The sequence below is a fragment of the Spodoptera frugiperda genome, chromosome 13 (assembly GCF_023101765.2).
Source record: "Spodoptera frugiperda isolate SF20-4 chromosome 13, AGI-APGP_CSIRO_Sfru_2.0, whole genome shotgun sequence".
Classification (NCBI taxonomy): Eukaryota; Metazoa; Arthropoda; class Insecta; order Lepidoptera; family Noctuidae; genus Spodoptera; species Spodoptera frugiperda.
Window position 1 is genome coordinate 5,331,059 of NC_064224.1, and position 72,089 is coordinate 5,403,147.

At 36.2% G+C, this 72,089-nt stretch overlaps 1 protein-coding gene and 1 long non-coding RNA gene across 2 annotated transcripts; both read left to right on the plus strand.

The window, feature by feature from the left end:
* The first annotated feature begins 5,528 nt into the window (after positions 1–5,528).
* On the plus strand, positions 5,529–7,025 carry LOC118270318 (uncharacterized). Its single transcript, XR_004783205.2, has 2 exons — positions 5,529–5,748; positions 6,645–7,025. It is a non-coding gene; the product is annotated as an uncharacterized LOC118270318 (long non-coding RNA).
* A 21,419-nt stretch (positions 7,026–28,444) lies between these two features.
* Positions 28,445–34,285, plus strand: LOC118270317 (uncharacterized). The gene is made up of 5 exons (XM_035585854.2): positions 28,445–28,853; positions 29,035–30,180; positions 30,356–31,559; positions 32,111–32,313; positions 33,330–34,285. The coding sequence occupies exons 2-5, from the start codon at positions 29,062–29,064 to the stop codon at positions 33,993–33,995; spliced, it is 3,192 nt and encodes a 1,063-aa protein (XP_035441747.2). The 5' UTR covers positions 28,445–28,853; positions 29,035–29,061; the 3' UTR covers positions 33,996–34,285.
* The last annotated feature ends 37,804 nt before the right edge of the window (positions 34,286–72,089 follow it).

Genomic DNA, 72,089 nt, shown 5'->3' on the forward strand with positions numbered 1-72,089 from the left:
GATTTGGCAAATTTTGGAAGTTCAGGAAAGATGTCAAAGGTGAGAAAATGATATTGAGGTGTTACGAAGTTTGCCGGATCAGCTAGTTATTTTATAAATCTCCTGAGACATATTGAATTAATTATGATAACGGCTTACTCACGTAACTGTTTGACGAGATATCTCAATATCTCAACTAGTTTCAAGCCGCGTAGGGGACTCATATTCTTGAGCATTCTGAACGGAGAATTCCAAGAACACATTTTAATTAAAATCCGAAGAAGCGAAGACCTAGAACTATACGCATATAAACGTCATAATAAAAAACAGTTTTAGTACTAGTATCCTCATATATTCCAGTGTATAACTAAGCCGTAAAACAAACAAACAGTAGAGTTTTATTCTTTATATTTATATGTCCCTGTCATTGGTGATTTATGTGTACTAAACCATGTTTGTTGGTGAAAGACCTACTGAACTAATTTTTTTTATTAATGTAAAATTTATTTGTTTAAAAGACATAGTTTAGGAAGCGTGTGTTGTAATAAAATTATGAATTTTGTAATTATTTCTTAGATTTGTTTTTATAGTGCTAAGAAAATCGACGTTTCCTGTACAGTTGGGATTTTGTCATTGATTGCGTATAACTAATTTTGTTTTTTTCTTAATTCTCAGAAATTGAATTTTCATTGGGTCCATGTACAACTACAATGCTCAGTGATTAAAACCTGTCTTATAACACAACTTTGCTAGCTTGATTTTTTTATGATATAAGTCGGTAAACGAGCAGATGGGCACCCGAAACACCAGAGGCGTTACAAGTGTGTTGCCGTTCTTTTGGGAGAAAGGAATTTAAGGGTTGTTACTGAATCGGGGATTGGCAAGATTAGAAAAGGTGGCAATTGCACTACCGGTAACCTCACTCACACAACGAAACACAACGCAAGCGTTGTTTCACGTCGGTTTTCAGATTAGCCATGGAGAGCACCGATAGTCAGAGATTATGTGTTCGATAATATTAGGTAAAGTATATACGAGTAGTAGTATACGTACCGTATATTTAGTAGTAGTATATTCATTCATAGATTATATTTCTGTATCAAGAATGTCTCAAAAATATATCTCATTATTTCTGTTTCGTATGACAAATTCCTGAGTTATTCACGATTACTTACCATTTTGAAGGTTAAAACAAATATCCACCCAATAACCACACAAATATGAAGTCTCCCATCATACATAAAAGCATACGATGACACATATATTTTGGAAAACCGTGTTCGAGAAAACTGACTAAGTTTATATATTTGAAAGTATTTATGTGCGTCATTTTGTCAGTAAATTAAATATAAACCATTTTCTCAGGGCTCAGAAGACAAGACATGTATATTATGATTTATTTCTGTAAATTCCTAAGCTAACGACGGGCGTAACATGTGCCTATATCATGGTTTCACTATATTAGTTTCTGGAAAAGTGCCCGGTGTAAGGTAATAGGCTCGCCCTTTGTTGTATTGAATTTATAATTTTATTTTAACTGGCTAGCTTTTAGCTCATCGAAGAATTTTATTTTGGAGATAATTGTGATCCGTTCACAAGTTGTTTTTAAACGTAAGGATGACGGGAAACCCGCTCCTAATAAGGAAGTTTTTCAGCACTATACGTAATCAATACTTTCGAACATAATTATATCGATTTGAAACATCGCGTGACGTCCAGGTACATTTTATACGCAGAAAATACGTATTTGCTTCCATTCCTAAACTTTGATTCGTTATTGTTAACTTATACGACAAAATAAAAAAATACCTGTCGTGTAGTGTCTAATATTTTATTACTACCTAACTGACAGACTAATAGATTTTTGTTTTCATACACTGTCATAATGACTAGGTATTGCAGTTCTTCTTGCAGCTTCTAATAAATAAAAGTTGTGATGTTATGTTTATTTTTACTTCTATCGAATTACAGAAATATTTTGATAGAAGTTAATTATTTTTTTATTAAACTAATTAGACACGGATATTTCATAATATTATGACATACTGGCAGACGGACGTATATTTATGTGTAGTATTTAGAATATTACAAATTGTTATATAAATAGGTTGACTGATTCGTTGGTTGATTACACATAAGACAAGTATGTGATTGCCAAGCTGCTTATTTTTTAATAACGTTACTCCTTCACTAGGATTTTCTCCTGTGTCGTGGGTGCGTTTACAAACATACACATGACACCGAGACCCGAAACAACAATTTGGGATCACACAGAATTGCTCCGTGCGGGAATCGAACCCACTACATGTTACGCGGCAACCGGTTGCTCAGCTAACGCGGCAACCGGTTGTCCAACTACCGCATCAACCGTGGCTGAAGGGATCATTTGGAACAGGGGTAGATAATAGTTTATAATAACAAATAGAACACATTCGTCCAATGGGTTCGCGGGCGAAGCCGCTGACAGAAGCTAGTCTTACTTAGATATTGTATGTATGTATGTATTTTATTAACAGTATTTGTTAGTAAGTTCCGCAACACGTCGCGCAAGGAAACTGTTTCTAAGTTGTTTAAGTGGTTGGTTCAAGTTTAGTTCACATGTTCTCATAGTTTGTACCACACGGTGACACATCAAGCCATACACAACTAGTATAAGTTGACCGTTGAATGTACGGAAAGATCATACAAAGCGAGACCATGATATACTGGTTTTGTATAACTTGATAGTGTGTTGCCGTCTGTACACTATTGGTATTGAAGGTTGCTATTAGAGTAGGGTGAAATTATATTGTTTTAATTGAAAATAACATAATTATAAGTACGCCTGTCTCCCGCTGGAGTAAGCTAAGTAAATAGCGCGATTTTGATGTCGCAGTGGCCCGGAGGTTTAAGATTCTCATATATGAGAGTTCGAAATTATCAACGGCAAAGTACCAATGTAACTTTTCCGCGTTATATGTACTTTCTAAAATTATTTAAACACCGCTGACTAACGGTGAAAACATCGTGCAGAAACCTGGGCTTATAATTTCTAATTATAAGTCTAAACTCGCCAACCCGTAATGAGCAACCGTGGTGATTAATGCTTAAACCTTCGCCGTGCGAGGCGAGGCCTTTGGTCAGCAGTGGCCACTTAATAGGCTGTTGATGTGATGTGAACGTATCATGGATGTTTCGAGATTCTTAGAAACAGTATCTGCCTTATATTTTACCGATACGAGTGACGTTACAGTAATACTTTGGTATTTAATAAACTGGTGAAGAGCAGGCGTGCTATAAATCCACTATAGATTTACATTCTTCCGCCTACACACCAAGTATTAACACCTAGCTTAGAGTGCTTTTCAACCAGAGATGTGCTATGTAACTATACTGCGTGGATGTAATAGTTAAGCTGTGAAACTATGTGACCATTTCCACTGATACTAAACTATGTAGCGGTGCAAGTAAGATATGTTAAAAAGTTGCGCAGCTCGAGTATGTGATGTATCAATAGTAGGGAAACCATCCATAACACGCATGCCTGTTCTTTTTCTTTTTCTCTAATAATATCTTCTGATTAATTGCGTTGTGGGATCCAAGACAGTCATTCATATCCCTGGGACGCGACGGACTTAAATTTTCTGGTGTTTTCATGGTTGTATCTACTGTAGATCCTGGCTTACAGGAGTTGCAGCGGTATGGGAGGTTGCGGCGGGCTTGTCCCATTAAAAAAAACATAGCACGCATCTTTTCATATAAAAACATAACTTAGTTGAACCCGTTTCCACCGGTGCTAAGTTATGAGTACCAATGAATATGATTGGTGGAAAGCAAATATAATTTGTAACTACTTATATCATTACACTGTTGCTACATGAAAATCAGTAAATATTTTACATAAGTCCTATGTGGGTGTCAATCGTTCATCATAAGTCCATTAGATCAACATCGATGATCCTTATACTTTAGGTACACATTGACAGACATATTGCATTAACTAAATCTAAGTTTGAAACTAACTTTCACACTAATATAATACTATCAATATGAAAGTTTGTTTGTTTAGATATTAATCCGTGAATCACGCTGAAACCACTGAATGGATTTTGATGAAATTTGGTATACAGAGAGGGTATGAGCTGACTTGGGTGATAGGATACTTTTTATGCCACGAGAATGCGAAGAATACGAGAAGCTAGTAAATTATTTTTTATTGGCTAATGCAGATTTGATGTTCCAGTGAGCGTTTGAGATTTTTAGGATTAATAAAATGCATAGTATCTTCGAAAAACAATTGAAAGTAGAATGGAATTTTCAACACCGGGAAGCATTAAGAATAATTATAAATTGTGATATAATATTAAGACCATCATTGTGAAGTTCCTTAATATTATTTAAGAATTATTTTATTATCATTACGCTCAGTATTAGAATCGACATGTATAGGCAAAAATAAATGGTGACAAGTCTCTTACGCTTCATGTGAGTGTCTCTGCTCACCCCTCAAGAGCATAAAAGGCGTTATTTTATATACAGAGCCACAATGGATAAGGCTGCCGCCCACGCAGATGTACCGCGAGTATATCCAGTAAACAGACCCTCTATCTTCTCAGAATGAAACACGTGATCCTATTCACATATGTTGTACATTCAAACCACACTCAAGACTAACAACAGTCAATCCATAACACAACATTACATAGAATTAACACATAAAACAAACGTTATTTTTATTATAACTTTCGTGGGACATACTAAATTAATTATTATGTTATCGGCTTACTCACGTAACTAGAAAAAAACAGAATAAGTTGATGAGGAACTCGCCTAGTTTCAAGCCATGCTAGAGGCTCATATTCATGAGCAGCTTTCCACGACAATCGCCGCGTCGTGTGTATGAAACTAGGCGAGTTCCTCATCAAACAGTTACGTGAGTAAGCCGATAACATATTAATTAAAACAAACGTTACCCAATTATTTACCTACACACATACGTTTCCGTAAAGCAATTGCATAAAAACTGAACTATCTATTTGTCTAAACACGCTTAGTTTCACGGTCAAAGTAATATATTAGTGTAACATGTATTCGTCTGTCAGTATGGGAGCAACTGTTAAAATCTTTGCCCACGCTTCAAGCTCAACAAACAACTATTCATACGAAAACTGTTTATTTCGCAATCAAAACTGTTTGGGTGCTATTTTTGTAATTGCACTGCAGACTGTTACAAGAATTCAGATTGATCAGTGTCTATTGAAAAAGTGTCTGTGGATTCTTGTAACCGTGTAAAAAAAATATCAGACTAAGTTTTTTTGATTTGCCAGCAAATCTATGAACGTATTTTTTTGCTTTTACATTGTGCTATGAATGTTTTAATACGGTGTTTGGATCGGATCTGAAATTGACCTGGTGTAGGTGTAGAACAATAAAAACGCTCTTTATGATGAAGAACAATGGAATAGTTAGACAGTCTTCGATTAATTGCCAAATAACCAAGAAGCCATAAAACCTATTTATGAAAGTCCACGAATAGTAAAAATTCTTAAGAACTCTGTTGCTATGAAACGTAAAAGCAGACAAAACAAATCCTGTCAAACAGCACGTAGAACAACAATATTTATGAAATAAACAAAAATAATGAAGTCAATAATACAATAGACGAAATTATTAGCACAAACAAGAACCACAGAACATGGAAACAAACAATTAAAAGTTTTAACGCAACAAATTATATTGTTACGGACGAAAATTTTAGTATAAAGTTTTAACATTAACAAACAATGGGAAGTAAGTCCATTCTTGTTGCTATTCTGTATTACTTAGTAACTTTCATCCATTGTTCACTTTGTATCGCAGACGTCTCTTAGAACAGCGGCGAGCATAGAATAGGTTTCTAACAAAACCTTTTCTTCCGTCCGTATGTTGATATGTAAGGGGTCGTATGGGTTGTTCTATCAATATATACAGCTGTAATAGCTCCCTAGAAATTACTCATTTGGACGGAATAGAATAGACGGAACTTTTCCATTTTCCATACTTGTATGGCACTTACTGAAATTTTCAAGTTCTTTCTAAAATTGACTCCATTTGGTGTGTTTGTGTTCTAATATATTTTGTGAACTAGCTTTTACCGTGGCTTCGCTCATGTTATGAACTATTACTATTAACGGAATTTATCAAAATCCTTAAGGGATACCTATGAGCCCGATCGGTTTAAAATTGTCAAAGTTCCCTACAAACTTTCATCCCCTATTTTATCCCCATGAGGGTAGAATTAATCGAAGTCCTTTCTTAGGGAATGCCTACGCCATATCATTTACCTGCATGCTAAATTTCAGCCCGTTGCGTCCAGTGGTTTGGGCTGTGCGTTGTTAGATCACTATGTCAGTCAGTCAGTCACCTTTGAGTTTTATGTATTTAGATAGCACCATATCGAATATATCCTAACAAGCGCGTTTGAATGACTGGATGCATTACCATTACTTGTGACATTAACTAACGGTAAAACGGGGTGAATAGATACAGAAAAGGGTGAATAAATGTTGGGAAAATGTCCTAACATCTATTCACCACATTCCTATTCTATCCCTTGAATTCTATTCACCCCGTTTTACGGTATCATGTTTAGCATTTCATAATGAGAAAAACCAATACGTATCTACTATTAATTTCTTAATTTTCAGGACGCAAAGAAAGCAAACGAAAAAGTTCCATTACTCTATCTGGATTCTTCAGTCATGTCGTGGGGTATTTTGTATATTGTGTCCTCAGAACTATACCCATACTGTGCTATCTTGCTATAGGCATCCTTTACATCATTTACTCAAGTGTTCACTATTGGATCTTCTGCTGTTAACACATTACCATGTATATCAGTACCTTCTTCAACATAAAAACGTTCAATAAGTCGCGTCTGTGCCTCCACAAGTTCAAGCTAAGATAATAGGAGTAAGATTATAAAAGTAGTATTTTATCCAAATGCAAATGCAGCTCTCATCGCTAAAATGTCCTTGCCAAATTTTGTTTTTGGTTGTTTTGATTAAATAACATAGGCCCTAAACTTAGTTTATTTGGTTTTATTTCATGATCTTCGCTTAAATGGTTTTTAGGTTTAATAATTTTATTTAATTCTAAGGTCTTACTTCTTAGCTGCGGAATACCTAGCGAGTTTACCGGGGCTTGAAAAGCAGGAGTAGGAACGGGGTGGTTTTTAGTCAGTAAGAGTCTGACATTCTTTCGCGCCTCCCTCTCACGGAAGTCATTGGATGATAAAAAAAAGGTCTTACTTCTTAACCAGTTGAATAAATGTATGAACAGAGTCGTCCAAAATAAGATAAAAATGTGTAGAGATTGGATGTTTTTACATCAATTTGATTCTCTTATATCAAATGCCACTTAGTCCTTCGATTTATGGCCTGTCTCTCTATAATAAATCTCGACAAATAAAAACTATATCGTACTAAGGTAACAGCGGTCTCATACCGCGACCTTCGCTAAATTCATTACCAACTAATGACCTTGAAAGTTTTATACTCAAGGGTGAGATAAAAGCCAGCTTCGTGTTTAAGGACTGGGACACACTGTTGGTAAGTAATTTTAGCAAATTAGCAAAATTGAAGTACGTTTGATACCTATAATAAGAGAATCCCCACATACTATTTCCTATGTACATTTGGGTCAAGTTTTAGGGAATATTAATGTGATCCTTGATAAGTGTAACATATAAGTCTCATGTACATATTTGGAGCTAATTTATTGCTATATTTGCTATTCATCCCATGGTTTTATGAAGATAGATTTATTCTTATAAGGTTCATTCACCTCGGGCAATTCTCGGATAGATGGATCGATATTCTTTTGAACAGCTATTTAGATACTTATCATCATCCAAATGTTACTGTTCCATTGCTGTTAAGAAAAGGTCTCTTCCCACACGGAGAAGAAGATACTAATGTACTATTTATAATCTATCTAATTTTTACAATGGATTTTCCAAAACTGCTCGGTACTGAGCAACTCCGCAAGTCTGTCTCGTCCTTAACATTGAACGTCGGTATCGTGAGCGCGGTACATTTCATAGCAAATGATATCGATCACACAGACGACTGAGGAAGCTACAAAAATGTGTTTATTCGCGTATGATTTATGACCATCAGACATGTTTCGAAGACGTGAACTTGGGCCCACATTGGCATTGATCACTGTCATGTCTCCGTTAGGGATGGGAAAGGGTGTCGATAAAGATAGTTTATAGGTGTTGGGTGTTATGACGTTTCGTAGCTAATGATTAGCTTTTTGTACCTCGAATTTTTTTTAGGTAAACATGATCGTTTTGATTGATAGGTTGTTTTTTGCGTATATGTAACTTTTTAACGTAAAAGAAATAAAGAGAGAGATAAACTTCGTCTTGACGATAATTCTAAGGCTAAATTAAGAGTTTCAGTCAGCTTTCAAATAAGGTCTTACGAAAAAATCTTATATTTCCACTAAATATCAGAAGAACCGGCGCTACGGACTTCTTATTAGTCGGTTTACGGGAGCTCCCTACTCGTAAAGCAGGAGTAACAACAGGGTGTTTTAGTCTGTAAAAGTCTGACGCCACCTCTCACCTCGCGCAAGGTGAGTCATTGGATGATTTTACCCCAAAAAAAAAAGTATAAGAAGACGAATCAGATTTTGAAAACGATAGACTTGTCGGAAATGTATATTCACTGTCTACCTTTTCTTTATAAAGTAGAAATAAGGAATAAAGAATTAATATCACCACAATCAACAATAATACATAAACCGAAAAAAAAAAATAGTAGAACCCTAATCGCCGTAGTCGAAACCGACATGAAATATTATTATATCAGACATAGCAAGTACCAACACGATCATAACAATTGACAATGACATTGACATTTGGCGGCCATTTTTCTCTCGACGTCATTTGTTACGCATCACATCCCTAGTCAGTGTACCCCTACACATGCCCCTTTCCACATGAGACAGCATGTTTTTATACGTTCCCTGTTTGTTCAGGAAGCCATTAGCTAACAGGACTACAGATAGAAATAAAATAGTACTAAGATAAAGCTGGTATACACAGGGTGTAACAAAATACCCATATACATCAAGAAGCACTGAAGAATACAGGTTAAATAGAAACTCTTATTAGAACTTATGACGGGATATTTACCATGTTTATTCATTTTGATGAGTTTCCGATATTTCCCGATCCCAGTTAATTCGTGATCATGGTGCTTACAACAGTGCCGAAATATCGGAAACTCATCAAAATGAATAAACATGGTAAATATCCCGTCATAAGTTCTAATAATAGTGTTAGTGACCATGTCAGTTTAAAAACTTAAATAAAAACTCTACACAAAGTTTCAGCATAAAATACGTTTAAAAAAATTGGCACCAAATACATGGTGTCGCATGTTCTTGATTTTAAATCATCATACAAATGTATCACAACACTACAGGGTCACTCGGTAATTACGAAACATTTCTTCTGTAAATCTGATCGCCTAGTACCAGTATGTACCTAATTTTGATGTTCGGTTTCTGGAATTTTATGTATTGGAAAAATTCATAACTTCGTTCCATGAAAACATGAGTTTAAAAAACCCTTCCCGTATTGTTTGTTATGTTGTCTAGAAACCGTGCACTTGATATGTATACCCCCTTTTTGTTACACCGTGTATAAATAATTGTGGAACATACCTAGAGTTGCATTGCGTTGTAAATCACCGGTTAAATGGGACAGCTATTTTAAATCGGGAATGTTTGCATGCTTAACATAATTAAATGGTCGATAAATTTTATTGTTGTATTTAATATGTTTTATGTTTGTATGTAAACTATGATAGTTATTATATTAATATTGCTGTTATAATGTATAAATATTTTATTTATTTCGTTATAATGCTGGCTTTGTGAGAGAGCGGGACTTTGAATTACCGTGTCCATAATCTTCATTTATTGACATTATAGGCTTCCGTGAAACAGGACTTATGTATGATATATACAAATATATCCAAAGGTTTTAATTTCGAAAAAAAATTATAATGTTATATAGGGTTTTATATTAGGTGTGTCTTAAAATTGAATTAAATTATATAAGCACATATTACTGACTACCTCGTTAGTGGAGTTGTCTCGGGTTCGATTCCCGTGTCAAGCAAAGTATTAGGTATTGGGTTTTTTCGGATTTTCGAAAATTCCTTGCCCGGTATATGGCAATAGGCTTGTGGCGACACATTGACAAGTAACAAGTGACAGATGACAGAAGTCGCACATAGACTATCGACGAGCAAATCAACGGATGACGTCACAAATATCCTGCATCGCACATACGAAGTTTACATGCGAATTAACACGGATAGAAAATCCCAACGAACAACAGTTGGGCAGTAAGCCCGCCAGGCATGATCACCTCGCCTGGTCGGAGGATCCTCCTTTGCTTAGGGAACTTTACTCTCTGTTCCCTAAAGTGGTGACCCCGACGTGATTGAAACCAACCTTCACGGAGCAGATCAGCACCGTCATCCTTATCGCCATCTCCCTCACCCATCACTTCTCCGCTGAGCGGTAATCAAGTCGCAGCCAACCAGCATCCTCGGCCTCATCAGGGACCACCACACGCTACATCGAAGATATGCAGCCTGGTTCTTCCCTACGGCCTCATCAGCGTCTAGGCACAGCACTTCTGCACACGGTCTGAGGACGTCTTCCTCCCGTCAACGCAGACGCCCGCCACTACGCACCTACCCTCGCAGCATCTATTCCCCGACTCACCGTGGGACACTGCGAGCTTCACTACTCCGACTCACTGGAGTATCGCCCTGCACCGCTCACCCGACTCACTGGGCATTCAGCGGCACAGTTCCGACTCACTGGAACTAGGGACATTCTACACTGGCTCTGGCACCGCTCATCTCAAGCATCGACAGCCGTCTCAACAGGATCGACCTCCGGTCTTGGATGAGTGATGTGGCGACACATTGACAAGTAACAAGTGACAGATGACAGAAGTCGCACATAGACTATCGACGAGCAAATCAACGGATGACGTCACAAATATCCTGCATCGCACATACGAAGTTTACATGCGAATTAACACGGATAGAAAATCCCAACGAACAACAGTTGGGCAGTAAGCCCGCCAGGCATGATCACTCGCCTGGTCGGAGGATCCTCCTTTGCTTAGGGAACTTTACTCTCTGTTCCCTAAAGGCTCACCCCATATTACATGGGACACATAACACAAATGGTGAAAAGTGGGTGAACATTGTGCAATGGCAGTACGTGCCGTAATGTGCACCTCTGCATACCCCTTCGACGTTAAAAGGCGTGACGTTGCAAAACATAATCCTGCATAGCCCACATTAGAAAAGCCTGTTACTATCTACATGCCCATGTTCGTTTCGTTCTAGCAATAGTAACCACTTAATCCGGATTTCACTAGTTGGAGAGCAATCAATCGTTCTCCGTAGAGGCTTTACATCGACGGCCAACCGCACTCGAAACAAAAAACAATTGCACGAACCATCGGTAGTTGTGTATTGCTTCATTTTATTTGGATTAAGCAAAAGCCGCAATGGTAACTGCTTTTATTAGAAGTTTTGTTGAACGTTGAACTACGATTTTAATGTAAAGCATACTTTTTTCATACGTAAGATAGTTAATTATTTAGCATTTTGTAATAACTATCGTGAAACATACTAAATTAACTAAGAATCACGGTTTATTCACGTACATATACGGTGACGTCGCGCAAACTACTGCGTAGAATAGGCTGCGCGTCTGCGCACGCTGCTCATGATGAAGAGTCCCTCTGTGACTCGAAACTAGTAGAGCTTTTCTCGAGTAATTTAACACTTTGGCTGCCAACAAAAATCTGTTGAAGGCGAATCCTCCGCTAGCGCCGGTCATTTTGACCCCCCAATGGCAGCCAACGTGTTAAGTGAGTAAACCATGATTTTTAGTTTATTTAGCACTTGCATAGGAACACTTGAGAATATACAAATAGTCAGGATGAAATATTAAATGGATGTAATAATAAATATCCACATCAGAGTGATATGACTAACTGGTCTTGAGTAAGCGTGATGATTAACATTCGTTGCAATTCGAAGTTATTGACGAAATATCTCTCATAGTGCGAAATTCAATATTAGATTCTATATGCAGAGCATAGCATCAATACATTTAGCGAGCTTTTCTACCAGAGATGTGCTATAATATAGTTATGCTACAAAGATCTAATAGCTAACTGTGAAACTATGTGACCATTTCCATTGATACTAAGCAATGTAGCTGTGCGAGGAAGATGCGCAACTCGAGTATGCGATGTATCAATAGTAGGGAAGCCATGCATAGCACGCATCCATAGCACGCATATTTCCAAATAAAACATAGCTAAGCTGAGTCCGTTTCCACTAGTGCTATGCTATGTGTACCAATGAATATGATTGGTGGAAGCCAAACGCATTCACAGCAACGTAGCACAGCACATCTCTTGTGGAAAAGTGGAAATAATTATGATATATCAAACACCATTTATGTTATAAACTTATTCCAATGAAAAAATCAATCCACTTTCAAAACGTCAAAATAGAATTGTCCATCCGTCTTAATATCTAGTAACTGAATGTATATAGGCTGCTATTACTCCTTTTAAATAAAAACCTTCAACAAAATAAGATAATACCAATAATGTATTCTAAGCGTAGTACATTTAACAATCACTTGCCGCTGTACTAGAAATAGCAGTCGAGTTATTCAGACGCTCGTTTACACGCATCGCGAGTACGTTAATAGGTTAACACAGATTCAATGGCAGTACGCAAGTATTTGCATGAACTAAACACACTTCATAAAACATGTTGTTTGTTTTTAATTGTTATTTATTACCACTTAGCTTTTTATGGTATAAGCTGGTAAACGAGAAGACGGATCGTCTGATGGTAAGCAATCGCCATCGCCTATGGACACCCGAAACACCAGAGGCGTTACAAGTGCGTTATAATATCTTTGGGCACGACCCATTGCTTTTATCACAATGCACAATCATCACATAGTATCTTCTCTTTGTTACTTTCTTCATGGGGGCGACAATAAAAAAAATATTAATAAAAATTGTAATTGTATTTAGATTAAGATTGGCTTTTAAAATATATATTTTTTAAACCAATAACAAAACTATTGCATTGTGTATCGTTGTGAAAGTGAGGTTACCGGAGGCAAAATTACCCCTCTTCTCAATCCTAGATTCCCCAACATCCCAACAACTCTTAAATTCCTAACCCTCAAAAGGCCGGCAACGCACTTGTAACGCCTCTGGTGTTTCGGGTGACCATGAGCGGCGTCGATTCCTTACCAGCAGGTGATCTGTCTGCTCGTTTACCGGCTTATCCCATAAAACAAAAACTGTAATGTCTCACCGTAAACACTTGCTAAGAAAGACTCAGAGGCAGCTACTCAACATTTTTCAAATACTTTTCCTGGACTTAAAGCACAGCTTGCATTTCTATCTTAATTTTTTTTCTTACTTTTTTATTTCAAAATTGTTTTCCCTTTCTTTCAAAGTTGACGGTTTCAAAGTTATGATTTGTGTCACAAAACTTCGTGCTCGTGGACTTATTAAAAAAAAAACAACTTTTTTATTTATGGCCCTTCAGCGAAACAATTTGGGCTTTGGATTATTTTTAAAGTTAGGACGTTGTTACAACTTAAAATGCAGTTATGTTAATTTTATTACCAAGAATACATAGGATTATCAACAGTGTTGTTTACTCAGAGAAGAATTCCTCATTGGTTGACTGGTCGCAAATGGGATTGCAGAGTAAGATATCTCTGGTTCAAGTCCCGGGTCGCTCAAAGTATTATTGAAGTTTATTGATTTTCAGCAATGACTCTAGAACACAACTCTGGTTTTCTTCTGAAAATTCAACCCAAGACACTTGCTCTATGTCGTTGCACCTACAATCTATAAGGCTTATACACAAAGATAAATAATTTACTTAATAAAATAAATAAATAACATTTTCACACAAACTTATTCTGAAAGGGTTAGTGGCTTTAACTTAGACATAAAGCCTTTATTTTCTGCTAAATCAGTTCGTTCCATCAATCATCATTGACTTCTATTTTGATATCATTATTATAGATGCATGCTTCTACAAGTCACGATCCTTTGAAAACTTATATTAAATTAATGAGGTTTATACAAAGCTATTTTTAGTTCACAATGAGAAAGTATTTTGTTAAAGATTATGGTGTATTTACATGGGCTTACATTGAAAAGGTTATAATAATTTTAACTTTAATGTTACAAATATAATAACTGGGTGGTGAAAGATTATAGTAAATGGCGTTCTATTGTCTCTGCCTACCCCCATGTTCGACGGGCCTGAGGTTATGTATGTATACAAGTGTAAAAATGTCAACTTTAATTTTGTAGAATGTGGCCACTGCTAAGATGTATTAGCTAAGTTGTGAAACTATGTGATCGTTTCAACTGATATTAAGCTATGTAGCCGTGCGAGGAAGATGTGCAGCTCAAGTTTGCGATGTATCGATAGTAGCACACATCCATAGCACGCATCTTTCCATATAAAAACATAGCTTAACTGAGTCCGTTTCCATCAGCGCTAAGTTATTTATACCAATGAATATGATTGGTGGAAGAACACCCTCAAACACCACGCTTGCTCAATGCAGTTTGGCGATTTCAAACTTATAATTAAAAATCTTAAGTGCAGGTTTCCTTGCGATATTAATTTGAAGTTTAAATATAGAAGACTTCACAATACAAAATATTCTATAATAAACTATGCAGCATGATTAATGTGCACACTTCAATACGTCATTAACTATTGTTAAAAGTTCTATTGAAGTCAATAATTTTGAAAGATCAGTAACCTGTATTGAACTCACTTTGATGTGCAAACTTAGAAATATAATAGACAAGTATCGTTTCATAAAAGAGTTCAATATTTAACGTAAAATGAATATTAGAGCCATTGTTTTCAATCATATTATTGTACTTTTACTATTGTAGAAAAATGAAAAACGAAATAACCCAATTTTGTCTACCCTGTTGGAGATAGACATGAGGTTATGCATGTATGAAAGATGTTTTTGCTGTAATTTCTTGTAGTATATAAAAAGACAGTAGTGATTAGTTTTATCCTATTCTTTCAATATTCAACGTAATTCTTTGATAGTTAAGCTTAACCAGAAGAACAAGCCTAATTCATTTGTTAGATAATTGATTTATTTTAATAGTCGGAATCGAGATTTGAACATAAAACTCTTTATTGGACAGTCTTACTCACGATTAGGTCAATTATGTACAATTACAATACAATCTTGCAGTACTATTCTGAAAGCAATATCACCACGTAAGCCACGCTTTCATCATTACATACGAAACTTTAATCTCAACGGATTCAGAAGCGTCTAGCGACTTAGCAAAATGAATTTACAGAATAGCACTGCAGCGTTGCGATAATCAAAGAGGACTTACCTACCTTTCATTTCGTTTAAGAAAACTTTTCTCACAACTGTGTAGGTATCTTTAACGTAAAACTGCATAACGTAAACTAACTGTAAAACATTCAGAAAGTATGGGACAGCCATGCTTCGGTACGAATGGGCCGGCTCGGCCGGAGTGCTACCACGGGCTCACAGAAAACCTACGTGAAACAACGCTTGCGTTGTGTTTCGTTGTGAGTGAGGTTACCGAAGGCCCAATACCCTCTTTTCCTTATCTTCCCAATCCCTTTAGATACATTTAAATTCCTAACCCCCAAAAAACCGGAAACGCAATGTAACGCCTCTGGTGTTTCGGGTGTCCATGGGAGGCGACGATTGCTTACTATCATCCGTCTGCTTGTTACCGGCTAATCTATTATATAAAATAAAAATAAGTCGGGTTTTTCTTCCTGACGCTATAACTCCAGAACGCACGAACCAATTTCCTCGATTTTGCACTCGTTGGTCCGTGAGGTTTATAGCAAAGAAAAGCAGAAAAACAGGGAAGAAAAGCAGAAAAATGGAGTTGGTGTAGAATGGAGTTTCCTACGGGTACTAGTAGTAGTACCGTATAAAAACTGACCAGTATCTATCTTTAAAGTAAAAATGTGAAGGTCAGATAAGATCCAAGGATTCCAAAGTTATTTGTATGCAATGCAGGTGCAACTGAGGTCACAGTTATTGAGGATTTCTACAAGGATGTCATAAAATCCTTCGTGGTGCACTGATTTTATATTTCTTTCCACTTTTATCTATACTAGGTTTACAGTCACTGTTTCACTTGTGATATTTGAGACATTAATAGTTAATAATACACTTCAATGCTCACAAATATATATTATAAACTCTCTTAGCCATGGTAAAAAATCGTATGAAAAACCGTTTAGTAGTTTTTGAGCTTATCGCGGAAAGGTGGACAGAGAAATATGAAGGGTTATTTTATAATATCACTGTCAAGTACATAAAAATCTAGTACCAAATTACTTCCTAAGAGCAAAAATCCGAGCTATTCTAATTAACTAACTAGCGGTGATTAGAGCACTAACTTTTCATTTTGCTCAGCATGCTTGTTAAAAATACTTATTCAAAAAGTAACCTCGTTAGTGTTGGAGATTAAAATGATGCTCTGGACCAAAATTATGTTCCTAGTAGATATATGTTGTCTGGTCTATATCTGGTTTATTTGATACTGAAAACCTGAGTTATAAGTAATTGTTTCTACTGATTACCGCCCCTATAGGAGTACATCTGACTGGATACCAACTTAGACCAGCTTGGTGAGACTGGGCTTCCCTCGAGACGAATGACCTCCGCCTAGTCTATATCTAATTATAATGCCTCAATATACTCTTACGACATTACTAGAGTAGAGATGGTGACTGATGAATCCCATTCTGCATTGACTAACTAGCTCTTACCAAGGGCTTCGCTCGCGTTCCCTTGTGTTAAAAAAACCTACGTGTTATTCCAATCCATTATCTACCCCAGTTCCAAATATTTCGATCCCTTCACCCGTTTTGACGTGATTGAGTTAAAAATATACAGACAATCTCACTCACAATTTTTTACATTTGTAATATTACTAGCTGACCCGACAAACTTCGTACCAGTCCCTGGATTTCCACAAATAATTCAAGACCAAAATTTGCCAAATTGGTCCAGTCATTCTCGAGTTTTAGCGAAATTAACGAACAGCAATTGTTTTTTTATATATTGTATAATATTATGTTCTTAGGTATGTAATATAGAGATAGTAACTTTCATATCTAGAAAACAATATGTAGTGAAATACTTCAGTCAATCTATGATCTATGATGCAAATATGCATTTGCCGTCAACCCGTTTTATGAGTTCTTCATAAAATGTGTCATAAAATTGTTATTACCTGTGTCATTATGTTTTATTTTTCAAAACTAGCGTCTCTGGGGAACTTATGGAACGATCAACCTTGGGTTCTCGACATAATATATCCATATCTGTACTCTTAGTATGAATTTACTTTACGTTTAAATTGGGCGCGTCCGGTGTTCTTATTGGCCGGCTCGAATAAAGCAACCAATCAGTACCCTTAGTATGAGTTTGAACGTATAAAGTAATCGAAACGAGAGCGCGTTCAGCGCTCTGATTAGCCAGTTTGAATAAACCAACCAATCCAAGAGCCGAACGAGCTCTCGTTTCGATTACTTTAAACGTAAAGAAAACTCGTACTAAGGATACAGGATAGTGGATTTTAAGCAGTTTTCATAAAATTTATAAAAGTTTGTAAATAAAACCTCTGATCTGATATTTATTTGAGAGTTAGTTTTTACGAGATTTATGTCACGATTGGTGAGAATTTCTGGGGTCTTGAAGTCGAATTTTTAAGTCCATTTTGCTCCATTCATTTAGGTACTTTATTTTCAGGTATTTTATGTTATCTTACTAATACATATTATAAATATGAAAATTTGCGAGTTTGTTTGTTACTCAATCATGTCAAAATGACTTAAAGGATCAGGGTGAAATTTAGAACAGGCGTAGATTATGGTTTGGAACAACATATATGTTTCTTTATCTTATCTTTAGGTTATCTTTTATCCCACGGGAACGTGGGTTAAATCAGTTTTTATATAAATTGGGAAATCAGTACTAAATTGTCGCTATTCCAAATTCCACACGGTCCAAAACTCCTTTGTCCTTTAAGAAAACATGTTTACTTCATGTGGTCACGTATAGAATAGTAAACAGATACCGTGTCCCAATTTTTACAGAACGTAACCTAACTACGGCTAAAATTAGGTTAACTTTTAAACCAGATTTGGTCTGAGCTTATTCATACTTTACATGAAAAAACCGGCCATTTTCCACACTCGCTCGTTATACCGTGTTATCTGATTATTACATTACTGCTCCTACGTGAAAGCAATGGGGTATGTTCTAGTTGGTCAAGTAATATTGATCCAGTAGCTAGTTTATGAATAGAGTTTACATATAGACAAAGTAAATTTAAAAATATCTGTTAACTGTATTGCTCAACAGCAAGGAAAAGTCACTGGTCAATTACAAACATCTTCTTTATAAAGCTAAAACGTCCTAATATTGACACATTATCAAAATATTATCACTCATGGAATCTGAAATATTACTATTACCTTAAAAAAACACATTTCGATTTAGACTCAGACTTAGACACGAGTCGCGGACTACCTAGCGGGATACTGGAGCTCCGGCTCGAAAAACAGCGTGGTTTTTAGTCATTTTCCCCCTCAAAAGAAGACACTTTTATTCTGAAATTAAAATTATTTTCATAAACAAGACAAACCAAGTGCTGAGAAATAAAACGAAAAAAAAACGTCGGCCCATTTAACATAAAAAAAAATTCACTGCCATTAATAAACAATGATAAACCTATAACAAATAATATGAATCTTAGTAAAACTGAAAAATATAAATACTTATATTAATAATACTGCCTTCAATCTCTTATAACCTACATAGCATCAAAAACACCTACAAGCAGAGAACACAACATTGTTTTACTGTATCAAAGTACTTGCCTATACGACTCGCTGAATGTAAACGCTCCATAAAACTGACTGCATACGAGGCGCGGCCGTGCCATAAGAAAATATGGCGGTGAATATTGTGTTGAAAACTTAAGTGCCTCCACTGAGTTTACAGTTTCTTTAACAATATGAAACGTGAAATGATGTCGTGTTCTAACATGTCGCGCGGAGTAACGTTGTTATTTTTTTCTTTTGTTTTTTTTTTGAGGCTTGCTTGATGTTTGACACCATACATGCTCGACTAGTGCGGTTTATAATGTCAAATGCTAGTATTGAGCATAAAATCTAGGGTCCAATTTCTGGGTTGAGCAAAGTGTGTATTATTGGATTATTTTTAAGGTTAATTATTACTTATTTCCTTATAAAGAACATGGTTCACTTACAATGAATTTAAATTGTTACTAGGAATATAAAACTACGACAATGATCAAACCGCGATTATTTTCTCAACCTATATTTAAACATAACAATTGATTGATACGTTTAATATTATTTGGCAAATTATTATATAATTGTACTTCCTCATATGTTATACATCTTTTGCCGTACGCGAAGTCTGACGTTGTGTGTGGCAATATGCCCTTACTACATGAATAGTGGTGCTGCATACGATTTTTCCAGGAATTTAAACAACAAAAACGGTAACAAAACTCACAGTCGAAAACCGATATTTACATAATTTTCAAGTAATAACCCATAAATTGGCGTAAACGTATGTGTAAGTAGGCAGTCATCCAATTCCGCAGTTATTACCGCTGCATGCATTAATACCTGCTGTGCATGTTTCCGACGGCACGCAGGAAGCTTACATCTGGGCCAACGGAGCTCCACTTGGGGCACGTTCATCATATTACTATTTTATTATTTTATAAAATATGCACCTTGCTCTTTAGAGTGCACCTGGGCACCTGTGCAAGTGTTGGTATTTACTTAGTGCTTATGTATGTATATAGGGACGGAATATGAAAATAATGTCTCCCATTGTGCACAATTAATTATTCTAGTTTTAGTTTATTGCTCAAGAATACAGTATTTTTTTCAATTTAAGTGTGGGAGAGTCATGCTTCTGCACAAGTGGATCAGAGTGATACCACGGCCTCACAGAAAACCGACGTGAAACAATGCTTGCGTTGTGTTTAGTTGTATGAGTGAGGTTACTGGAGGCCCAATTACCCCTCCTTCCCAATCTTCCCCCAAAAGGCCGGTAACGCACTTGTAACGCCTCTGGTATTTCGGGTGTCCATAGATTTTTTACCATCAGGTGATCCGTACGCTCGTTTACCATAAAAATATAGATAAAGAAAGAGGTAACTTTTTGCCGTTTTTTGTTTACAAACGCAATTTACGTATACATTTCACATCCAGATCGAAAAGCTAGTTCACTCACTAACCTATAAACTGATATATTTGACTAGTAGAGATAGGATTTCGATATAAGTACTTAACAAAATGAAAATTTATGGTTAACATGATATTCTCAATGATAAGTTGTGTTATATGCACTGGTTGATTCCAGTGCATACTTACACTTACTTGCACAATTAAGTTAAATGATCAAAATGGCTGGCCATGTTCGAAATCCATCAAGAATCTAGATGGCCACGCCTGTACGCGTTCGGCCCTCTGATTAGCTGGTTTATTCGAACTGGCCAATCAGAGCGCCGAAAGCACTCTCGTTTCGACTACTTTAAACGTAAAGCGAAGTCGTACTAAGCCTACTGATGTTAGATTACGCAAATGCTGACATGAGCTCTTCCAAGCTGACAATCAATCAATGCCAATCGAAAAAGAAAAACGTTTTCTATTTTCGCATTAAAGGAATGCGACTTATTTTCGCACACTGCTTCTAAAGACTGTTGATTCCAAAGTCTGCAGATAAAATAATAAGCAAATGTCATTAGATTTTAAACCAAGAAAAAGTGTATGGGTATATAATGTTATTCCATTTATTTTTCAAAGTACCTACTCTCAATCCGTTCGTATTTGTGAAGTAAAACTTTTACACTTTTTAAAGAAAGAGTCAAGAATAAGATTTAATTTCCCAAGAGAGAACATTACTTACTCATAAATCAACTACAAATTCGTGGTAGCCTAGAGATTCAAAACGGTTAAAAAGTGAGAGTGCCGGTTCAAAACCTAACAACAGCAAGTACCATAGTGAATATTTTCGAGTTACACGTACTTTCTAACATTATGTAGACACCACTAACAAACGGTGAAGGAAAACATCACGAGGAAACCTGGGCTTTAAATTTCTAATTATAAGTTTGAAATCATCAACCCGCATTGAGCAAGTGTGGTGATTAAACCTTCTCCGTGCGAGACGAGGCTTTGGTCTGCAGTGACCACTTGTAAGTTGTTGATGTGATGTGATCTTACCTAAGAGAGACATTCACGAGACCGATGGTTGATTAAATTGAACTCTGATTGTCGAAATATCAGAAATAACTATATTTTATTCACCTCTTCATGAATCTTGACTTGTCAAACTCAATATATTAACGTCATTATCTCATGAATTTCTAATACACATCTCAACACTTAAATTAAAATACTATTATTAATAGATCCCCTACACAATAGTTCACGAAGAAGTCTCTTTTTATCCAGATTAAATATTATGTTAAAAAGAACTTTGAATATATACAAAGAAGGTCCATTTTTCATTAAACTTCATATAATGATGAAAAGCTTATTGTTTGGCAGATAACGGTTGTAAATAGAATGGTACAAAAGGCACTCTGTTATCGTATTCAGTTATTTTATTACACAAATAAATGAGCAGCTTTCATTTCGTTTTTTGCTGTTGGTTTTTACGCAATTTTAATGGGACTGGGACCTTCGAAATGTGCGTTTGTGGTACGAAATATGTACTTATATTATATCACATCACTCGTGTTGTCCCTCGGGGTACGAGCAGAGGTATATCAACGTTATTTATTTATATTTTATGCACATAAAAAGGTACTTTATGTTGTAAGCATTTTCTGTCCGCATTTGGGTAAATATGTTTTGCCATTTATACATATTTTTGAAACATTGCTAATGTCTAGCTATAACTATACCACTTAAGCTTAACATACGTTCAAGGATAATTTTTATTTAACTCAAACTAACTCTTTTATAACGCATCATGAATAACCAAACCTCCTTCAATGAAAAACCTCTTTTCATATGAGACGTGAGAATATCATCGCAATGTCTGTCAATTTTGACGTTTTGTCAAATACGATCAGATACTATGCATGTGTGTGTAATGTTTTATTTATTGATTTAATATACTTTATAAGCATTATTATTGAAAAATATTAGCGTTCTGTACTTCTCCTACACATAAACTATAAATGTACCAAATTTTATGCTCCTACGTCCGCGCAATTTTCGTAAAAAGGAATAAAAAGTTTTTGCATCACGTATTAATATATAGATTTATTACCTAAATAGTTTTTTATTTGAAAATATACAATAAGTATATGCTTCTTTTACTTACTTCCACATGGAAGTAAGTAAAAGAAGTTTCCAATGTTATATGATATGTATCTACTACTAGTAAAAAATAAACGGTACATTCAATTTGTAACTCTATAACCTTAGTAATATAATATACAATCGTCCCACATATTTCAGTACTCATTATGTATTTGTCCTTACTTCAGACACGAGCCATCGTTGAACGCATGCACTCGGAGCAGCTTTCTATTGCTTCATTTATTATCACAGTCTACGTGAGGCAGGTTTAAATTGTTCATTGTACATTGCTTAGTGGCTTACAGGCTTCCCGCAAAAATGTTTTAACAACCAGAAATGAATATGAGACAAGGTTACAAAGCCGACATTAAAACAAATCCCTAGTTTCTAGTTGGATTTCACCTATACCTATGGGATAATCCTCATGATAGGGATGATAATGGGGTATGAAAACTATAATCTATTTAATCCGACATTTAGGTAACGAAAAAAATAATATTAGACACGTATTTTTTTTATTTTGTCATATAAGATAACAATACCAAGATAAAACGAATCAATAATTAGGAGTGGGAGCAAATAGGCTTCGGTTTATTGAAGCCATAAATTGATTTAACACTTTATCATGTTTTTCTTCATCCATAAAAAAACTACAATTGTATTTTACATGTTTTGGACAAAAATACCAAACATTTTGAATTGATATTTTTATTTTTTTAAATGAATATGATTTTTATCACATAATTTTTGTAAGGGACACTTGTTTATCCTCATAATGAGATATGTTCAAATATATCTCAAGAATTTCCCACGAAAATTTGTCAAAAGGAAATAACGAACACAATATTGTTCGAATCTAAGAAAATGTTTCATTTTTATTAGAAATACAAAAACATATTTCTTTACTGGAAATTTTAAAATTATTTTCTGTCGAATCCATTATAGGTAACAATGGAGATTTCGCTCCTTTTGTACGAAATGGACAAACCATGTAGCCGAATGAGTTTTGTAGAGATTACAATCATAATCGATGAAATACGTCATGTGATATTTTATTGAAAATAAAATGGTTTTATAATAAAATATGGCTTAAAAATATACTATTTTAATTTTTATTTAAGAATCAACTGTAAAAAATCTATTGAAAAAAACTGATAGAGGTCCTAGAGCAAGTCATAAATATGATTACATTGAAAATTGCTACGAAAATGAATTTGCTACGAATCTACGTAGAGGTCTCAGCTACGAATATTCGTAGCGCGCTACGGATATCGTAGTCGGCTACGAAAACAAATACCAATATCAAGTTTTCTTATATGAGATTTTTATGTGACACGTATTCGGGGTATTGGTAAAAATAGTACAAAATAAAAAAAGTTTCTAAATCAAGTAATATAAAGCTCATTTTATATTAACACCTCAGCGTATATAGATTTACGAGTAAGCCAAGTGCGGTCAGTTTCAGGTCGTAGGTCTATTTATCAACTAGACGCTTGTAAAATACTTACGTGACCTAAATTAAATGTCTAGATCGTGTCCTAACTTAATACAAGTTACATTAAACTTTGACAGTTGACATTTCGGATGTCAGATACGTAAAGTATAAGTTTGGCCTGAATCTGAGATTACACTCAAAAAGGTTTATGTCTGCGGTCAGCTTAGAAACGATCCCTTGTCAAAGCAGTCACAATGGTTTCTGTATTTCGTAGATTTATAATTCATGGCATCAGTCATTTCCAGACGTTTTCATCGGGTGTAAATTCTGTATTATAGTATTTAAGTGAAATATTCGATGAATTGATGAAATACGTATATGTATAAGTTTAATTTTAATACATTTATTTTGACTGCCTCGTTGGTCGAGTGGTCGCAAGTGCGACCTTTGTCGGGTGGTAGCACGGAGTCTGAAATTGAGCTTAGTATATGGCAATAGGTTCACCTGCCCTTTACATGTGACTTATAACACACATGGTGAAGATTGTGTATACACTGTATACTGGCATTACGTGTCGTAACGTGCACCTCTGCCCACCCATTCAGGGATAAAGAGGCGTGACGTTGTATTGTTTTGTGTTATTTTGAAGTGTTAAGGAAATTGTTAAGAGGTTTAGAGGAAACTTTTTTTTCTGCTATTAAAAACTTATTTTCCTCCGGCCCTTGTATGCGTGAGTCTATTTGGGTCAGTAGGTCGAATCTTGTATATTTTGAGCGCATTCTTTGTCATAAGCCACGACATTATGTGGGCCCATTCAAGTTGGGGGTCGTTTCGAACATGTTTGATGCAAAAGTTAAGTGGCTTGAGAATGTCGGCTAGGGTTCTTAATACTTAGAAGATGAAATTAATCTAAACATTATGGGCTATTAACTGCGTACTTCTATTTCGTTTGGAATCGAGATATTCTATCAGTTGATTATATAAATCTAAATCTATTTAATAAAAGCGAATTTGTAATATAAAATCTCATGAGTATTCAAAACAGATATAAACTACACTATTTGTAAATATTTTGGTATTTGGTCTATGCGGACTTTTTTTAACCCCCGACGCAAAAAGAGGGGTGTTATAAGTTTGACGTGTCTGTCTGTCTGTCTGTCTGTCTGTCTGTCTGTGGCATCATAACTCCCGAACGGATGCAGGGATTTCAATTTAGTTTTTTTCGTATGAAAGGGGACTTATGTGCGAGTGTTTTTAGACATGTTTGATGAAAATCGGTTGAGCCGTTTTAAAGTTATGGGCGGTGAAAGTGGGGAGATTAGCCGAAGGTCTGCAAATATACTGGGATGGGGTCTCAAATTAAACCGCACTGAAAGAAGATATTGAGAGATATTATGTTTTCGTATTAACAAAAATAAAAAAATAAATTAAAAATTTAATAACAAAAATATAAAATTTTTAATTTAACGTTTTATTATAAACAAGAAATCTTGCACCAATGTAATCTTTACCCTACTTATAGAAACAAAAACTAGTAATTAATAAGTCAAAAAAAAAAAAGCGAACGAGCTTGACCTTAGATGTAATCTTTACCTTAACAAGAATCGAAATTATAGTAAGTATATGTAATATAGTAAGCCTAACTTAACCTAACCTACCTATAAAAAGTATAAAATAAAAAATTAAATTAAAAATTTAAAAAACCCCCGACATAAAAATTAATTTCCCTTTAAAAAGTAAAAAATAATAAAAGAAACTTAATCTTAAAGTACCTAAGAATGTACTAATAATTAAAAAAAAATACGTCTCGTTGGGGGACCGCATTCATACGGACTGTACACCGCCGCCTTATTTCTATTTTCTGTGTAAGTACTTAAATATCAATTTACTTTAATGTTAACACCAAGCATGTGATACTTATGAACAAATCGTAGATAAGTAAGAAATAATTAGGAGCGGTCCCCCAACGCGACGTATTTTTTTTTAATTATTAGTACCTACATTCTTAGGTACTTTAAGATTAAGTTTCTTTTATTATTTTTTACTTTTTAAAGGGAAATTAATTTTTATGTCGGGGGTTTTTTAAATTTTTAATTTAATTTTTTATTGTAACAAACTAGTCTTCTAAAACCGCTGCAACTTCTTCAACAGGATCTACAGTAGATACAACCAAATTAAATTCACATAATTGCACAGCAACCTCTTTCGTAATATGTTAACTGTGCAGATCAATAACAATAAACAACTTATTTTAATTTGGCATAGCAGATAATAATCTAACACTATACCAGTGTCCTCCAGATTTATATACCGTACCTAGATCATTAATTCTCTATATTTCTTTGTTCCAGGTCCAAATGAAGATTCGTACCATCAGAACCTGACAGACGTACGGCGAGACATGGCCAACAGGATATTAGAAGTAGTTCAGAAACAACCTTCAATATCTGTAAGTATATTTCATATTTGTATGATAGAATCTAATTACTTCCTGCGGGTGTCGTAAAGGCCGATTAAGGGACTTCATATTCACATAGACTGAGAAGCTTTTCATTCATCTCTGGTGTATCACGGAGCACAAAGCACAGCTCCTGCACCCAAACATGGATATTGTGGCTAAACCTCTTATAAAGGAGGCATATCATGGATATTATTATTAAGCCTTGTATGTAAAAAAAAACTTAAAAAAAAAACTTTAGTATTTGGCTTTGTAAGTTTGTCAATAATTTCCAATCAATCTAGTGTAATAGTACATAATTATAGTAGTGGACCTTTGAAATAAAAGATATCAGGCGATTACACACCACACAGTTTTGTTCCTAATAGTTAGACCAAGTAGATAATAAAATTGTATAGCTTTTCATAGGACGAGTTTTTACTACATATTATACTAGGCTGCATGGTTGGCGCGTTGCCAACTGGTTGCCGTGCAACGTGTAGCGGGTTCGATTCCCGCACGGAGCAACTCTTTGTGTGATCCACAAATTGTCGTTTCGGGTCCGGGTATCATGTGTATGTGAACTTACGTACAGGAGAAAATACTAGTGTGGGGCTAAGGTGTGAAAAAAAATACATTACTTTAAAATAATTTATATTTCTAGTCCTTTCACTTTCGTGCCACTTTATATTTTTTTTTAATTTCCTCTTTCCTCTCCACAGGACAGCAAGTTCGATCTGTTTCCTCACATAGAAGTATTCTTAGAAGACTATGAAGTAAACTACAGCGAAATCATGAAACACCTCAATACAAATAATACAAGAAAGAAAACTTGGACCTTCTGGAATGCAATGTTCTACTCTGGCACTATATACACAACTATAGGTAATATATACTTCATTATTAAGTTTCCGTTTACATAAGTGTGGAGGAGCTATGCCTCGGCACGAACGGGCTGGCTCGACCGGAGTGATACTACGGCCTCGTAGAAAACCGATGTGAAACAATGCTTGCGTTGTTTTGCTGTGTGAGTGACGCAAGAGGTTCAATCTTGCACCCCTAAGCCTCAGTTCCCGAAATCTTCAAATTCCTAACCGCCAAAAGACCAAAGCCTTTAGCACAAATGCGGATCATCAGAAAAAAGCATTTGTACCAAATGCTTTGCGCTCCACCAAATCAAATCACTTTAATGCATCCATAGTGTACAGTGTGGTCTAGAATACGGTACAATAATATGTTTAAACTACGGGGTCGTACGCTCCCCATTAAATATAAAAGAAAATCACGAAAGTAACTCCTACAAATTTAGTTATAGCAAGTTGCAGTTTCACGTATCTTGTTATTTTATCAGGCGTTTAAATTAAATACGGTTTAATATTTAGGGGGAAATTGGTGGAACTACATAATATAGATTATATTTTTTGTTACGGGAAATCGGGAACTATGTGGTTAAATGCAGACTATTCCACGCGATTTGCCGGAAAGTCGCGGGCTATAATAAATCTGTAGAAGGGTCAATTCTGCTCATTAAAAATATAGAAAAAATAAATAGCAGGGTGTTACTGGATCGATACCAAACCCAAATATGTGATTATAATTTTGTCTGTCTATATATGTTCAGGCATCACGTGAAAACTAACGGTTTGATTTCGATGAAACTTGGTATAATTATGTCTTATTATCCTGGACATAAAATAGGTTACTTTTTATCCTGGAAAAATACGTAGCTTCAAAAAAATCTTTATTTTTCAGTTTTATTCTGCTCAACAGCAGTAGCTCAATAGAGGGATCTCCTTAATTATTATGGGCCTCGCCGTATTTGGGTCCAATAGATATTTATAAAATGTCGTTGTCAGAGTTACTCAAAATGGAGAAATAAAACTTCCACGCGAAGACCGACATCCGCGCGGACGGAGTCGCGGGCAGAAGCTAGTTACACATAAAGATGTAAGTATGTATGCATGTCTTTATTTAACGTGTTACGTACATACGCAGTACATTGCAATTCCAATATAAATTGACCTTCCCCGATCAACGTGTTCTAACAAAAAACTTACTGAAATTTCTTTGCGAAGTGTCAAATAACGATGGTCACTTCTGTCGAAAACATTTTCTAGAGTACGAATGCAAACGTGAACCGGACTGAATTTAGGTGTAGATGATTTAAATTTGGAACGCCGCCCGGCTGGCTTGGCGCTCTTCCGCCCAGTACTCCCGCGTCACAAACGTGTGAAACAAAAACTGTGACAACATCATTGAAAGTTCCTTACAAAATAAGTGATAATCATCTCAATAACCAGTTCAACTCCAAAGCCTAACTGTGATAACGCTTCTACGAAGATGTGCTGCAATTCCTTATCAAATGGACGTTTGTTTACGTCCGACTATGTGGGATTTCCAAAATAGATTCTTTTATTAGAATTTTGCTTCGACCCCGTTACAATAAAGAAGTTTGTTGTCTGGTCGTTAAAAAGAGGTAAGTTTACACTTATTGAATTCTTATCATCGTTGGCTTGCCACTTCTTATTTGTGTCATAATATTGGCAGGAGATTTATTATTCACTGCCAAGCTTGATATCGCTCTGTCTTTTTTCGATTGAGTTCAATTCCCTTAGTCTATTGTGAGCGGTTGTGATATCACAACATTTTTTTTTCAGTTACGGTGTGAGTGAAAGTTGGTGGTGATGAGTGATAACGAAACCGAAGAAAAAGTGAAGTTGACACTGACGATTCCTAGAATAAAAGCAGAAACTGAATCACAAACGCTAGGCCAACTTGTGCTAAAATCGCCTGAAATAAGACTAAACGAAGACGAAGAAATAATGGAAGACGACAGGCAAAATATGTCTATAAGGAAGAGACGAAATTTGTCGAAAAATCGAGGTCAAGCAGCTAGGCAGAGAGAAAAGACTCCTGAGCCCAGTCGAACCCTAATGCCTCACGAGGACACACCAACTTCAGAAGATGAGGAACCTAAGCTACCACGTCCAAATTCTAGAGAAATTGAAGCTGACAGCACATATGAAGAAATGAAACGTTTGGTACAAGAAAAAGCTAATGTAAAGGATCCTGTATACGACCTGGATACAGACGAGGTACTTGAGCAAAGAGCTATGGCTGCTCAAGAACGTAGACGCAGGAGTATTTCACCCTTTGCCATACCAGACAAAGAGGAACTGGCTAATCTCCTAGAACGTAAAGGAAGCTTCATAGATCCCACTAATAAACTCTTAACAACTAATTATGCTCTGACCCCTAAAGACGAAGACACAACACGACGTAATTCATTAACTATTGAACCTCCAAAAGATCTTAAACATACTCTCTCTACCCCTTCTCCTGTTAGCAGCTCTCCAAAAGAAAATTTTCCTTTTCCCTCAACTCCAAAAAAGCTGGACGAAATTGTGTACCCGGATGAAAAGAAACCAGAAGAATCTACAAAGAAATTAAAAACTCCTGTAAAAAAAGATAAAGAAGAGGTGTTCACATTTGATGACAAAGATATAAAGCAACCTGTTAAAGCAGCCACACCTAAACCAGCTCCAGAGACACCAGCAACACCAGGTGAACTGGTAACAAAAGTGATCCAAATAGAAAGAACTCCGAGTAAGAAATTGGTGGCAGAAAAGAAACCAAATGTGGAAGTTCGTGAAAGAATTGTAAGAACACCTAGTAGAAGATTATCAACAGATATTAAGCCAATCGTCCAGAAACAGCAACCTACTAAGCAAGTAAAGGAAGAAACACAAAGTCGGGTGCCACCGGTAAAACCGGCCCGCAGCAAATCTGCTTCAAGATTTGGGGTCAGTTTCTATATGAAAATATTTTTAATATTAATAATCGCTTTGTTAATAGCACTTTATTTCCAATTGACATAATCCCAAACCATGCAATACAATGATCACTATGTAAATAGGTTTTCATATTTTTGTAGAATGAGAGAAGCAACTAATAATTTATCCATAATAACATTTACAGAATAAAACTAGTGAAAGTGAGATGAGTGAGGATCAACATAATGCCAAAGTAGAAGCTTCAAAGCGCAGGGCAATGCCTACACCACGTCGGTACACGAAGAACAAAACGTCACCTAAAGTAAATCGTTCGCAGTCAGTTCACCGCACTCAAGATGTAGTAAGTGTGATAGATAAAACGGGAACAGGTATGAGTCAAACTAGTAGAGAAATCATTGAGTTGATGCAAAAAGCCAGAGCAAGAAGCTTATCCATGCCTAAAGATGATCCCAGACTTCCACCAGAGTACAAGGAAAGTCACAGAACATTAAAAACACCGAATAAAACGCCTACTAACTTAAGACAGTCTAGATCTCGTGGCGTGTCCTGTCCCAAAACTATTCAAATTATCAGTGAAAAGGAAATTTTGTCAGGTTTATTAAATAAGAAAACAGAAGTAGAGAATCAAAGTAGACAAAGCTCCGGCTATATTGACGCTAGTCAGTCTGAATACACATCGAGCTGCTATTCTTCATCGCCGAGTGAAAACGAATTTGATTTCGATTTGTCAGAGCGGACAGCGGAACTAACTCGCAAACTTAATGTATTAAGTCAAGAAGTAGATAAACGAGAGATGATGACAGGTATTATATTAGGACAAGATAATATTAATGATGTCATCAAGCCCGAAAAAGGCGATACGAAATCAGGGTTAAGAAAAAGGTCAGTAGCTGATTCAAAAACTAAGAGGGAAACTAAAGAGCCTGCACCAGAGAAAAAGGTAAAGAGAAAATCTTTGGATAGCAAAGATAAAGTTATTGTACGATCAAAATGGAAATTTATTGCAAATTGGCAAGATTTTAAACAAGAGCAAAGATTGCATTACAATAGGATTAAAGTATTGATGAACAAGTGTATTTGCGACTTGCTAATACTGATCATAATGTGTGGTCTAGGAGGAATGATGTTCAAAAGTTTAGAAGGATCATTTGAGAATGCATATAAATGCAGTACAAGGAATGTTAAAAGGGATTTTATAGAGAATCTTTGGAGAGGGAGTCATAATCTGCGCGAAGAAGATTGGAAGTCGATGGCAAGGAAGAAGTTGTTTGAGTTTGAGAACCAGCTGCATACAGCCCATGAAGCGGGAGTGACGTCATACAGCGGTCAACCATCTTGGAACTTTATGAACTCATTCGTGTACTGCTTGACGTTAATTACAACAGTCGGTAAGATTACCAGTAATCATTTTAAACATAGTATTACATCTGTACTACTAGTGAGTTATATTTATTTATTTCTTCATCACAAATACAGTGAATGGCGGACTTAATGCCTTAAGGCATTCTCTAACAGTCAACCATAGTAACTATAGTGTTAGTTGCAGGTTATATGAACCGCATTATCACATATGTAACACTGTAGTAGGTATTGTTTTTTCACATTTCAATATCGAAACCTAATAACAATAATAGTAGCTTGAGTAATCGATCTTAATAAAAATGAAGTAGATGAAATTAATATTTTCAATTATTTTCCTAGTAGACATTATAGAACATTCTGGTTTGTAATTAAAAACGTTAAACATGTGATTTTTTTTCATTTATATTACCTATTTATAGTTTCTCATTTCATTTGAAATTAGCAGCATTATAATTTTCTCTATCTTGTTAGTTTTCTTCAGTGTAGACACCTGTTTCTTTATAAGATACAGGAGATTGACTGATGATCTGAACTAGATCTTTAAGTTTTTTATTTATTACTGATTTATGTATTCCAGGTTATGGCCACATAGCTCCAAAGACAGTATACGGTCGAGTAGCGACGATAGTCTACGCTACTATCGGTATACCTCTGTTCCTGATCCTCTTAGCTGACTTCGGTAAACTCTTCACGAGGGTCATCAAGTTCTTCTGGGCCTTCATCAGAAGATTCTACTATACCAGGAGTTGCAGGAAGGTCAGGAGGACCATGCCAGTGCAGGTAATTCAATAACTTCAGTTTTTTTTTTACTTATTTGTAGTATAACACAAATGGTGAAAAGTATCCGGAGCTGCGGACTACCTAACGGGTTTATCGGGGCTCCGGCTCGAAAAGCAGGAATAGGAACAGGGTGGTTTTTAGTCAGTAAGAATCTGACACTTCCTCTCGCCTTGCCCAAGGCGGGAGAAGACATTGGATGATTTTCCCCCTCAAAAAAAAAAGATGTTGAAAAGTGGGTGTACATTGTACTGTAGCATTAAGTGCCGTAATGTGTAAGTGCTCCTCTGCCTACCCCTTCAGGGATAAAAGGCGTGACGTTACTTTGTAATATACAAGAATACACAGCAAAACAAAAACATTGTCAATTTACAAGTTGAATAAAATATTTATAATACCTACTTAATATTATCGAAGTAATTTATCATCGTAATCTGAAGTGTATAAAATAAGAAAATTTGCGATAATGATACTGAGATATTGGTCGTTGTTATGACTATTAAGAAATAAAGTCAAAACACTGATTAAGTCACGTTTTGTATTAAAGTTTTAGAGTTAGATCTTAATAGCAGTAGCACGCAGTCTAGGATTAAGCGTGCAATGACATTTAATATGAAGGTACCTTTATACGCATATGCGTGATTTTTGAGTTTGAAAGATATAATGTCCCATATTGCGAGTTAACAAGGTAAATTCCATTGCTGGCCATCCCTTTCATACTTGGTTTTAGCTGTAATTACGTGGCTGACCGCACGCTTCGCTGGCATGCGCCACGCATTATAGTATTTAAGCCGTATTTATCCAACATAAACGCAGCCTGGGTGGTTGTATGGTCGCACGGACCGAGTACATGGTTTCCAATTCCTTGTCTCGTTTCAACGGGATTATTCCAAGTTTCATTTTTAAAATTGTATTAATAAGTGTTAATTATGAGATGAAATGTTTAGCAATAGCTAGTCTAAACAATAATATCTTTTCCTACCTCTACCAAACTCACAATCACATTATTAAAATTTCAGGAAGTAATGAAGGGTCTGAACATCATGTACGATGTCGTTCGACGTCCCTCACAAATATTCAACGAGGAAGACATAGAAGAGGGCTCAAGTCACCAGCCACCAGTCGTCGGTAGAAAGCTGAGTGAGGTCCCCCCACCACTACCTCCAAAACCTGGCACTCCAAGAGACATAGACAATGAAACTGATCTGGAAACTCCAGCACCATCCGTCTTCGAAATAGACGATGAGTTCAACTTACCGATTTCTGTCGCCGTGATCATCTTACTCGTCTACATCAATCTCGGGGCATTCGTCTACAGCTTATGGGAAAAATGGACCTTCTTCGAGTCGTTCTACTTCATATTCATATCGATATCCACAATCGGTTTGGGTGACTTAGTCCCTGACCATCCAATGTTCATGATGGCGTCCATACTATACTTAGTGTTCGGTTTTGCTTTAACCTCTATGTTCATTAACGTAGTACAATTAAAACTGTCCAATACATTCAAACAGGCTAGTGCTAAGCTCGGGGCTACGATTGGTCTAAAATTGGCTGAAGAGGATGGCAGTCTTGTGCCTATAACTCCACCTCCAACAGAAATTGTTCCTGTACATAAACCAAAAAGTGAGACAGATGACAGTAAAAGCAAAGAAGCTGACGATGATGATAATAAGAATAGGTAATTAGATATAATAATTAATAATAAAGAAGTATTTATTAATGAAATCGTGTCTGAAATAATAAGATTCGATTTACAATAGAAGGTAATTTTTATTTGAAACTGGGATAAGAAGCGCCAATGTAATAGATTGTACAACTAATCAAGTACGCAGACCGTGCCAAATTGTATACCGTCGTTGCCATAAAGTTGTGAGAACCGATGAATTGTTAGTAGGTAATTAGGTATTATGTAATTTAAACCAATCTACTAATGTGTTTGTTGCTGTGTGAAAATAAAGATTTTTTACACGTTTCTCTTGTTTTATTTATACTATTACGTTTGGCCTCTATCTCGCCTAATGTTAAGTGATGATGCGGCCTACGATGGAGCACGTCTGCCCATAAGCAACCTTTTCACTCGGGCTTTGAAGATACCCAGGTTATACCCATCAGGACACACAATTTTCGTGAGACATACTAAATTAACTAAAAATCACGGCTGAATCACGTATTATTGTTGTAGAAATGCTCATGATGAGGAGTTTCTTTGTGACTTGAAACTAATAGAACTTCTCTGCATTAATAATACGTGATTTTTATCTAACATACTAAATTACTGAACTCGACTAGTTTTAAGGGTGGTGGAATGCTGCTCATGAATATGAGTCTCTAGCATGGATTGAAACTAGTCGAGTCTCTCATCAAATAATTACGCGTGTAAGCCGAAAAACTTAATTGTTCGATACCGGAATTTAACATGGACAAAATAACCAGCTATCAATTTACATTACACTCAAGTTTTACTGAAGTTTGATGTTATTTTCTGACAGTTTCCATTATAGTTCCATTAGATTGATGAAACTATAGTATTAATTTTGTTAGTAACTTTTGTTTTTAAACTACTTAATATCAACGCGTATTTCTCTACCATTATCACGTGCTAAATTAAAGCAAACCTTGATTTTGGTGTGTTTACAAACCTACTAATTTCCATGCACATGACACAAAGATATGCTCCGTGCAGGAATCAAGTCCGCTACACATTGCACGGCAGCCAGTTGCTCAGCCACCGCATCAACCGTGCAGTCAGTGACGCAAATATTGAAAGTTTTAAAATCGGATATCAGGCTGTGATTTAGATTAGATAGACATTGTAGCATATAAAATGGCTACTACCTTATAATAAAGTATTGTATTCATTTTAATGAACGATTAGTTTGCATGTTTCTTCAAGAAATAACAAGCTCAATAATTTAAGGACTCTAAATGCATGCCTGCAAGTACGCGAGGAGTGTTTCGAGAAAGCACTTAGTGACAGTAACTCAAGTTGAGCGCAGATGGTCACTTGGCTTCTTGGCAACGCCATTTTGTTTTATAGACAAGTTTCTAAGTGATGTGAATTTATATAATAAAGCTGGCTGAGTTAGCTCCGTGCACGTTGAAATGACGTCACTGGTACCGCACGATTACAAGAAATCACACTTTTGAAGGAGCAGACAGAGGTATTCATAGCTTGCCTACTGGTTCTGTACTGTTTTTTTGGTATAAGCCGGTAAACGAGCAGGAGACTCTAAACAACAGAAGCGTTACAAGTGCGTTGTCTTTTGGGTCGAAGCATGGCTCTCTCACACTTAAGTTTATGAATTTGTGAAATGAAACTATGTGACGCTTAGTATTGAAAAGCATTAATTACAGTCGATTATTGCGATGTTTTTTTCTTCAAAATTGGCCAAAACACTACCATGCTTCTATATGGAAGAGTTACTTTGTTTAAAGCCAAAAGAATTACAATAAACTTTGGCCCTTTCTTCCAAATTATTCCGCCCTCGCTTGAGATTGACATGCAAAAATGTTCTTTGTGATCATTAGAATTTCAGACGCCTCAATTTCTTTTCAAATTCAAATGGTGTTTGGGGTCCGTTGGGGTATAGAAGGTCGAGTTTCGCTTTTTCTTCGATATCTCTCATTTTGATGAATGAAACTGTGATATTGAATTGTGTCTAAAAATACACTAAGAGGAGCAACTCGTCAATGGGTTGCGATAAGTTTGTGTGGCGTTATTTACTGTTACATTCAACTGTCTGGAAGGAAACATTTATGTATGAAAAATGAAAAATACTTGTATTCTAGATGTAGCCTTTTATAATGAAAAAATATTTTTATTTTATAAAAAGCCTGTTCGTATATTCGATAGCGTATATGCAGTTCGCTGTGCGGACAAGCTCTTATGATTAGTCGCGCGAATTTTTTTGCTGTAGCCTAGCTACAGCAGCCAACACTACAGTAATAACAAGTTAGGGTTTTGAGTTCAACGGCTTAATACGAGTTTGTTTTACATTGAACGAAATCGATTGTAACGAAACGGCGTTCTGATTGGCCAGCTTTAATAAATCAACCAAACAGAGTGCCGAACGCCGTCTCTTTTCGGTGTCGTTCAACGTAAAACAAACTCTTACAAAGCCCTAAGCACTAAAACAATCTTACAAATCATAATATTTCGTTTTACAGTCAAAGTCTTAACCGTTAAACAAAGGCACAGAATTTAGTACTTACATCCAACATGTGCTGCCATCTAGTGTGATTCTGCCTTTACCATTCAAGGGAGCTTACACAAATGTCAGAGCATCAATCCACTACACAATGATAATGGCTTCTCATTGTGTTAGTGATGATAGTGTACAGGCACCATTATCAGAACAATTTATAGGCAATCCAGGTATTAAGATAACAGAATGTATGCATGAATGAGACGGTAATGCTTTGTATGGTTGATTAAATTGCCTTGATTTGATGATTTATAAATATACTAAACTCACGACGAGCATGCATGAAAAGACTGATGACTGTTGATGAAGGGAAAGAGATATGTAAGATTCGCGTTTTATTGTTTCTGTTTACCCCTATGGGAGACAGGGGTGAGGTTAAGTATGTACTAAACTCAGTTTGGAGACTAAATTTAAAATAAATAAGAGTTTTGTGTTTTAATGTCCTTATTGATTTCTTCAATACGAAGACGATTCTTACCAACTGTTATTAGACCTGTCTTTCAACATGCATTGTCAGTTTTATTTCAGAAATGGAATAATAAATATAGGTATACTTGTGGTAAATGCATTTTTTTATGGGGGAAAATCATCCAATGACTTCTCTCGCCTTGGGCAAGGCGAGAGGGAGTGTCAGACTCTTACTGACTAAAAACCACCCCGTTCCTACTTTTGCCCTTCGAGCCGAAGCCCCGGTAAACCCGCTAGGTAGTCCGCAGCCCCGGAAAATGCAAAATCTTAATTGGGAATTCCAGCATTTGTTTGCAATCCTATGGCCACCGCTACTAATGAAGTTGTCAAAAAATACACGGAATAATTAACTCACATTGTTAGTCTCCCACAATTTTGTAGGACAAACAGACAGACACAAAAATAAACAAATGAACACTGGTTTGGGGCAACGTCGCTTCGGACGAAGAGAATTTAAAAAAAAAAATTCTTTGCAACCGTTTTGAATTTCGAATGCATCGTCTGACAGCTAGGCAGCCATTTAATATTAGAACTTAAGACGGGATATTTACCATGTTTATTTATGTCCATGAGTTTCCGATATTTCGGCACTGTTGCAAGCGCCATGATCACGGATGAACTGGAGTATATACGGGTGGATGTTTAATAGCAGACAAATCGGTCTACACTCTTTCTAGTTCGTTTTTTGCTGACACCGCTATCACTGTCAAAACATCGTATGTCAATAAATAAACATGGTAAACAACGGGATGTTCTTAAGTTCTAATATTAGTGTTAGTGACCATGTCAGTTTAAAAAACTTATATTATAGTCAGCTATTTGGTAAGAAGAGAAGACTAATTTCATTATTTTGACGAACACGCAAAAGAGATTAATGAATGTAGATTATGAGACAAAGGTATGCCAGGGATGTGCTACTAAGCATTCCATTGTCTAAGCCATTATAACGAGAGATGGGTGTGGCGATACGATGGAAGTATAATTTGCCATGATATAGTATTAAGGTGCTTTTCCACCAGAAATGTGTATGTAGCTATGCCAGGAAGATGTAGTAGCTAAGCTCTAAAACTATGTGACTGTTTCCACTGATACTAAGTTATGAAGCGGTGCAAATAAGATATGCTATGAAGATACACCGCCGCAAAGTTTGATCGTAACTTGATATTAGCCTATACAAAGCCTGAAACCTTCCTCGATAAATGGATTTTTTTTCAAGTCGGACCAGTAGTTTTGGAGATTAGCGCCTTCCAGCAAGAAACAAACAAACTCTTCAACTTTATATAATAATTTTAAGATATGAGAAGATGCGCAGCTTTAGTATGTATTGATAGTAGGGAAGCCATCCATAACATGCATCCATAGGACGCATCTTTCTATATAAAAATATAGCTTTACTGAGTCCATTTCCACTATTGCTTATCTATGTGTGGTTTCCACCAATGATATTCTAATGTATTATATCATATATAATTATATCATATTCTAATATTCTAATGAATATGATTGGTGGAAACCAAATGCATCTCCGATGGAAAAGCAGCCTTGAACCTTCTTTCGCCATATATTTCTTTTAGCTCTAATAATAAATAACCTTCCACAAATATACATCCATTCAAATGTAGTCCATTGTTCACCCTGTCATAAGGCCGCAGTCTATTCAGGCCGGTTCAAGGAAACTCCTAACGCCATATTCCTAATTACCAACGATCAAGGTCAAAACAACCCTCTAGCTTCAGCATTCTCCCACAATAGAGGGCATTGACCTTCACAACGTCAGATATCTAATGATCCATTGCAAACATGGATTTAGTTCAACATGGAAAATAGGAGTATTGTGGAATGTATCCAAATGTAGCTGTGGTTTTAGAAGTGTGGTGTGACGTTTGTCAGTGATGTCTATACGAGGAATCCGTTGGTATTACAATTACATTAAGACTTTTTATTACGTACATAACTTTAAAAACCAAAGGGTAACCGCCGTTTTCTTTCGGTTTTTCTGAAATTTCTCAGCAATAGCACGAAATTTGGAATTGTGCCCAGTATATGGGAATAGGCTCACCCCCTATTACATGGGACTTATAATACGAATGGTGAAAAGTAGGTGTACATACTTACCGTCAGGCGAGATAGCGGCCAAACGTCGACCCATCAAATGTAAAAAATACATTGTACAGTGGCATTACGTGCCGTAATGTGCTCCTCTGTCTACCCTTTCGGGGATAAAAGGCGTGACGTTGAGAAATTATCTGTAGCGTAATATCAGTTGTATACCTTTATATTGTTTTAAAATAACCCGCAAATGAAATAATTGTTTTACAAAATAACTTTCATAAACATGAAATGTTTCGGTACGACAAAATGGCATGTCTTCTATACTTTAAAATGAGCGGACAATGCCTATTGTGGTTACTGGTTGTACGATTTCAGACTTAATTATTGAGTGTAATATGACGGCAATTCGATTGGGACCTATTAAACTGAGACACAAACAATATTTGTCAAAAAGTATGTATGTACGGTATAATATTTAGGAATGTAATTAGTGAAGATCTTCTAAATAAAAGGTGTTATGTTTACAAACCAACATTGATTAGAATTACTATAAGAATAAAACTGCTTTAAAAAAAGTAAACCGCCTTCTTAGTGAGATTCTCCATTTTATTAAGTCGGGTTATATCCCAAAAACCTTATCCTGAGTCTAAAATATATTATGCTGAAAACCGTATCAAAAACCGTAACCGTATCGGTTTAGTTAAACACGAGATAATCGCCTACAAACATACATAAAACTGAGAAACTCTTTTTTAGGTCGGTTATAAATTCAAAATAATTTTCAATCTAGGTAGCGGATTGAGAACACCATCGTTAGTCTATACAGATGAAAATTTACCGAACCGTAATTTTTTTGAGGAAAGAAAATATAACAATGTCTTTTCCCGCCTTGGGCGCGGCAAGAGGAAGCGTCAGACTCTTACTGACAAGAAACTATGCATTCCTACTCCTGCTTTTCAGGCCAAAGCCCCGGTAAATCCGCTGAAATATTAAAAAAAAGTGTATATTTGAAACAGCTGTACAAACAACATTATGCGGAGGAAAGTATTAAATGAAGATTTAATGCCAGTGTACACCGACAGAATATTCTTTACTTTGCTATTAAACTCACGTGCCATCACTTAAACACTCCATTAGCGGACCAAGTAAAAACAACCAGGTGCCGCGAACTATTAAGTTTGAAAAACTAGATTTTTCTTGCTATCGCAAAATGTACTCTAATCAGTATTTCCATAAAGGTGAAAGTAGATATTTAGTAGGACTTTATTAAATGTGTAATCTTTTAGTTAGGTCTTATAACATTCGCGGGAAGAGGTGGCTATTGCATCGAAACCTTTCGATGTTATTATAAACTAACTTCTGTCAGCGGCTTCCCTCGCGTTTCCGTGGTATAAAAAGTATTCAGTCACGCGAGTCAGCCCATACCTTGTCTGTAAACTAAATTTCAGCATAGTCCGTGCAGTATAATACTCATTATTAGCTTTGGGATTATGTCAATCTATATTTTCACCACCTTGTATTTCCTATAACAGACAGTTAAAATATATGTATTATCGGAAAGCAAAGCTGTAATGTGCACCTCTGCCTACCCTTTCGAGGATAAAAGGCGTGACGATACGATACAAGGAAAGCATAGTCTTAGCGAGATTGATAGACAAACATCCACACAAACTTTCACATTTATAATATTGTATGTAGGTTAACATAATTACATTTTTCACTTGCACATAATCATATTGTTAATGTCCATGTCACTTTAAAAACTTAAAAAAAATACAAAACATTAGTCACGATGTCTCCTTAGTTCAGTTGTCCGTGTTTCTTGTTTCTCTCTGAACTCGTTATCGAGAAAAGGAGACATTAATCAGACTCGTTTGTGAGCTAGTCTAGACTTTTACACATTATTCATAGACACTGATTTCGTTCGCTCTTGCTTTGACAGCCGGGATGCCTAGGTCTCTTGTTATAACTAGAATTGCAGTTCAAAAGGATTGTTAAAGAATGTTTCTTTGTGTTTTTATTTTTTCATTGTAGAACTGATTTTAAGTTTAAAATGTTATATACATACGTGGTACTTATTTATACTAATATTATAAAGCTAAAGAGTTTGTTTGAATGCGCTAATCTCAGGAACTACTACGGTTTAATTTATGTAGATGCTTTAAGTAGTTATAGCCAATGATTTCGCACGTGAGGTAAAGTTTATTTAATAAATATAAACTATTTTTCCTGAGTCACTCTATCTGTTAGAAACTGCCGCATCTAAATCCGTCAAATCCGTCGGAAGGCCATTTTGTTTTATATTATGTAAAAAGGAAAGCTAAAAATACTTTGCCAGATCCATGAATTGACCAACGAGGAAGTCTTTCCTGCTAGTGGTATTCTATTTTCTTATTAGTGGTTGATAAAAAGTAGTTCGAGTCGTGAAGTTATGGGGTTAAGGCTTCCTATCCCGTCTTAATCAAGATTTAGGATGCGGGTTTGAAACTTGTGACTTTGTCCAAGTTTTACGTACTTTCTAAGTTCATTTTACCACCACGGACGTACGGCGAAGGAAAACATTATGAGGAAACCTTATGATTTCAAAATTCGTGTTTCTTCCTTAGGGAAATACGAAATATGTGTTATTACAGGCTTATATTTGTAAGAAAATACTTACTCTCTTTTTAATTAAATACATAATTTGTGGAGGATGGTTACTGTTATTTATTGGATAACTAGCTGCGGACTACCTAGCGGACACCTGCTAGTTTTTCAAGCCAGAGCCCAGGTACACACCGGGGCTCTGGCTTGAAAAGCAGGAGTAAGAACGGAATGATTTTCAGTCAGTAAGAGTCTGACACTTCCTCTCGCCTCACCCAAGGCGTGAAAAGTAATTGCATAATGTTCTCCCCTTAAGAAAATCTATTGGATAACAGCTGTAGTTATAAGTAATATGACAATGATATAATATCCTTGAGTCAATAGTTCGGTTAGGTCGCTGAAGGGGGCGTAGTTGAGCCCGTTGTGTTGATATTGACACGGTTACTGAGGTAATGTGTCATGGACATGGTGCGACGGCCTAAACCATGCATTGATTCTAATTCATAATTGTTACATATACTTATATTTTCTGTGCTGTTCAGCTGCCCACTTATAATAGTGGAAACAATTTCTGATCTTCTTTTGTTTTATGACTTATATTCAGTGTGCATGACGCCGAAATAATTTAACATGTGAATTAAACAAATAGTTTAATTCACATGTTAAATTATTTTAGCTATAATTATATATTTAAAATATATAACAATAATCAAAACTTAATTCGAGCCACGACATATACATATATGTAACCTTGTAGTTGCACTGCCGTCTGAGTAAACTAGAACACATGATATACGGACGTGAATATTCTCAAATGTCTTCTGACATTAGTTCTCATAGATTATGCACTAACATCCTGGCTGGGGCGGTGGGAAGCCTAGAGTATTGTTGCTATTCTCCACATATGAGACGTAGATATTTACATAGTTAGGGGTGATTTTCCACCAGAGATGTAATAGCTAAGCTGTGAAACTGTGTGACAGTTTCCTTTGGTACTGAGCCATGCAGCTGTGAGAATAAGATGTGAGACGAAGATGCGCTGCCGCAAAGTAGCTGAGCGAGGAAGATTCGCAGCTCGAGTATGCGATGTATCGATAGTAGGGAAGCCATTCATAGCACATATCCATAACTCGCATCCGTAGCGCGCATCTTTCCATATAAAAACATTGCTTAGCTGAGTCCGTTTCCACCAGTGCTACGCTATGTGTACCAATGAATATGATAGGTGGAAGCCAAACGTATCCACAGCAACGTACCATAGCACATCTCTAGTAGAAAAGCACCCTTAAGCTCAAATGTTCTAATATAACATAGTTATGTATACGCTTATATGCTCGTTTTAAATGTAACACCAACTTTTCCAAGACATTTTGAGACCTATGTCCTGGGGATTAAGTTTATTACTACACAACAGAGGGTTAATTCTTGAATCCAATTCCGATCGACCGAGGAGTCTTGAGAGTGATCTTGAACACAACGCTACCGCCCATTGCATCCGTATTGCGTGGATATTGAATGAACTAAATGGTATTGAGTTTGGCTTTATATTCCGTACTCTGAATGTTAGTTACGATTGGGGTTGTATAGTTTTGACATTGAATAGTTATTGAGATTTTATTGCCTGCCTCGTGGGCCGAATGGTCGCAAGTGCGACTGCCGGGCAAGGGGTCTCGGGTTCGATTCCCGGGCGGGCAAAGTATTACTGGTATTTTGTCGGTTTTTCGATTTTTTTCAGTAGTAACACGGACTCTGGAATTGTGCTCAGTATATGGCAATAGGCTCACCCCCTATTACATGGAACTTATAACACATACTGTGAAAAGTGGGGGTGTACATTGTACAGTAGCATTACGTGCCGTAATGTGCAGAATACCCTTTCGCGGATAAAAGGCGTGGTGATACATGAAGTGAAATGAGATTTTATTGCATTGACATTAAGATTGGTTTCAAGAGTAAGCACTTAGGCCCCATTTTCATTTTTGCTAGTACGATAATTTTACTTTATTTCTTCTACCCAAATTCGGACTTGGGTATCGAAATTAAGACTCCTTTCTCATCAAGCGTACTTGAGCCAGGAAAATTGGTATCAATAAGGACCTACATAAACTCCTGTATTACTGAGAGCTAACAGATGACGCGTAGCTATAACTGAAGCAACGTTGAAGGTAGAAAGTATTTGGAAGCGTCGGGGAGCACTAATGTCTATTTTCAACAACCTCGCCTTTTTAAGGAATGCCTATACTAAGATAGGTGACATTTACCGACATTTTGGCTCACGCCAACCTGTATGTTGTTCCATTAAAAAAGTACATACACTCTCTTTTCACAATGTATGTTATATACCCCATGTAATAGGGGGTGAGGCTATTGCCTTATACCGGATATGTTTCCAGACTCCGTGCTATTACTGAGAAATTTTCAAAAAAACCCAGCAATACTTTTGCACGACGCGGAATTTAACCCGAGACCCCTTGGCCGACAGTCACATTTACGACCTTTCGGCCAACGAGACAGAAAAGAAGATTTGCATAATAATTATCTACCAGAGTCTTTATGACGTCCTCCACGTTAAAAAACAACACCCCAATTGCATTCAATGGTTCAAAATTATAACCCTATTTCTACGCAATCGCACAAACTAATACTTTATACCTACAACAACACTATAATACAACGATATTGCACAAGTTTCCACGAATAAAAGCAATTACCTAACTTGATTTTCATTCAAATATTTTCATATACGACTTTTAAAATATGTTTCGATTTCCATTTTAAAATGAAATTCATGTATCCGTCAACTATCGAATATCAATATCGAACAAATATCGGACACCGAATATTGATGCATCGGTATTGCGTCGAATAATGCCTGTCAAAAACAGATGCGTACAATCGCATTGTGATTTGTTCCGTGGATATTGCATACCAAAATACCAATATACTCTTTTTATGAAGTAGACATCGAGACTATACATAATAATATCTTATATGAGTATTATTTAATGTTGAAGAGTTGGTTGTTTAAACGCGCTAATCTCCGAACCTACTTTTCCGAATTGTATAATTATTTTTCTGTTGGATAGTCCGTTTTTTTTGTCAAGGAAGGTTTTAAAACATCTCGTTACGATCAAACTTTATCTTCATATAACATCTTACTTGCACAGCTACATAGCTTAGTATTGGTGGAAACGGTCACATAGTTTCACAGCTTAGCTATTACATAGCACATCTCTGCTGGAAAAGCAACCTAGTCCTAAATGATAACTAGGGTCATCTTTTGTTACACTGTTAAACATATTAAGTATTCCAATTATTTCGGCAAACAAAACCATTGGCGAACATTTTCTATGATACTAATATCCGTCTAATGTAGACTGAACACCACAGGGTGACGGCAGGGAACAATACAGTCGGCTTTTATCACACCCACGCGAAAAGCCTACGCTCCCTACGTGTCGATTACACATTAGACCGAGACCGGTATCGTAAAAGACCGTATATAAAAGCTAAACTTCAATACTCAACCTAGTCAAGTATGTAGTGTAGGGCTGATGCCTGATCCGGAACTGCGGACTACCTAGCGGGTTTACCGGGGCTCCGGCTCGAAAAGCAGAAGTAGGAACGGGGTGGTTTTTAGTCAGTAAGAGTCTGACACTCCCTCTTGCCTCGCCCAAGGCGGGATAAGCAATTGGATGATTTTCCCCCCTCAAAAAACAAGTCAAGTATATGGTGTAGGGCTGATGCCTAATCCGGAGCTGCGAACTACCTAGCGGGTTTACCGGGGCTCTGGCTCAAAAAGCGGGAGTAGGAACGGGGTGGTTTATAGTCAGTACCGTAAGAGTCTGACACTCCCTCTCGCCTCGCCCTAGCGAGAGAAGTCATTGGATGATTTTCTCCCCTTAAAAAAAAGTATATGGTGCCAATGGTACGGTAACTTTAAGGAAATAGATATTTCTTGTTACAATTTCACTATTGAACACGATAATATACATAACAAAAATAATATTTTATTTACAATATCAGGAGTCGCACTCACAACCGGCACACCTTTTTACGAAATTGAAAAAAATAAAGAATATTTGTAGAAAATGGAACAGATACAACATTGTAAGAAGTATAACGCGCAATATATTATGAAAAAGATAACAGGACGGTTGAAAACTCTCATTACAAGAGCGCTGGAGGAAAAACATCGGCGAAATCGTGTACCAGACGAATATTTTTGATTCGTATATTTTTTTCTACTGAAATGTTGCTTAGAAATCCTCATTATACATTTACTTTCATATCTTGTAATTTTCTTAGAGCCTCCCTTTTAGAAATAGCTTTTACCTTTTTCTGTATGGCATTTCGCAGTTCTCTTTTTTAAGTGGGCTATAGTACACGTCTTATTTTTAACACGATGCGATGCGCTGACGAGGCGCGAATATTAGCTTCACACGAAATATGAACGTAAACTTATAACGTAGGCACACATGGCGAAAGTGAATCACAATATAATAATTGTAGCAGGCAATGCCGCCAATGTTGTGACGGACAATTCAATTTGACATTTCAAAATTAGGATTTATTGAAATAAATGCTTTGACTTTGTGAGCGCGCCTACCGTATCCTCTGCCTCTATTCTACTCCTTTGTACGCAAGTGTCTATTGATTCATACGCGCGTATACGCGATAAAATTAATGTAGTCCATCAGCTAGGTAATGAAAAAATATTAGACACGTTTTTTTATTTTGTCGTGTAAGATAACAAAACTAAGATAAAACGAATCAAAGTTCAGGAAGCAAATACATCATTTCTACGTATAAAATGCACCTAGAAATGACGTCACGCGATTTTTCAAATCGACATATCTAAGAAAGTATTTGTTTCCGTAAGAAAATAAAAAAATACGTGTGTAATATTTTAAAACAATCTACAAGACGGACATTAAAATAAAAATTAGTCATCTACCCTATTGTTTGTATGACAGGGTACACTAGAAAATTGTAAGCTGCGTAGCTCCGGGACAAGAACCTAAGTAGTGTTGACAGTATCCAATCTACACCGTGATAGAGGTGGTCGCGCTTATGAATATAAATTGAAAAGGATAACTAACCAAGACTGGCTTTGTCGAGGGTTCATGTTTTTGCTGTTTTAGACTTTAGTCTTATTTATTATAGGATTCATTATAATTTGACTGGTGAAAAGTGAGTGTTACCTGTATTTGATCCGGAGCTGCGGACTGCCTAACGGGTTACTGGGGCTCCGGCTTGAAGGGCGAAGTAGGAACGGGGTGGTTTTTAGTCAGTGGTTTTCAGTCTGACACGAGGCGAGAGGAATCGCCTTGCTTAAGGCGGGAGAAGCCCAATGTCTTCTCCCGCCTTAGGCAAGTGATTGTCCCCCCTTACAAAAAAAAAAGTATTTTTTATATTTAATAACAAACTGTATCAAAAACCGTTCGTTCCAAAGTATAATTAAAAGCAGCTCTTGGAAAATATGTAATTGAGCATATAAATTAAAGGAAAAATGGATACATACACCTTTAAACGGAATTTCAGACGATGTACCTAATTATGTTGTTGTTATTTGTTTCTATGTGATTAAAATACGTTAGTAGCTATGTTAGTAATCAAGTTTTATATAAATTGTGTATATTTTTCTAAACCGTTGCTCCATTTTAGGATTTTTTCCTGTGTCGTGGGTGCGTTTACATGTGCATACAAGTTAACACACATATGACACCCAGACCCGGAACAACAATCTGTGGATACAAAGAATTGTTCCGTGCGGGAATCGAATCCGCGACACGTTGCACGGCAGCCAGTTGCCTAGCCACCGCGCCAATTGTGCAGTTAGTGCAGCATTGTTATGTGTTATGAATCAACCTTAATTTTTATTTTTCATTTATTTTTTTGTTAGCATTTTTAATATACATAAGCAGAGATACTTAACTCAATCTAAAAACGTTACAACCAAATAGTATTTACCTATACAATAACTACCAAGGAATTGCCCCTAAATCCCATTCAAATGTTTAGATAACCCTTCCAACGGTGAATGTTTATCTTGGGGTTCGAACCGTAGCCAATAGCAGCCACCAATAGCCTTTAATCGGCTCAAGGAAACCGCGGCCCACACAAACCCCCTTAATGTCAATTTATGGGACAGATATCGGTTTTAAGTAAAAACTATTATTTGGATTTATTACAATTCTGTTGACTTGACTATTTTGGTACATTAGCTTTGCTCAGCAGTTTTGCCTGCGTGGAATATAAAGTGCCCTTTAATTTTTTCGTACTTAGCTTATATTTTTGTATCTTTATAGAGTTAAGAAGCTTTTTTAAGCGTGTAAAATCATTTAATGAATTCTCCCGCCTTGGGCGAGGCGAGAGGCAGTGTCAGACTCTTACTGACTAAAAACCAACCCGTTCCTACTCTTGCTTTTCAAGCCGGAGCACCGGTAAACCCGCTAGGTAGTTCCCAGTTCCGGATCAGGCTTCTGCCTTACCAGACCTCAACTGTGGTGGCCTGATGGCACTTTGAAGCGCGCGCAGAACGCGACGTGCCGCACGCACGGGTCGCTTTTGGTAGTTGTACTTAGCTTAGATTTTGAAATCTTTATAGAGATAATCAGGAGGCTTTTTTTCTGAGGGGGTAAAATCATCCTATGACTTCTCCCGCCTTGGGCGAGGCGAGAGGGAATGTCAGACTCTTACAGACTAAAAACCACCCCGTTCCTACTCCTGCTTTTCGATCCGGAGCCCCGATAAACCCGCTAGGTAGTCCGCAGCTCCCGATCAGGCATCAGCCCTACTGGGCTCCATCTGTGGTGGTCTGACGGCTCTTCGAGGCGCGCGCAGAACGTGACGTACTGTACGCACAGGTCTGGTTGTAGTCGTCGTACTTAGCTTAGATTTTGAAATCTTTATAGAGATAATCAGGAGGTTAAAGACTGATATTGTAGGTTACATTTTTCCGAGCAACTAATAAATTAGTATTTATAAATCCTGGTCAAAGTAAAATATGTATTTGTATAAAAGCATCAAAGTATGTATTAAAACGAAACATGTTTACTGTACGGTATCAAAGAATTTCATGTAAGCTTTCGCAATTTGTATGTGAATTTGTCAGCAAATTTCGTGTTCATGTTTTCATGCATTCTATGCAAAATTTAAATTAAACACTAATATTTGCTTTAATTCAAACATTCCGTGAAGTGTAATATTAATAAGTGGTAGTTTATGAACAGGGAGTATAATAGGTACATGTAAATGGAGTGTCAAGATGAAATTCAATGACAAACGAAGGCAGCTCAAGTTTCAAATGAAAAAAATGTCCACGACCAGATTACCAGGCGTTTAAATAAAATATAGTTATTTTGAGTGATTGAAGCATAACTTTTACTTAATACCAAAACGGGTAAGGAGAGATGCACGTATGATATTGAATGCTATACTCACTTGTCACTATTATTGTCTTATCAATCAAGAGAAGGTGGCTCATTACCGTACATTGGCCACAAAATGATTGACTCCTTAAAAAATAAAGCTGTCAACGAACCGAGAATTAGCCAATGAACATAGAACATGTCGAGATGACTAATTGACAGACAGGACTCCATTTACAACGTAATCAGTGTTCCAAAGCGAAGTTGTAGCGCTTTGTAAGGCATGTTACTGCCGACTCGGAGTCAGATTAAATTAGCGTGTGTTCCACTACTTAAGTAAATGTTTTGTTAGTTAAACCCAACTTGTTTGTCGGCTTTCATGTTGATTTCACTGTTCTTTTCGTGATTACATTTAATTTGACGTAAACGCGATTAACGATTTGATTTAAATGCTGTACAGTTTGTTTTGTGATCACGCATCGGTCTAGGATGGGTGGAGGTATGTTTGATTTTGGTGTAAGGGTAAATATTTTTCTTAGGCTTTTTTATGGAATAGAAGGCAAACGAGCAGACGTATCACCTGATTGTAAGCGATTAGCACCGCCCATGGACACCAGAGGCCGCCCATGGATAACCTTTTAAAAAGAAATTCTTGAAGGTTTGAAGAATATACCGTTAGAATTATAATATTACATTGAATTACTCAGTGACTTGCAAGTTAATTGAAAATCATTTTAGTGGTGATTTTACCGTTCAATTTAGGTCAGGTATTGAGATCGATAAAGCTGTGAATATACAAACAACTCTTTTGAATGCTTATTGACACAAAAGAAAAATCTTGTCACGTTAACTGCCACGTAGGTCACCGGTGACCGGCGTTAGCGAAGGATTTGCTTTCAACAGTTTTCTGATGGCAGTCAAAGGTTTAATGAAAAAATAACTCAATACTTAATGCTTTACTCATTCTCGTGATTCAAACCTTTTAATCAATATAATATTTTAATTAAAATGTTTCTTTTTCATGTCAAAACTCGACTTTTGCTAACACGATCTTCATATTTATCTCAATCGAGTGAGCAGTGAACATTATACCACAATTTCATACATCTTCATTTATTCCCTGTCATCTTTCCCAAGAATATTTTATCGTTCAATGATTTCTGTCGATCTTCCTCACTTTACACCTTCAAAAGCTCGTTTATAATGATTTATTGATATTCAACCTTCGATATAGAATCTGATTTTTGTTAAAAGAAAATGTTTCTCTTCGTATTTTAAAATGTCTTGCATTTTTTTTTGTATTGGCAGTAATATTAGTGGAACTGATTATTTTTAGAAGCTTCAAAAGAATATCTTCGTATTCCCTTGAATGCGAAGATATTCTTTTATCAATAATAGTAACATAATTTGCTTTGATTTTATTTAAGTAACAACTTGCTCCACGCATCTCATTTTCAGTAGGGCTGACGCCTGATCCGGAGCTGTGGATTACGATTCCGGCTACAAACAGGAGCAAGAATGGGGTGGTTTTTAGTCAGAAAGAGTCTGACAGTCCCTCTCACCTCGCCCAAGGCAGGAGTAACCATGGGATGATTTTCCCTCTTTAAAAAAATGTAGGTTTCTCATTTTCAATTTTATTTTAATAGCACGAAAGGTCATGACGTAAATTTAATACTCCTAATATACAGTCTTTATCAACAAAAACAATAAGTTTGTAATTTTGCTATGCGATATTGTTTCGAAATTACTGAGACGTAATTCAAAAGATGGATTAAGCTAGATTAGTATTTAAGACTAAGGATTAAGGATTAATTTTGTATATGCGTTGAATTTGAATGCCTGTAATTAAACTTAGAGTTTGAAGACAAATGCACATAGATAATAGTAAACAAAAAGGATTGATGTAATTGTAAGAGAATATATAATAAACCTACAACTGATTTATTGAAGCTTTGATGATTGTTTTAATCTGTTGCAAAATCGTTTATACTTATGTAACTTGTTTTTAAGGGGTTAAAATCATCCAATGACTGACTGACGAGAGGGAGTGTCAGACTCTTACTGACTAAAAACCATCTCGTTCCTACAACTGCTTTTCGAGTCGAGTCCCGGTAGGCCGTAGACCCGCTAGGTAGTCCGCATCAGCCTTCCTAGGCCCTAACTGTGGTGATCTGATCGCTCTTTGAGGCGCACGTAGAACGCGACGCAACGAAATGCAAAATGTTCATAATTATTTAAAGATTAAATTGTAAACTAGATACATAGAGACTGCATGGGCAACCGGCTACTGCACGATGTGTCATGGGTTAAATTCCCGCAAGGAACAACTCTTTATGTGATCGAAAAACTGTGGTTTCAGGTGTGAGTAGCATTTGTACATTTTTTGTAAAAGCACTGTAGTAGTTTGGGGCCACGTAATTTACAATTTTAAAAGCGTGAGTCACAATGACGCTTGAAAAACGTAGCCGGTTCGACAATCAGATCAATGCCTCTTCTCACCAGGCAACAACATTCCAAATTCCGAGTTATTATTAAAAAAACATCGAAAACAAAAATATATACAATCATTTTATTTCAGACGTAACGAAATGAAGACATCAACTACAGAAATCATACTTGTGACCATTAACGTAACGATCCAATTAGGTTTAATATATTTCAAACAAAAACAAACTTGAATTTATTTGACCTAAGGTTACAAAGAGTTCATACACAGCCAGCAGATCAAACTATCCCAATCGTCAAATTTATTTAAAGTAATTGCAACCTTAAAGTTTTTGTATAAAGTCGAAAATTCTTTGTAGAGCTTTGGGTAGCTTGATGTGAGGATGTACCTGCAGGTATTTTTGATGACTCATGTCTTGTAGGCACTTTATTATCATCTTTTTGAAGATGCAACCTCTTGAAACACAAAACCTCTACTTTGTAAGAAGACACCGGCCCTTTGATCGGTATACGTCAAGAATAAAATATGAGACAATGTCGTTAAACTCATGTCACGATGCAAGTTCAATAAATTTAAATATTTGAATTTATTGAAACTTAAATGTTAAAATAAATAAGTATCACAAAAGTACTTAACATAATAACATTGAATTTCATTGATGTTTGATAGTTATGAATAACATTATTCATTAAAAACAACAACAACGTCAGGCGTTGTATCCCCGAAGGGGTAGGCAGAGGTGCACTTTACGGCATTTAATGCCGCTATAAAATGTATATTGTACACCCACTTTTTACCATAATTATGTTTATAAGTCCCATGTCATAGGGGGTGAGCCTATTGCCATATACCTGAGACTGAGAAAACCTGAAAAACCCATACCTTGCCCAACACGGGAATCGAACCCGAGACCCCTTGCCCGGCAGTCGCAATTGCGACCACTCGACCAACGAGGCAGCCATTAATTATTACTAGAAATAAATAAAAATAAAATAAAAGCCTGACCAGCTTACAGATGACAAACCCTCTATGTAGAAGAGACCCATTGCTTAGGAGGAAAATCTTGAGACTTCATAGATTAAAAGCCAAAAATAACTGAACCAAATCCAAAATCAATAGCCGAGCAACCTCAATAGGCAACTATGAGGTGTACCTACATTTTTTGGATCAAAGCAGCCACTGTTAGATCTTTTGAATTTCTGTGAAAACTCTTTAAAACACAATTTAAGTAATGCAGTTTGCGGGCCTGCGGATGGTGAGAAAGGGTAGCTCGTCGCCCGACCAAAATCATTCCGCTTGCGTTTCAAACAACCATCAGACCACCGTAGATAGATCCTAGTATGGCTGATGCCCGACCCGAAGCTGTTGACTACCTAGCGGGTTTGCCAAGGCTCCGGCTCGAAGAGCAGGAGTAGGAACGGGGTGGTTTTTATTTAGAAAGAATCTAACACTCCCTCTCGTCTTGCCCAAGGTGGGCGAAGTCATTGGATGATTTTCCACCATTCAAAAAAATGGATTTCAGTTCAAAATTGGTGGTTGATTTCGACTGTGAGGGGATTCAACTAATAATAATTTATATTACACCTATCAAACCTAATAATACATCCGATTAAAATCAGTCACAATGACTACAGCAAATAAAGTGCCCCAATGGTTGGTTTAACTGTTTGCTCTAGTTAGGGGACATCAAATAATTTAATTCAGTACCAGTAATCAGATTAAAACGTGGAATTAATCAATCATTGGAAATGATTTCAATAGTTTTGGTCCAAAATTTGTTTGCAATTGTATGGAAATTATAATTAGTTTCCTACATAAATTGTGTGTTTTGTAAACATACATTCAGTATTATTTGTTGACACTAAATAATGTGTTCGTATGAAATGTGTTACAAGTAAATGGAAACATATAATATGTTCAAATGAAATGAAATCATTTATTTCTTTGCAAACATGGATTTGAGTTACATAAATGTTACAATAAGATAAATCCTCCATATTTTGTCGCAAAGAATAATATAATATTTGTTTCATACACAAAAGAAAAAAAATCAATAATTAATGGTAATTTCGAATTTATACACCATTATTTAAAACAATCTATATAAAAGTTTGAAGTTAAATTATAAATGTCAAGTAAAAATATCCTCTAAGTTCAAGTGATCATTTTGTTATGTTGTATCTACTTTCTAGTTCTTTTTAAAACTCTTAGTAATTTTAGTTTTCATGCTATTACTAAAAGCTGCGTTGCGTGATTGTCAAGTGTTTCAAACTCACTTTGGCCATGTTTAGAAATGTAGATGTAGTGCATTTTCCATAGCTTATACCACGGGAATTGTTTGGTCTGATACCTGCCGCGTCTTTTCGCCATCGACCTAGAAGACAGCACTTCCATCCCCATCAGATAAATGGTTTGCAAGCCACAACTGTGCGTTTTTCACGAAACTTTCTGTCTCGCATAACAAAACTGTGGAATTAGCTGTCGTCGGTGGTATTTCCGTACCGATACGACCTTCAAACTCTCAAGAAAAGAGTGTATTCCTTTCCTTTTTTATTCTGTCTCTTCTCTAGTGTAGCGGGTGGCCATGGGCGGCGCTGATCGCTTACCATCAGGTGATCTGTTTGCTCGTTTGCTCCTATTCCATAAACAAACTACATAATGTCGTTGTTTGTTACTTGAAAATGTTTGCTATTCACAACTTTTCATAACATTACTTTGTCATCTTCGTAATTTACGTAAAAAAGGCTTTTTGGTTCTTTTTTTAATACTAAGATGTTGATAACACCCCTAAATATTATAAGTTTAGGATGCTTTTCTTGGAAAGCTGTGAAAGAAAAAGTGGTAGAAAAAGCTGTGAAACTATGTGACCGATTAAACTGATACTAAGCCATGTAGCTGTGCGAGTAAGATGTGCTATGAAGATGCGCCGCCGCAAAGTAGCGAAGAAGATGCACAGCTCTAGTATGCGATGTATCCATAGTAGGGAAACCATCTAAAGCACACATCCATAGCACGCATCTTTTCATATAAAACATGGCTTAGCTGAGTCCGTTTCCAATGAATATGATTGGTAGAAGTCAACCGCATCCACAGTAACGTAGCATTGCAAATCTCTGGTGTAAAATCACCCTTAATCCTATATTTGTGAGGAAGCATCTGTTACCGCGGTAAAAGAGGTTTTTACCTAAAACATAACTATTTACCGTAAACGAGTGTGAACTAGGAATAATGATCCAGAGTGTGGAACAAAATAGCCAATGATCTGCGTAACTTCATGGAGTATCGAGGTTTGGAGTACCAGCTTTTGTCAGAAACTGGAAGAGTGTTATGCATTTTATATGTGCATGAATCGTACATCGCACTTGTGAAGTTTAAGTTTAAATAAATATGGACCAACGAACAACAGTTGGGCACAAAGTCCGCCTTGCAAGATCACCTCATCCTTGTCGTAGGATCCTCCTTTTTCTTAGGGAACTTTACTCTCTGTTCCCTAAATATGGATTACAAATGCAATTTGGTAAAAAAATAAACCTAGAAAATTTATAACACACGTTAATCAAAAAACGCTGGCTCAATCTAAATTTTTGACAGAAACTCCTTAAAATTAACGTTAAAAACTATTTTGGATTGATATCGATTATATTAATTTTACCTGTAAGTAGGTCTAATGCCGCTGGAGTAGATACTGTTCTGTGCTTCTACAAATTACAAGTTTCTTATCAGCATCGAGACAAGAAAACTTTCGTGGGCAAAATAATTAAAAAATATATTTATTTTTAACTTATCCTTTGGTTATTGTAGCGTCTCTTTCATCTTCATATTAAGAGAGTACTCCTTAACTGCTTAATCCATGTGTATCCTTATTAATAATTCCTAGGGTCTGACTAACGGTCTTACTAAGTGTCGGAGTTTGTGCTACCATCTTGAATTCTTTATGAACACACTATGCGTGAATTTATGGCAGGAACACTATTTTATTTCACATGATCTACGATTTTCGCCTTTGTGTTTGAAGGGTTAAGGTTGGATTTACTTCGCTTTGGTACGGTCTTAATACTAAGCCGTTATTTTACGTAATGTTTGCTAACTTTGTCTGGCTTTCATGTTATCTTTGTGTTCGCGAAATTATTATAATAGGGAATGGTTGTCAGTGAGGTTCAACATTGAGGGTACATTTAAAAAATACGTTGCTCTTTTAAAGTTCATTGACCCATTTCCGACCACTTTCGAACGTACGTTTCTCCAATAGATATGTATATTTCTTTTTTCTCTATTCATTTACAATCAGCCGCCAGATTATAAGCAAAGCCAAATGACGTTAGTAGTGACTACAAGTTTTGTTTTACAAATTCATGTCTGTAGGCACCCCTCAGATAGGGAGCACATCAGCTCTCTTTAATCTCTTATTATTATTAAATATTTCTTTACTCGGCTTTTTAATATAAATATGTAGGTATGTTCATAATACAATTACGTCCAGTAAACAAGAATGTCAAGAAAATTATGAAAGTTTTAATGCCATTATTAATAATAGTACCCGTAGTTTACAGTGAAAGTTATAAAGACCAAAGTAAAATAACGAAGTTACCGTTTTGCGGTATTCTCCTAAGTTATGTTGACGCTCTGAAAAAAGTAACAAGTTTTTAAGAGAACCAAAGTCTTTAGGGAAAGTTTGAAGATTCTTTTAATACTTTGTAACGAAGCCGTAAAAATTGTCTTGAAGTTAAATGCTGCTACCTACTGTTGTCGAGTTTGTTTTGTTTTTCTTAATGAAAGATGCGCTTGTTGTGTTCTCAAGGATTAGTGTGTTATTCTAGCAAAGGTATGCTGCGAAGATGTATTAAGCTAAACTGTGAAATTATGTGACCGTTTCCACTTACTAATACTAAGCTATAGCACGCATCCAAAGCATACATCATCCCAAACAAAAAATATATATATATATCTCATTTGGACCCATTTCCACCAGTGCTAAGCTATGTGTACCAATAAATATGATTGGTTGAAGTCAAACGCATACACAGCAACGTAGCAAAGCACATCTCTGGTGGAAAAGCAACATTGATTTTTAAACGTATAGCAACGTGTCCTGGGTGTCAATTCATATACACATGACACCCAGACCCGAAAAACAATTTCTGGATCAAACCATGAATGGTTCTATGCGGGAATCGAGCTACACGTTGCACGGCAACCAGTTGCTGAGTCACCGCAACCGTGCAATCGATAGTTAATGTCACCTATCTTAACTTTTTCCTTAATGTTTAAGAGAGGATAGAGAAAAATATTTTAAAAACAAAATAATACTTTGTATTAAAATAAACTTATTGATAGAAAGTAAAACCCAAAACGTAATGAAACTGCTCAAATGATTTCGAAATCAACAGCTGTTTTCAAAAAGGACCAGTGTTACTATAACTATATTACATTTTAGTTTCCTTTTTCGTCACGGGTCAAGTTACACTGGTCAGTGATCGCTCGAAGTATCGTTAATCATAAGTCATTTAACGACGATGACTGTGGCCTTCTCTTTCATTTGAAATGAAATGAAAAATTTGATGATTCATTTTAAATAACGAAAATAAATCATTATTTTTAGGAGTTTTGAATCGAATACTTGACTTAGGGCTTGAGTACACAGAAGGTTTATGTTTTGAAATTGTATTGATGATTTTTTCTGTCCTCAACTTTATCTGTGTAGTACTTTTAAAATTTATAATAAAAGTAACGTCTAATCCTTTCATTACTAAGGTCGTTTACTGGTTTAAGTGTGAAAACGTAAGTTAGTCTGTTATATTTAATAATAAATATTACTTGGGACACTATTAAAATATCTGAATACTCTTTAGTTTAAAAAAGCACCAGAAAGAATATTTATTTTACTTAATATGTAGATATAAAGTATCAACTAAACTGTAACTATAAAGTACCTGTACCTGTAAATCATCCGGAGCTGCGGACTACCTAGCGGGTTTACCGGGGCTCCGGCTCGACAAAGGAGGAAATCACTCGAAAGGATTTAAGTCAGTACGAGTCTGATACTCTTTCTCACCTGGAGAAGTCAATGGATGATTTCCCCCTTAAAGAACCTATGAATTATAAAAAAAAACACCAGTTACTTCCGTACGGTTTCACCCGGTCTGCTGCTCTATAACCGATTACCTTCCTCGCTAAATAGACTATCTATGACAAAAATAATGTTTTAAATTACTCCAATAAATCCTGAGATTAGCGCGTTCAAACAAACAAACTCTTCAATTTTATATATTAAGTATAAGTATAAGAAGTATATGATTAAATCCATCAAGGGAATAAAAGAAATACTCTCATATATTAGGTGCTCCAAAAAATAACGCCTGACTTAACATAAGATTTATTAATCAGCTGATCTGTCGTTTCGCTGTGTGAACCAATCTAGCAGGAGATTCTGTCAGACAGTATCATCTGCCTGGCGGGACACACGTTATTTGCGTCAAAGGAATATCATGCTTCGTTTCTCAGGATTCCTTCTGGAAAAGAGAAATTTTTGCTTAACAAGTCCGTAGCTATATTTCTATTGGACTAGTATTTTTTATTAAGCGCTTATGCTTTATAACGTTTTAGGTTTATACGTGTACATTTTGTATAAAAAGCAACAAAAAATATTTTAGTAAAGCAACAGCAACAAGCAACGTCACGCCTTTTAGCCCCGAAGGAGAAGGCAGAGGTGCTCATTACGACACGTAATGCCGCTATACAATGTACACCCACTTTTCACTATTTGTGTTATAAGTCTCATGTAATAGGGGTTGAGCCTATTGTCATAATTATACAGGGCACAATTCCAGACTCCGTGCTGTCCTACTGAGAAATTTTCGACAAACCGAAAAAAGACCAGTAATACATCGTCCGACCCGAGAATCGAACCACTCGAGTCCAATGAAGCAGTCAAATATTTTAGTATTTGTTTTTATATAGCAGCGACTGAAATACATTACTTATCTGTGAAATTTTTTCCTGTCTAGCTGTCACGGTCCATGAGAGACAGCCTTATGACAGTCAGATGGACAGACGGACAGAAGAGTCGATATGGAACCCCAAAAAATAATGTTTTTCTTCTTTGTACATTACGTTTTCACATATTCTTAATACACTGTGTGCACACGACCTAATATTATGATGTCATTGACTTTAAAACACTGCCAATTAAACAATAAATAATAAAACATTTAATATTTTATTTTAGTTAATTTTTTAATAGCAGAAATTGCATATAAAATGCTTTCGTTACTGAGTGAGTGACTGACTGACAGACAACGAACAGCCGAAACTACTGGTGGTAGAGAGATGATTTTGCATTTGTATTGGGGGCATCATGCATCTTTGGGGGTTGTAGGGTAGCCCTAAGACAGGCTTTTTGGAAAAAGGAAGGTAAGGAAGGTAAATCTAATCCGTTTCATACATTAATAACAGCAACAATTTTTTTTCCGCTGAAGATGTATGTTTCAGCACTCTCACCACATTAAAAAAACTGCGAATGAGAAAAAGAGTAAATGAGAGTGAAAGTGTGAGTGTGAGTGTGAGAGAGCGAGTAAGAAAGAGTACTAAAGAAAAGGAGAAAGAGAAAGAGAAAGAGAAAGAGAAAGAGAAAGAGAAAGAGAAAGAGAAAGAGAAAGAGAAAGAGAAAGAGAAAGAGAAAGAGAAAGAGAAAGAGAAAGAGAAAGAGAAAGAGAAAGAGAAAGAGAAAGAGAAAGAAAGAGAAAGAAAAAGAGAAAGAGAAAGAGAAAGAGAAAGAGAAAGAGAAAGAGAAAGAGAAAGAGAAAGAGAAAGAGAAAGAGAAAGAGAAAGAGAAAGAGAAAGAGAAAGAGAAAGAGAAAGAGTTGTATTATTTTTATTATCTTTACCACGGAATTTAATTAAATCTCTATAAACAGTAGGTACTGAGTTGATTCTGATCACGTTTGCTGCAGCTCTGACACTGCAACCGGCAATACTGAACAACTGGAATATATTCCATTTCCAAGTTCCTTGCAAAATACTTATTCAAAAACCAAAATATTGCCACAAGTCATAATTGCACGCGGACGAAGTCGTGGGTAAAAGCTAGTCATTTAATATTATTATACAACATATTATTTGTATCAGCTTATTGTTTAAATAACAGGTTTCAATTACAGTTACTGGAAACTGTTATTATTCCCTGATTATTATCTTATTTGCAATTATTGCAATGTAATTTGTGTTGTGTTTATTTATTGATTTTTAAAGGCTTTAGTGTGCTTGTAGGTAATTGGAATCGGGCTTGTATGTATATAGTCTTGATTCAGCTTTTAAGTCAAGTTGGGATATTCCTTTTGTCACAGTAATTTATGAGTAAAAATGAGTTTAAAATGATTGTATCCAGCACATAGCAATGGTCTCTTACTATAAACAAATACGACTATTGTTTACTTATCTTTCCGGAAAAAAACTAAACGACACAATATTATGTAATATACGTACTCATACAATGCTTTAAGCGAACAGCAAAAATATATACAATGTCACGCCTTTTATCCCCAAAGGGGTAGGCAGAGGTGCACATTACGGCACGTAATGCCGCTGTACAATATACACCAACTTTTCAGATATAACGAACAGCAACAAAAATATAACCCAAAATAATTAAAAAATGAGGCATTAATCTTAACCTAGATACGGCGCGGCCCAACGGTTGGGCGCGTACGTGCGTCACTTCCTCCCTTTCTACTTCCGTTTCCCTCACATCCGGTTTCGTACAAAGAGAGGAACAACCCCCCTCACTTATGTTCGTATGAAACATGACCGCACCTTGCCAGTGAGGCCGGTAAGCAAGTATTAATAAACCGCGGTAATCTTTTTTAATACCTGGATAATATTACGCAGAATATTTACTGTTACACGATTTTGGTCTTTAAAGGTTAAACGGAGCGTACGTAGTAAATATTTATTATAAGTGAACAGATATAATAAGCAGACTACTTATGTTATCGGCTTACTCACGTAACTGTTTGACGAGGAACTCGACTAGTTTCAAGCCATGCTAGAGGCTCATATTCATGAGCTGTATTCCACGACACACGGCGCGGCGATTGTCGCGCTGCTACATGAATGGCTGGCGTGAGTAGGTACGAAACTCACGAAAGGTATAATAAAATTATAGCAGACTACTTATTATTATCCATACACCAATTCTAAACTTCTATGTTATAACTAAAAAACGACGATATACTTTTTACCATAAGTAACAACCGACTTCCAAACTTAAAACTTTAAACTAAAAACAAAAAAATGACTATTATTCATTGTACTACCTGTGTCTACACCACACTGATAGTTTAAAAGCCGGTGCCAAGCGTCGAACAAAAAAGATTCACACAAATCGGTCCATAAACCTCGACGTAATCGGTGTACATACATCTAGAACTAACTTTCGAAAAAAGAAAGAAGTTCTCAGTTTGGCCTGTATATAGATTTTTATTAACTGATTCTGGAGCGGTTTTCAGAAAAGTGTTTGTTATATTCAGGAGCAAATACAACAACAACAAAAAAAAGAAGGTCGTATAGTTGGCTTTTTAGAAAAAATATGCTTTACGTAATTATTTACTAGCTGATGCTCGCGGCTTTGCTCGCGTGCGGTATGGCAATTTTCTGTGCGACTTCGTCAGCGTAGAATATGAATTTTAGGACATAACTTTCTTTTAGCTCTAACTCCTGTAACTTAGGATACTTTTAATTTAGGATAGTACATCAGCTCCCCGACAGTAATATTCCCTCAAAATCGGTCCAGCCTTTCAGAGATTAATCAGAACAAACAGATAGACAGACGGATAGAAAGACAGACCAAAATTGTAAAGTATGTTATTTTGTTGTTGTTATTTGGTATTAAAAAGTAGTTATTTCAACATCTCAAACAGACACTCCAATTTTATTAATGTTATACACTATAATGTGTATGTACAGTCTTACTTATACATTCAACCTCTTGGTACTCAGTTTCAAAGTAACTACAAGGGGTACACACATGTTCATCCGATCACTCGCTCAACAAAACAGAACAAGCTATTGCATATATTACATAGTTAGCACACAGTCTTAGAAGCTCCGCTTCCTACGTCCATTATCCTATCACACAGGTAGCCATCACAACAATCCATTGAACACGAGACACTGGTCAGATGGACGTGTAACCTGAGAGAACCTGTAGGAACCTGTGGACGTTCCAACAAACCTGTCGACACGTTCACGTATGTAACGACACGTGTGTTACTACAGAGCTTCGTTGGTTAAGATGTGGGAATTTATGGAGGCGGTATGTGGGTATTGGTCATGCTATTATCATATTATGTATGGGTGTATACTATATACATCGAACAAAAATATCGTCACGTCTTTTATCCCCAAAGAGATAGTTAGAAGTGCACATTACGGCATGTATTGCCACTGTACACCCACTTTTTACAATTTGTATTATAAGTCCCATGTAATAGGGTCTGAGCCTATTGCTATAATATCCTGGGCACAATTCCAGACTCCATGCTACTAGGTACTGAGAAATTTTCGAAAATCTGAAAAAACCCAGTAATACTTTGCCCGATCCGACCTTGTCACAAATTACTTGTCAATCACTTTTCACCCACTTTTTATAAGGTAATACAGTTGTGAACAACTAAAATACTTTTCCTAATTTAAAAATCGAAACCTCACTCTATTGCAACTACTCGATAAAGGAGAGAGTACCCTGAAATTCCGTAAATGAAACCAGAACATTCCCATTCCTCTTCAAACATTCGTAGCTCACAGGCATGTGACCCTAGCACCTAGTGGTGTGAACTGGGTCGGGTGTGATACACAATACTACGTATCGGTGTAGCTATTAGATCATATCTATGTGCAAAACGTTGCCTATTGAAATTCTAAAAGCGTTTCTCTGTAATGAATGGCTTTCCAGGAAGTAATGGAACATGCAATCGAATGCAATATTTTTTTTGTTATTTAGTGGTATATTTATTTTGTTGTGTAGAAATGTTCTGATTCGCTTAAGTGATTGTATTTTGTATACAGTATGTGTATACACACATATTTTTGTATGGTATAAAATTAAGTCTAAATAAAATATCTAATCATTTTGATAGTGGTAATCTAAATAGAAATTAAAGAAATTCACATTAATTATATATATATTTTTTTATAAAAACGTTGCCCCACACTAGGATTTTCTCCTGTGGTGGGTGCGTTTACAAACATACAAGTTCACATACACATGACACCCAGACCCGAAACAACAATTTGTGGATCACACAAAGAATTGTTCCGTGCGGGAATCGATCCTGCTACACGTTGCGAGGCAGCTGGTTACCCAACCATCGCGCCAAACGTGTAGTCAAAAATAAACAAGTCTTCTCTGCAGATGGTTTCCCTAAACACCGTGTTGTAACAATTACTTAAATCAATGCGTACTCGAATGATGCCTTCCGCAGTAAAGATACGGTAAATTACTCTCAAAAACCTTCCCATTAATACATCCAACATAATCCTCGAAGCGCCCGTTACATATTCTGACGTTGACACAAATTCAAAGTGAGAATTCTATTTTTAAACATTCAAAGAATAATCTGGAATCCTCAGTAAAAAAAGAGTGAGTGTAAGGAAAATTTCAAACCGGCAAATGTTCTTTTTTTAAAGATTTGAAAATCAAGATGGCTTCTGTCCGTACGTTATCTTGCCGCGCCGCTTGGCACATTGTAAAGTTTTGGAATTCTGTGCCTCGAGCCAAGCCGAGTTTCTTCATCGCTTTAATTACCTGTCTTGTACCTTGAGGTTCACCGACCTGTATAGCTTTTGCATAAACTAGTAATCTACACAATATGATAAGAAGCAAAGATAATACCTGAATTAAGCTGAAAATTTTGGGCCTCTGCCTTTGTAGGGCCTACTAAATGGACCTTGAGGTTTAATATCAGGATTGAGAACCGCCGTAAATGTGTTTGACAGGGGTTATATCTGTTATGATTTGATTATTAATAACTACAATTTATCTAGCCACTCAAACGTTCACGTGCGACACCTGTCAACACCTTGTACGCCCACGCGCTCGATCTGTGTTGAACCGCGTCGAGCGCCCCATGCCGTTACCGATTCAAAGTGTATTTTCTAGCAAACTATTGCAGCTATAGCAAAGTAAAAAATACCAGTATAAAGCTGAATTATTAAGGAATCAAAATATATACTAATTAAAGTACAGAAATCAATCACAAATGCATAAAAAAAGTTGAACTTAACAGAACGGGCTAAATATTTGTTTGTTTTTTTGAACAAGTTTTGACTAAACGTTATTTAATTATTTATTTTCGTTGTTTTATTTTGAAAGAATGAATCTTAAGGATTATTTTAATATACAACACTAATACAGTAGGATGATAAATAAATGAATACTTCAATTTTAAACGCAAACACTTCACAAAACTTGACACACAGTTTGTAAACAATTATTTTTTATATTCTTGCTGCCACCTGGCATACTGTTTTACCGACCAATAGATGCGTTATTTAATACAGATCTATCTAGTATAACATTCGTAAAGCTCTTTGAAGCTTATCATAGATAAAAATTCGTTGGAAGTGAACAAGTCAAATGGGCTGCTATAGTCGCCCTGGCGTTTAACGCCAAAATTTTTTGGGCGACTATAGTCGCCCGGGCGTTTGAGTGGCTAGACGAGTAGATACTGTAACAGAGAGTTCTATGTAGCTTTTAATTTTAAAGTCAATTAATATGTAAAATGGGTAATTTGAATTAATTAGTAGTAATTTTAATTTATTTTTGTCTCACAATACGTATGTACGTAGGATGTACGAATTGAAATTAACTGTAACTTGTGAAACGTTCAAAAAAGTAATTACTTATATTTATTTATTTTATTTTTGGCCGTGATCGTCCCACTGTAGGACAAATGCCTCCGAAACCTCCTCCCACTCGACTCTGTGCAGAGCTTTAAAAAACGTACTAAATTATATGTATGTCTCAGCTGAATTTCCAGTCTTCGAAAACAAGTCAACAGAACAAATTCTAGACACGTTTCGCAAAGCGAATTCAAAACAATGCATCCAGAACGATTCGTTTTATCAAAGTCAACAAATATTTTTGAAAGGAACTAACTCGATTTGGGTATGCATATAAAATGTTGTACCGAAACATCGTCGGTGGCGCCACCGTGCGGTGGAAGTTGCGAAAATTTTATGCATTCAAATACACAGTGAGATGCAATCTGCTGAACGTATCTCTTACATCGTCAAGCCTTGCTTGTAGGGTTGTCACTACTTTTAGAAACTTTTCACATCATCATCAACCAAAGGCCTCTTCTCACACGGAGAAGGTTTGAGCATTAATCACCGTGCTTGAGCAATGCGGGTTGGCGAGTTCAAACTTATTATTATAAATTATAAGCCCAAGTTTCCTCACGATGTTGTCCTTCATCGTTTATTAGTGGTGCCTAAATAATCTTAGAAAGTACATATAACTCGGAAAAAGTCACATTGGTATTTGTCGGTTTGTGTCGGTAGGTTTCGAAACCGCATTCTCATGCCTAAGAAGCATGCGTCTTAAACCATCGAGCCAACACCACAAATAAACTTTTGAAATAAACTGAAGGAGTAACCCAAGGCACACTATCTAGAATATACCAAAATAATAATCGCGGGTAAATCGCCATATAGGTGCCGGGACGCGAGAGTTGGTAAAGGAAAGGTGTGGTTTTTAGTTAATAAATATCAGTCCCTCTTGCCTCAGGGCGGGAGGAGTAAAAACGTTTTGACAATCGCGCTGATGACCATTACTTTACCCAAAGAGACACCTTATTTCCTATACAAAGGTAAATCAAATAAAGTCAAAGTAAATTTATTTCAACTGACCTAAACATTAGATGAATAAATAAAATTAGAGTTTCTGTTTGTAAAATTGAAATAACTGCTTTTTACTACATGCCTATAAATACGATACATATACCAAAACATTATTTTTCAATTATTGTCTGTCTATCTGTCTGTCTATTTGCTCCGGCTAATCTGTGAAACAACTGAACCGATTTTGACGGGACGTTCACTGGCAAGTAGCTGATGTAGTAAGGAGTAATGTAGGCTTTTATTTAACACAAAATATTTCATTTTGTTGGTTAGTCACAAAGTCCGTAATCCATTGGAGCGCACCCACGCACATCAGCTTATATTTTACAAACTCCCAACTATTATGTGGATAAATATAAATTAAATGGATTCTCCGAAGGCCAACCCTAGATGGCCGCTAGTAGATCGAAATGGATGGATGCTACTAATGTTTTCCTCTACGTTTGAACGCTGATGGATATTTCCTGTTATTATGCTAATTTCATTCGACTGCAGTTATGTTAGGATTAAAAGAAAATTCTATTTGAAACGGACTTCAATGCTTGGATATACGCCAGATAAATGTAAACTGGCTTTTCAACCATGAAAGGTTTGTTAACCATTTATTTTCGTGTTTTGATTTCATTTTATAAAACAGACTTTTATTTGATTTCGAATAGAAGTTTCTGTTGATACAGGTGGTAACATAGGAGGTTTAAAAGCCCGCTTCTCATGCATGAGAGTGCAGGTTCAAAACCTACTGACGGCATCAATGTGACTTTTTCCAAGTTATATGTACTTTTAAGATTATTTAGACGCCACTGACGAAAGGTGAAGGAAAACACCGAGAGGAAACCTAGGCTTATAATTTCTAATGATAAGTTTGAACTCGCCCGCTTTAAGCAAACATAGTGATTAATGCGCAAACCTTCTCCGTCTGAGAAGAGGCCTTTGGCCAGCAGTGGCGACTTATAGTCTGATGAAATGTGATGTTCTGTTCTGAATACATACTTAATTATTTATTACTACCAGCAGTATCATGACCTCATTTTTATTTTACTTGTTATCATTTTATGCTTGTTTGATACGAGTCTTGATTAGCTATCGTAAATCTAAACACCTTATTTGTCCAGTTTACCCATATTATACAAACATAACGTAATCCTATGTAGATTTCGGGCAAAATAGCGTGACTCTGTGTAATAACATCATGCAAACTTCGAGCATAAAAATCCAAATGAACATTGAACTAGGCTACGCTTTGCTACGGCGTAGTCGTAGGCTGTCTCGTAGCCATATCGTAGCTCTCGTAGCAATTGCCTGCGATCAATATCGAATACATCGGCACAATTTTGACCCAAATACTACGTACAACATAGTTTCGAGTAATTTACCAAACTATGATAAAATTACAGCAAATTTTTCCATATATTATTGCAACCATGCGTGGTTCGGACCGCAGGCATAATTGGCAAGATTGGCATAAACATAATTTTAACTTTATTTTCGCAGAATTTTACTCTCTATAGTGGTTTAACTGTATTATTATATTTTGTAAATTGGTTTCAGTAATTAGTTGGTGCTTGCAATTTTGAAAATGATTTGTTAATAATTTGTATATTAAATGTAAGGAATATACAACTTACACTTTGAAGATAAATGCTTGTATATTTGTGTAGCTGTTCCTAACAATGTTCGCCACCCACGTCTTTTAGTCTGGTTTTTGTTGAAGAACTAGCAAAATGTTTGCTACCTTTTTGTTTTTCTTACGAAAACAAGTACCTTTACGTTGGAGACTCTTCATGTCATTGAACTCATCTATCATTTCTGAAGTATGTGTTCGATCTTGGAACCAAACACTCACACGGACACTTACCTTGATGACATATTTCGTAAAATACTATATCTAGTTTAGTTTGTTTTCTTTTTCAGACCGATTGATCATTTTTTTATCTATTTTTTTTTATTTCCAGCGTGAGCAAAGTATAAATTGCTTATTTGAGACATTTAAAGAACTGTTAGTAACATACGGAGATGTTATGTGCGGTATAATTAATGTGGCGATTAATGTTCAAACCTTCTCCGTGCTGGAAGAGGCCTTTGGTCATCAGTGGCCATTTACAGGCTGTTGATGATGATTCGATTTTGATAAAATAATAGTTGTATGTCCTATTAAATAGAATTTATAACGTAACATATTATAAGCGAGTGTAACATTTAGTTTACCTCTGCCTTCTTACCCGGAGCTGCGGCTTACCGGGGCTCCGACTCGAAAAGCAAGAGTAAGAACGGGGTGATTTTTAGACAGTAAGAGTCTGATACTCCCTCTCGCCTCGCCCAAGGCAGGAGAAATCATTGGATGATTTCCCCCCCTCAAAAAAAAAAACCTTTGCCTTCTTAGAATAAGCAACATAACATTTGTATGTGTGTATTTGAGCAAATATAATATTCCAGATTGTATTATTAACTGCAAATCTAGAGCATTAATGAAATGAGTTAACTCAGTTCAGTCAAACTTGCGAAGTTCTGTTGCACTACGAGAATTATTCTTCTGACAGTTTTGATTAAACGAATCGTTAATTTCCTCAGAGATCTAGCTGGTAGTTTCTCACAAAGATACATTATTTTCACCTGGGCGCTTGCATTTTTCAAACAAATTCTACTGAACTCAGCTCTCAGTGTTCATGTTGAATTATCTCTCGAATTACACTTAATCAAGACTTCTTTTGTTTTTTTCATTTTTAAACTAAGAAAAGATTTCTGTTTTTACATTATGAACGTTATTCGTTTTAGAATTAGATTTGTTTTTTGTAGTTTGTTAATGTGTGTTCTGGTATTTGCTTTTAGTGTTTTTTTTCTGAGCGAATATAGGATAGTATTATAGTTCTTGTTAAATCATTATGAAATCAGTTTACTGATTCTTTTGTTGAACGGTTTATTTTGAGGTCTATCCAGTGCACCCATTTATGTTAATGCTGCTATTGACCATCATAACTATCACTAAGTTAAGAAGTCTTCTCAGTCCTTAACCCTTTAACATTATTCTTCGAAAGCTAAGCATGTCTTGAATGATCGCTTTACTATCACAAAAAATGAATTTTAGACATCACAGATTAAATCACCACCTAAATTCAAACCGTGACTGAAATTCCAATACGGTACAAAGTAAAAGCGAATAATACTAAAGAAGAGTATACCTGTCTAGTATATGTATTTATCTCTGTGATGTATTAACATAATGACAGTACGTGTATTATCAAAATATTATTATTAAATGTCAAGTCTTCAATGTCTATCAAGAATTTCAAGTTCACGTCACGATCTCGCCACGTGATCAGTTTCTGATGAGCGTTAATTTTAGATTCGGATTCCAGTTGGAAATTTTGTTTACATTTGCTTGAAAATACAGACTTTACATTGACGTCGAAGAAGATGATATTGTGCATAAATTAATTTAATTTACAATCATCCATTTACTTCTTCCACCTTGAGCGAGGCGAGAGTTCCTACTCCAGCTTTTCGAGTCAGGGCCACGGTAACCCGCTAGGCTGTCCGACCCGTGCGTTCGGCGCGTCGCGTTCTGCGCGCGGCTCAAAGAGCCATCAGACCACCACAGATGGGGCCCAGTAGGACTGATGCCCGATCTGGAGCTACGGACAACGTAACATGTAACCATTGCTCCAGCACAAAGCAGGAGTAGGAACAGCGAGGATTTTGGTCAGTGAGAGACTGACACTCCACTCCCCCCGTTTCACCCAAGGAGAAGTCATTGGATGATTTTCCCCCCTCAAAAAAGCTGTCCGCAGCGGCGGGTCGGTATGGGATTAGTCTCTCTGCTCTGTGGATAGGATAGTAAATGGATACATATTACGGTACGTGTTCAGCGCCGTACATAGACAGGGGCAACACATAGGGATTGCAGGTGCGGTTCTAACAGAAAGGATTATTTTATTTTTAAGAAAAATCTCTGCAAATCATCTAGAACATTCTAGAAAGCAAAAGCTGATCAGTAATGCACCGAGACATTTCAAAGTCATGAATTATTGCATTTGGAAGTCATTACAACCAGAAGATGTCACTTATTTAAGTATGTTTTTTGAAAACAGACAACATATTACTCATATCCAATTTGTTGTTCTTCGTTCTTGTTAGTCGTTTGGTCGCAATTGCGACTACACAAACAAGTAGTCTCGGTTTCTATTCACGTGTTGGGCAAAGAAGTACTGGCTTTTTTGCATTCTTGAAAATTTCTCAGTAGTAGCACGCCGCAGAGAGTTAGGAATTGTACCCGGTACATGGCAATAGACTCACCCCCTATAACATGGGACGTATAACACAAATGTTAAAAAGTGAGTGTACATTACACAATGGCATTACATGCCGTAATCTGCACCTCTACCAACTCCTTCAAGGACAAAAGGCGTGACGTTGCATCATATCAAATAACAAATTCAAGAAACGTTTCCACTTCAACAGCAGCTAACATTTCCTCCATCAAAAATACTTAAAAGAATCTCCAGCATTCAATACAAAAACTTAAAGGAGCTTGAAAAAATATTCAGCCGAGAGCCCGTTGAGTCGTAAAGTAGATAGATAAAACGTATAATTTACGAGGCTTTTAGTGCTAATGGCGAGAGACTTTATTGCGAACCCATCATAAAGTTAAACATAAGGTATGAACCAGCATATCTTGAGGAACGTAAACTGGCGACTGAGTTTATGACGTTGAATCTGTGACCGATGTTCCGAAATGATTTCTTAATGGTAACGAGATGGTTTTGATGAGCTTTAATTTTTATTTCAGTGGGTTGCGGTTATGTGGTTGATAGCGTGGTTTTAAATTGGTGTGTGATTAAGGTTATATTGTGTTTAGTAATGAAGTTAATTGTTATTATATGTATATTCTGTGAATTACACGGTGCTAATGTTAGGAATATAGGGTTATGGTTTAGTATCAGTTCGTGACAAGCTAATGCCTCCTACATAATTATATATGCATATGTATAAGAAGGTTTGCTTTAATTGCTTGGCAGGTGGGTTGGAAGTTGCAAAAAAAAAGTTAAGGTTTAACAGAAGCCTTGATACAAATGGGTATCTGTGTCAAACATGTAGAATAGTCCATTACGCTGCCTTTCTACCAGAGATGTGCTATGCTATATTGCTGTGGATACGTTTGGCTTTCACTAATCATATTCATTGGTACACATAGCTTAGCACTGGAGGAGATGGACTCAGCTAAGCTATGTTTTTTTTTGTACGGAAAGGGGCGTGCTATGGACTCGAGTTACACATCTTTCCCGCACAGCTACATAGCTTAGTTTTAGGGGAAGCGTTTCACAGCTTAGCTGTTACATTTTCGTAGCACAGCTTTATAGCACATAATTATCTGGTGAAACATTAGTCAGATCATATTATTTTACCAAAACTGCCGATTGTTCTCTATGCCTATTCAAAAGTAAAGAGCATTTTCTTTAACATTTTAAACACGATACCATATAATGTAGCCCGACAGTCACACGTGCACTATTATCCTTCGAACATCCAACCATCGTAAGTCATCCTTTACATTACCCTACCTAGCGATTCCAGTCACGTCAGCGTCCCTGTCAGATCAATCACACGTTTGATCCGTAATACGGACAACAGCACATGAAAATACACTACAATGCTAAGTATTTTGAACTTTATCTTAAAGAAGTTAGGGCTGAAAATTGCTTAAAGAAGTTTGAGAGAATGGGGTAGCTTCTTGTGCTGGTTACGTACATTCACTGGTATGGTGGTTTTGAAAACATATTTCATGCTAACATTTGAAATGTAGTTGGGTGTGTGACGTGTTCAAGTTTTTGATCGAGTACGAGTATAATATGGGTTTCAGTTAAATTACGTAATACAATACTTTTTGAGATAATAGAATAAGTTTCGAAGAGAAGCTAATAAGTTTAGAAGTTAATATAAAATGTATATATGTAGTTGATATAAAATTTAATATTTTTTTTAACAACAGCTCCAATAAAATAGAACATAAATCTTACTTACATAATTCTTCAGTCTATTAGTGGCCACTGCTGACCGAAAGCCAAAGGAAAAGGTTTAAGTATTAATCACCACACTTGCGCAATGCAGATGGGCGATTTTATAACTAATAACAAAAAATTGTAAGAAAAAGTTTTATCACGATTTTTTCCTTCACCATTTGTCAGTGGTGTCTAAGTAGTCTTACGCTCGATTGCTGAAATGCTACTCAATTTTAAGTTGCACTTAAATATCGTGCTATATCTGTCATTTACAAAGAATTTGTAGGGACAGAACTATTCTTGAGCGCGTCTTAAAATTGAGTGACGTTTGAGTATTTGACCATTAGAAACGATATGTAATTCGGAAGTAGTCACACTGGTATTTGCCTTTAATAGGTTTCTAAGCGAGCGTCCTAAACCTCCAAGCCACCACAACATTTACGACACCAAACTAGAACAAGTATAAATAAAAGTAGTTTCAACATTTCGAAGCATAGGTTAACTCAATATAGAAGTAGCAAACTTCTGTCACAGACATCACACACATTCGCGACATGATACATTTTTAACTAAGGAATTATTCAGACAAAAGAAAAAAAAATAGAATAGGTAATTATTCCATGCGTAAGCAAAGAATATGCCATAGGGGTGCTTTTCCACCAGAAATGTGCTACGTAAATATGCTACGAATATTTAAAAGCTAAGCTGTGAACCTATGTGACAGTTTTTAGTCAGTAAGAGTGTGACATTTCCTCTCGCT

Bases quoted from the DNA above. Each gene is read 5' to 3' on its own strand.
- LOC118270317 (XM_035585854.2), top strand. From the start codon at position 29,062: ATGAGTGATAACGAAACCGAAGAAAAAGTGAAGTTGACACTGACGATT. The intron at 31,560-32,110 runs GTAAGATTACCA...TATGTATTCCAG, and splicing joins GACGTTAATTACAACAGTCG to GTTATGGCCACATAGCTCCA. The intron at 32,314-33,329 runs GTAATTCAATAA...TTAAAATTTCAG, and splicing joins GGAGGACCATGCCAGTGCAG to GAAGTAATGAAGGGTCTGAA.